At 35.1% G+C, this 50,626-nt stretch overlaps 1 protein-coding gene across 2 annotated transcripts; it reads right to left on the reverse strand.

Moving 5' to 3' along the window:
• Positions 1 to 535: 535 nt before the first annotated feature.
• st8sia2 (ST8 alpha-N-acetyl-neuraminide alpha-2,8-sialyltransferase 2) lies at positions 536 to 33,510 on the reverse strand. 2 transcript variants are annotated; one of them, XR_011007159.2, is made up of 7 exons: positions 32,797 to 33,510; positions 29,402 to 29,458; positions 28,015 to 28,167; positions 27,629 to 27,886; positions 18,555 to 18,848; positions 9,639 to 10,003; positions 536 to 3,243 (listed from the first exon to the last, which is right to left on the reverse strand). XR_011007159.2 is itself a non-coding variant. In NM_153662.1 (6 exon segments), coding segments are annotated over 6 exon segments (1,146 nt in total). In that variant the 5' UTR covers positions 32,895 to 33,503; the 3' UTR covers positions 9,154 to 9,717.
• Between the last annotated feature and the right edge of the window lie 17,116 nt (positions 33,511 to 50,626).

The following is a 50,626-nucleotide window of genomic DNA, read 5'->3' on the forward strand; positions in this document are numbered from 1 at the left end:
CTGCATGACAAACAGAATCTAGTTTTCTTAGCAGAGTAATGGGTGCGTGCATATAAAGACATATTTATTAGCCCCCCTGAATTATAAGTTGGATAATAATAATTTTGACCTTAAAATGTTTTTAGAAATTTAAAACTGCTTTTTATTCCGAAATAAAACAAATAAGACTTTCTCCAGAAGAAAAAATATTATCAGACATACTGCGAAACTTTCCTTGCTCTGTTAAAGATCATTTGGGAAATATCAACTATATTTCACCTGTAACTGAATGTATTGTAATTATATTACAACATCGATGCTGTAAAAACAACCTTGTGAAATTCAAAATAGTCACATTAAGCTTTCACCGTAAGTTTAATGTTGGCTTTAAAACTCTAGCGGTGCATAGATCCTATTGGCTTCAGAAGATCAGAAGAACTGATCAAAATAGCTTAGAAAGTTCATTAAATCATTGCTCTTCTCTAATTTTGATCACTGTTTTTTCCCCAACACAACAAAACAATTGCGTTAAAGTGGCACGTTCTTTTTAAAAATGTTTTTGTAAAGCACTTTTCCAGTATGGTACAACAACAAAAAATTTCCAAAAATCTTATATTGTCTTGTGTAAAATGTGATAAACTGCATCGCTTTATCATATGTTGCCTCAGGTCAGAGATAAACCTAAACATATAATCTGAAAGGACTAGATAACAAGCATTTAACCTCTTTTACCACACAATGAAGGCAAAGAAGCTCAGCATCCAGGCTATTTTGGGTGTCAAGTTAATAAGGGCTGTAACCACACGGGTCATTCAATTAAAAGCAAAACAAAAGGATCTCCATTTTTCCTAAAAACAGACACTGTGGTAATCATTAACACATCCTGAAAGCAGGAAACGTAGACAAATCCTCCAAAAGTCCTCCAAGCTGTGACCTGCAGTCAGCGTAATTAAGTTTAGTCATATTGGTTACAGACCGTTTCTATTTTTTTCAAAACACAGGGGTGCTTTTACGGATAAATGCGTTCATTATGTCAAATGGCCTGCTGACGTCTGCGGTGAGACAATTATCTATTTTTAACTTACCCAGAGACATAATATGAGCAACGTGTAGTGCAGTGAATCTCAAATACACAGCAGACCACATGGGTCAAAACACCCTGCAGAAGAAAAAAATATACAACTAAATATTTCAAATAGCTTGGTAATTTTGAACAACTACCTCCTGGAAGAAAAATACCAAACTTCTAGGAAAACATCCAGTCAAAGTTCTCTTCAGGCCTCAAAGCAAATGCAATCAAATTTGTCTCCGTCCTTTTTGGGAAAACATGCTTTTAGGGGCAGTAAAAATAAGAGTGTCCAAAATAAAACCTTTCAAATGTATTTCACAAGTCTAAAAAGTACTTTGAAAAACATTTAAGAAGTTTTACACTTTCAAATGTAGAAGTGTAAACAATGTTGTTTGATGTAATCATTACTTTAAAAGCACCTTTTTTTGTAAGCTTTTTGGACAGAACTGTGTGTAGGTATAGTGTATCCACAGTCATATCGGGGTGATATAAACAGAACATGTTTTTTTTTTTTTTTTTTTTTTAGTTTCCTAACATTAAAGTAGGATCCAAATCCCTCCCATTTTAAGGTTCATGCAATAGTGCGATTTCCAAGCAACTAACAAGTCTCCCTAGTAACACGTATAATCATATAAGCAATACAGGACGTGTACAAAGCAACCAGAATAAAAAAAAAAAAAAAAAGTAATTTAACAGATTTTTTTTGGTGCACATTTGCTTTGTGTAAAGTTGAACACACGATGTAGCTCCCTGGTTCAACAAAGGATCGACTCTTTCACTGGTGTTTTCCCATGATTTATTTTCAGTGGAGCATTCACTTCACCAACACAGTCATCTTACACCGAACACCTTACACCATAAGCCAGACAAAGTAAGAGCTTTGTATACAAAAAGAAAATGAAACCAAACGTAAGCAAACATGAAAGCCATATACAAACAAACAGACATCACTTAAACTTTGTATACAAACTCAAAGCAAACAAAAAAACATATTAAACATGAAGTGTCAGTACCTTTTTCTCCAATCAAACCAGAAGCTAAACTTTCAGACAGTGGCAGACCGCACAGCTGGGACGTCATGATCATGTGCGATATTTCTGTGTATCACGTTTATAATAGTAATCAGTTCAAAATAAAGGACTTCCTCTTTTACACTGAACACTTCCATAACATAAATATCAAATATACATATAATAAAGAAGAGAGAGGGAAAAAAATATATAAAATAATCATTATAAACATATTGTAGAAAAATAGACAAGATAACAAACACCATATCAAAAGTCATTAACACACTTGCTGTGTGTGTGTGTGTGTGTGTGTGTGTGCGTGAACTTTGTAACAACATTGTGTGTGACTCATCAAAAGGCTTAAATTAACTCCACAACAAACATCAAATAATGATTGGGGAAGTTCTTACTGTTTTCACAAATATTATGTGAGATCTGCCTTCATGTCTGTCACTGTGCTGTTTATCTGACACAGCCAAGGCGGAGATTGAGGCACACTGACAGGTGGGCGGGGAAAACAGCAATAAAGGCACAGGCAATGAAAATCTAATATTCTGAAAGGTATAATAAATAATATGATGAGTGTTTTGAACTAAAACTTTACAGACACGTTCTGAATAGACAAAAGACTTAAATCTTGAAAAAGGGGTAAAACAGCTGCTCTTTAAAAAAGTATCAACAGTACGTTTTCTAAAGTGAAAGATTTCTTTTCTGCATATTGCTTAATTTATGCCTCTTAAAAATATTACAGTTAATGTAGGTTCAACATGAAAAGCATCTTAATGTTCCTGGATAAATGTATACTTTTATTCAGCAGATTAATAAATGCATCAAATGTATTAAAAGTGTTAAAGGATTTTATTATGCAACAAAATGATTTTTTCTATGAATATTCGGGGTCAAAGAAAATAAAATAAAATTGAAAATAAAGTTTCTTGAAAATAAAGTTTCTTGAGTATTTTCAGAATTAAAGTCTATTTTAGAATTATTTATGAAAGCTCATAAGACAATGATTTTTACACTAATGCTTTTAAAAGAATAAATAACAAGTAAATTGAAAAGATGTCACCTCACAGCAAGAAGGTTGCTGGTTCGAGTCCTGGCCGGACCAGTTGCCGTTTCTGTGTGGAGTTTGCATGTTTCCTTCGGATGCTCCGATTTCCCCCACAGGTCCAAGGATGTGCACTAGAAGTGAATTGAACAAACTAAATTGTCTGTAGTGTCTGAGTGTGCACGAATGAGTGTGTATGAGTGTTTCCCAATACTGGGTTGAAGCTTGAAGACCATCCACTGCATAAAACATATGCTAAAATAGTTGCAGTTCATTCTACTGTGGAGACCTTTGAAATTGAGAATAAGCTGAAGAAAAATAAATGAATGAAATTGAAATGAATTCTCAATAATACTTTCACAATATTTTGATGACACAAATGTAGCCTATAAATAGACACAAAAAAAGTTTACTTACCCAAAATTTGAATGTACTTGTGTATATAGTCAATACAACAACAATTTTTAAAAAAATAAAATAATAATAATAATTAACACCACATGAGACAAATGAGTACAGCAGTATGTCCTTTATAAGTTATCACAAATACATTCACTTAAACAAGTAATATGTGTCACATAAAAAAGAAATGCAAAACATCCCCTCCAAAACCCTCCTTAAATACAGAAACACTGCTTGCAATCCTAAAACAGATACAGTACTATGCGGCTTTAATAAATTCCCAAGTTTACATACTTGACGCCCTTCACGCCTGGCCATCCTTGAGCACACATGAGTGTGTGTGAACAGCTGGGTGTGTGTGCTGGATTTGGCTACAATATCACACGCTCTGATAGCTGCCTTACTGTGCAAACATGTTCAGCTACAACTGACAGACAGTTCCAGTGCACCATTCACAATTACTAAAAACACCTCTGAGCCCATTTAAGCATACTTTGTTTCTTTTTTATCTGTATGTTAGAGTACCTGGACAGTTACAACACAATATTTCCAAGTATAAAGTGAAAGTGTCAGGTCAGGATGTTAAAACTACATTTATTTTCTCCTTAGGAAATAGACTTTTAAGAAAAATGGATTAAATGTTAACAACAGAGTACTGTGTTTAGAGTTCTGTGGTTGTAAACAGATTGTATATGTTTTTTCTGAACCCATATGTTCACATTAGTCTAACAATTGTGTTTAAAAATGGAAATTATCTAGAAAATCTACAAAAAATCCACCAATCAGAGAACTGATGAGCAAAGTGCACCAAAAAGACATTTAGCCCCGCCCACTCCCATAAAGAACTGTTAATGGCATAAAGCTCCATTCATATGCACAATTTTTTATTGTTGGTTATTTTTATATGTATTCTGAGAAAGGTTTATACCAGCCTGGTTGATCTCCTATAATGTTTCTTGCTGGTACAGAAATCTTGGACCTAAAAGCAAGTAAAAACTTGCAAAGATTGTTAACATTACTAGTAAGATCATATTGGACCCCCATAAGCAGCTTGTGGAACTATATTAAGCAGACCAAATGGAAAGCCTCGCTGATAGTTCGGGACTCCACTCATCCTCTTTATTATGAATTTGAAAACCTTCCTTCTGGTAGACGATGCAGAGAACCCACAGCAAAAACAAATATTTTTAAGAAATCTTTTATACCGTCTTCTATTACTAAACTGAAAAAATGGCCATGAAGTAGCTTGTATGTTATGTTGTGGTTTTATAGTCAGGGTTGTGTGTTGGTAACCTGAGATATAGGAAGCTTTGTGTTTGTGCTCTGCGATTGTGTTTTTGCATTTGTGATGTTTGGGAGGCCAAAAAACGAATTTCCAAACGTGGACTTTAAAGATTTCTAATTCTCATTATGACTATTTGACTGTCAAATCATGTGATGTAGTCTGGCATATTTGTTTATGTAGACTACATGTTGCTTTCAATCTATCATCGCCTGATGTCCACGACACACATTGTCATAAAAAAAACTACATAAATTAAAGAAGTCTCTGTAATTGTGTAATGAATGTTTTCCCACAGACGGAAGTTTCCTGTCTGTGTGTGCTTTCTGAACAAAAACAATAGAAAAATAGATTCATTCTCTTTGGAGCTGCAGGAGCAGTTTCAAAGCAACGGTTATAAACAAAGCAATCAACGGCCAGTTGCCTTCAAAAAATTATATGGTGGCTGAGAGAACTTAACATACAGTAACTTAACAACACATGCGATTACAAAAAAAAAAAAAAACACCAGTAAATTAAGATAAAAATCTTCATCAGTTTGACAGCATATGTGTGGCAAATCCTCACAATGCAAAACAAAGAAAATGCGCTGCAATTTCTCACAACGCACACAAATAGCATGAATTTAAAAAGAGGGTTGCTAACAAGTTGCTAAACGGCACTACAGGCAGTGTCGAAGACATTATATGTCATCAAGCTGAACTGGTCTGGAAAGCAGCCCGCCGCTTGTGTAGGACATTTGGATTTGTCTGTTATTTAGGTATTTTCATAAATTGTATTTGACAGCTTGTAATATTTTTCTAATTGGGAATTCATATTGTGTGTGGATAATGTCTTCACTTATAGAGACCGTCAAAACAGATTAGTTTGTTGATTATTTATTTTAATTAAACAATTTTATGAAGATACTGCTAACCAGTGCAGCCTGTATCTTTCCTGCTCTCAGTAATGCAAACGTGAAAATACATTTGTTAAAATACTTGAATATTAACTCATTTTAACGTGATCAATTGATTTTTCATCGTTTTTTTCTTCTTTATCTGAACACATTTAATTTTGTGGCATAACTGCAATAGTTACACTCCTCCTTAAATGTACTTGGTGACAAAAAAAAAAAAAAAGAATGTTGTTCTCTATCCATTTTGGGACTCGCAAGCTTTTGATAGACCTAACCCTCAGGCCTCATCACTAAGGTAAGCGGGCTGTATGCACGCACAAGATACACTTATTTAAATATTGTCACCTTTGAATTATAAGGCTCTATCGAATGACTTTGAGATATTAAGCTTTAAAGATTTTGTATTCCATATAGCAAACAGTATGTGTGTAACAAATTTTTTTTAAATAAAAAGTAATGTAAATAAGTTATTTAATAAGAATATGTCAATAACTCAATTCTGACAAAAATGTCAGATAGAACCTTATAATTGTACTGTGACAAAATGTCTAATGATAATACTATGTAGGCACATTTCTAAAACATACAGTATGCGTTTCAAAACTTTTACAAAAACTGTAAAGCAAAACAAATGTATTGCCAACAGGAAAACTAATTCTAAAAGGCACGTAAGTCTATATCCACAGATCTGTTTTTTTTGTGTAGTTGTTTGTAATATAAAAGCATGGATCATAATATAATTAACCGAGAAAGTAAATTTTTGTCATGGACCATATTTCTAAAAATAATCTTGCAAAGTTGTTGGAAGCAGGGTAACAAGCACTGTTAATAGCCTAATGTTAGCTTTTCAAATCTTGAGTTTGCATATAAGATCCAAAAGTGATAAAAGTTACATTATCGTGTGAGAATTATCTGGCTGGACAAAACGTGCAAGTGTAATGAACTGTGTTTGATCCCAGAGCTTAGTATTTGCAATCTTCAAAATGCCTATGAGAAAACCCTATGGGGATTTTATGCTAGCAGCTGATTGGCCTACAAGGGGACTTCATAGTTCCTTCACTCTATAGTCACGGCACAATAAGCAAATCCCAGCTGGGTCAGTCCATTTTTTGGGTCCCCTTGAACCATTTCCATTGAGTTCTGTGCCATTTACATGGGGTGTGAGAAATTGCAGCACGGTTTCTTGATTTGCTTGCCTTGTGAGAATTCTCATCGTGTTTTTAAAATTTTTTTATTTGTTGTCGTTGAGAGGATTTACAACGTATATGGTGTCAAATGGATGAAGATCTTTTCTTAATTTGCTGGTGTTCTTTGTAATTCAATGTGTTTTCTTAAACTGCTGCATGTTAAGCTCTCTCTGGCACTGACAAATTACCCACACCGCATTTTGAATGAGAACAGGAGTAATTTCTGCCTTGGCTATCGATTACCAACATTTATCTTTTTTTTTTTATCTTTTAAAAATGCAGCAGCACAAAAAAGCTGTATGTTAGTGTACCTGGACAGTTACAACACACTGTTGTCAGGAAATTTGAGAGAAGCTGTGATGTTGTTTATCATCACTATTTACAGTTTAAGCACTTTTTTCTGTTAAATTTGACATGAACTGCTAGAACGCCGATAAAGGTGTTTACATACAAAGGAAAATTGTGGTGTTGGGCCAAAAACTACCCGTTATGATTGAATTATGTTTCTGCTGTTTTTTTACCTTAGAAATCCAGGTAATGTGTTAACATGACATTACTTACAAACTTATGAAACATTATGAAGCTCTGGAATGTGCATGTAAACAAACTAACTAGGCAACTTTAGTGCTGACACCTTATGGAGAAGCAAAGTAGTGCAAAAACAAAAGTACATAAAAGTCCTATACTGATCAATTTTGCTTCACACAATGTGCGTGGACCCTAGCATACATAAAAAGCAAAGTACACTTTGGGCTCAACGGTCACAACACTACTCACTATGTCTTTCTAAGGCAACTTTGTCAAGTTTCACATGATGCAGCATAACATTTTTTCCTACTTGAGGCACTAAATTATCATCCAAAGTACTGTCTAAAATGTATACAACAACATAGTGGTAAAACCCCTCTAAAATATTAATTCGAAGTCTAAACTGTACCATTTTAATTGTGAAAAAAACAGTCCTACATTCAGTCATGCCATCTGTGGGCTAAACAGACACATCGACTGTAAAGGCAACATCAACAAAAAAGACAATCATGATTTAGATGTTCCTTATTTTACACAAAATGTTCCAAAGGCTGAAGACAAAATGAAACTCTTATTTCAGGATTTCTGCAGGGTTTTAAAAAGTACAACATTTCAAAATAATAATTTTAAGCCTTAAATGGGTAGTTTACAAAAATATATTTAATTCTGTCATCATTTTCTCATTTATTTTCCCTACTTTGGAAGTCAATGGTTACTGTTTCCAGCTTTCTTCAGAACATCATCTTTTGTGTTCAACAGAAGAAAGACTCAAACTTCAAATATACGCACGCACGCACACACACACACAAATAATACATTAACACATATTATGGACTCACGACAAGGGATGCGTTTCTTCTGTACACAAATTAGTGTCATAGGCCCTTTGAAAATCAGTACATTCTTAAGTTTGCGGATGACATCATTATTGTAAGTTTGATGGTTGATGAGGAGGCAGAACATGGACCTGTTGTTGAGTATTTTACAAATTGGTGTTGAGAGGCTGGTCTCTATCTGAACACAGAAAACGAAAGAGATGTGCATTGACCTGCGGCAGAAGCAGGATGTAGTTTTAAGTACTATGGTTGATAACCACCAAATTGAATTAGTGGAAAGTAATAAGCACCTAGGTACTATGGACCTTTTTCATAAGCCTCATAAGACTTTAAAGTTTTTAATATTTTTATTCTTTTTAAAACTTATGAACATTTCTGTGTTTATGTAAGTAGTATATCATCATTTTTTGCCATTCGAATCAAAGAATTAACGTGTCTATGGGAAAGTACAGCAAATTTGACATTATTTTCTCCTCTGGCTGCCGTCATCAGTCTCACTCGATTATTTTCCTTTTTCTGATAGCCTTTATAACATCATCATATCATTTTTCTTATATTATAACAAAAAAAACAATTGTGAAAAATTATTTGTTGTATTTTCCCATTTACTGTGCTCCAAGTTTTCTTTGATGGTGGCATTTTATAATTTTCATTGATTTGTTGGTTTGCTATCTTAAAAGTAAAACAGAGGAACTTGCTGTCTGAGGTTTTAAAAACCTGCAGCAAAGTATCAGGGATAAAAGTGCCTGGGTTGTCCTATTTGTATGAAAGGCCATCAGATTACATCTGATATATTTCATTCTCTTTTTGTTTCATTTTAAATACTTCCCTCAGGATCTTTGGCAAAGATTTAAATTTTCATTTATTCCTTTTGCAATTGGTTTGCTGAATTTTAATGGGAAGAGGTAGTTTTTTTTTTTTTTTGTACTACTAATGTTGTTTAATGTTTGTCTTAAGTGTGTGGTGTGATATATGTGTTGTAAATCTAGTATGCTGCAGAAAAAAATTCTCCTAAAAGGTGACAATAAAGTTTACAGTAACAGTATGACAAGAAAACAAAATCAATATTTGTGATTTAGGTCTTTGAAATAAAAAAAAAAATGAAATGACATTCATCATGTTTCTGAATTAGTCCTAAAGTCTTTTTTATGAAACCTGCAGAAACCCTGTATTTTCTCCTCTACGATTTGCTTCCATCTTGTGGCCATATTTGGCATTTAATAAACTAAGACACTTAATGAATGATGTAAAAAACAAATGATATGAAAAAAAACTAACACCAGAAAGGGGCTTCTTATCAAACAGCATGGGGGATTAAAAACCTTTTTAAAATTGAACACTTTGGAAAACATCCCCTCTTCATATATTGCGTTCTCACTTATGGTCAAAGATTTACCTGAAATATTCAGTTGTTCCAGACTTTTTCACAGCATTTCCTTCCTTTGTGTGTGTGTAAGGTCCAGTGTTTAAAGAATTCATGTAGGAGGTTTGCATGGTCCCGTGTGCAGCCGCAGCGCCCCCTGTCTGTGAAGAGCACTTAAGGTCCTAAACTCCAGAGGCATTGTGTGTGGACTGGCACTAGATGTGTAGTGGTACGTTAGTGTATCATAGTAGTGATACTTGACTGGTTTGCCGTCAGGGTCGTGAGCGAAGGGCCAGAAGCCATACAGGTGGATCTCATCACAAAAGCGAGTAGCCATGGTGTACATCAGCAGTCCAGTGGTGGGACGTTTGATCTGGACATGGTTGGTCAGCCAGTAACTGTTAAAAACAACAACAACAACAGGATAATAAAATAAGAATAAATATATACAATAAATAAACTTTATTAGGATTAACTATACACTCATCATCATTTATTATACAAAAGTGGGTATAATTTTCTTTAATCTACATGTGTTTTTGTAATATAACATTCAGAAAACACAAAAGGTTGTGCAAGCTTTGTTCAAAAGGTTGAGATCAGTAATATTTCAGCTCTTAAACTCAAGGAGGCTACATTTATATGGTAAAAAACATAAGACTAGTAAAATTATGAAATATTACAATACAAAGCAACTACTTTCTATTTTAGTGAAGTTTTTAAAGTTATGTCCAGAGGAGCACATGATCGCGGGTGTTCTCTTATCCATAATCAGTAATAATCCAATCAGATTGATCCAAGCCTACTATAAATAGACCGCTTTCACCCTACTGCCTTGTCTTCGTTTTGGAAAAATACCCCCTTCCACCCCATCTACTCCTTTTCCTTTTGTTCTAAGGGGAGCTCTCAAGACCTACCTGATCTCAGACCCCCTTACCTGCTAAAAGACCTGGCAGGGGCCCTGAGTTCATTTATCTGCAAGCTCAGGGTTCTCTACCAGGGCAACATGCCAAACCTGCTAATAGAGTCCAGCAATATCTGTGTGAACTCTTCCAATGTCATTTATACATGTGATACAAAGATTTTTTAAACCCTCATTACTTCAGTGTCATATGATCCTTCAGAAATCATTCTAACATACTAGATTAATTGTCAAATGTTAAAATGTTGTTAAATTTATATGATCCAGATGTTTTAATGAGCTCAAAGTAAGAACGTTCATTTGAAATAGAAATCTGAAATTTTGCTGAAAATGATCATTTTAAAGGTTTTAAACAGCTTTTTAATTTCTGAATAAAAACCTATTTTGAGTTTTTAAAAGAAACCAAAACACATTTTTTCAGCTTTTCTATAATCTGAAAATAAAAAGGAATAATCTGAAATTTGAAGCTCACTTTTTTGTGATCTTAACCATTGCAAAAAAGCATCAAGTTCTTTTATGACGTATTTATCCCTTTTACAAGATGTAAGATAAGCTTTTCAGCTCAAAATACCCATCAGGTTATTTATTATAACCTCCAGAATCTGCCCATTTTGGTGTCTGAATACATTGTAGCGGTTTCTGTAGCCTGTGGCTTTAAATCTAAATGAACTGGTTCTCCCTGCCCACAGTTCCTCCGTGCATGTCTGCTTCTCATCATCAGCTAGATCAGATAAACAGCACAGTGACAGACTCGGATGAAGCTGAAATACGGCTCAGTCAAAAATACCAAGTAAGTTTATTTGATGTATTTGTGGTGGAGTCTATTTAAGCATTTCTGAAATGATGAGTCTCAAACAAATGTTGTTTGCAGTATAAACACACACACTCACAAATTAGAGTTTACTGACACTATGCAGCCGTGGTAATTTTAACGGTTAGGAATTACATAGCGATTTTACTGTCTTATAAAAATCACAGTTGTAACAAATATTTTAATCCAGTTTATTTGCTAAAATAAATGTACTAAGGACATGTGAATACATGTCATTATAAAAAACATGGTACCTGTCAATCAATTTGGTGGGCGAAAAAAAATAAATAAATAAAAAAAAAAAAACGTATTCCTACATCACAATGCGGTGTACCTCAAAATCACTGGGATTTGGGTCCTATTTTAACATCAAGAAATAAAAAAAAAAATAAATAAAAACAAAAGAGAGACTTGTTGTGTGTTTATCACTCCAATATGACAATGGGCACACTATACCTACACACAATTGTGTCCAAACAGCTTACAAAAGTTGATTTTCATCATAGGTGCCCTTTTAAGTGGGCACAAAGTCAGTTAATTCAGGATGATGGTGAAAATACTTAGTATTTGTATAAAACCTGTCATTCTACATTTTCTTTATTTAATTCAAAACTATTCTTTTTTTACCGTCACTACTAATTAAATCAGACTATTTTAAAAACAAATTAATAGCTTAGTTTACCTCAAACTTTTAAAAAGGTAGCACATAGTGTCAGTCAAAATGTAAAAAGGATTATAAAATCCCAAGTGTGTTAACAGCTAAGGTTACTAAAAAAAGGAGCTCAAAAAATAAAAAGCTCAGCTTCTTATGCTAAATCCCCCTTTTTAAAATATTCTCATGCAAAACTCACCCACATCCAGCCCTGACAGCTGTGCAGCTCTTCCACGTTTAAAAAGGAGGAGATCAGACAATTGAACAATGTCCATTAGGATGCACTGAACCCTCTCCAGTCCACTCGCCCCTCAATACCCTCCACAATAGACCTCTCTCTGAGCCTCTGCGAGGTGTCATTCATTCATTCAGGACGGCTCATGCAAAAAGCTCTGGAGGAAAGGAGTTTCAGATAACAAAGAGCATCCAACATCCCCGTCTTAAAGCTGCCTCTATAGACTTTGTAAACTGAGGTTGAGTGTGAAGTTCTTTATTCTCATTCACTGTTAATAAAAACTTTGGGTCAATAAAATCTGTATTTATTTTTTAAAGAGTCTTCTTATGCTTACAAAGACTGCAATTCTTCCTTGAAAATTATAGTAAAACGGTAATATTCTGAAAATACAATTTATCTTTGAGTATTTTAAAATGTAATGTATGGTGGTAATGTTGAGCTTTAAAAATTGTTTGCTTAATAAAAATGTATTATTAGTATCACTGTTAAAAACACTTTGAAAATAGTATATATAGCTCAAAAATAATAGTATACAAAATATCTTTAAATTAGCATTTTTACATATTTTGCGATTCATGTTTTTATTCTTCCACATTTTTTTTTGTTTTTGAACTGCACTATGGGACATTGATCTTTCTACCAACAACTTTTAACCTAGAAAGGTTTAAAAAAAACCTTAACACTATTCAAAATGTTCATAAAAGTGATATATTGTCTGGATTAGTGTTGTGCTGTATATTACAATACAAAAATCTTGCATTAAACTACCGGTAATTTTCGATTATTTTACAGACTTATTTATATATTTTTAATCCATTATATTCTTTGAAACTACTAAAATGTCAATACAAATCACTTTGTCGACTTTTGATGTTGAAAATCTCCACAGTTTAACAGAGCAGAGATCAACTTCCCATAATGCAAATCACAACCGTAAATAAACGGAAAACACTTTGGAAACTGTTAATTAAAAACAATTAAGTGCATAATTAACCATTGTGCAAAAACAAAAACTATAATAAAAAGAGAATAAATAATAATAATAAAAAAGCAATGACAAAAAGGAGCTTACATCAAAAACATAATCAGAAAACTCAACTGGTGAAAAAGTTTACACAAAAATGGCCTACTCACCATCAAGTGGTTCTAACCCAAACACAAAAGATATTCTGAAGAATGGAACAAATTAACTGCTGAGATCTAAAGTAGGGGGAGAAATACTATAGAAGTCAACAGCTACCAGTATCTAACATTCTTCAAAATATCATCTTTGGTGTTCAACATGGGAATAAAGCTAAAACTGGTAATGGAGGGTGTGTATATGATGACAGCATATTGATTTTGGGGTGGACCGTCCCTTTTAATGTCAACAGACAGTTGTAAGTCAGAGTAATGTAGGCTTTTAACTTATAACTTATATCCAATCTCTGTGTAGATTGATATTGAGGATAGTGTGGGACTATTCCACACTTTTAGATCAACATCAGAAGAAAAGTCATTCCTTTGATTTCCATCTACATCTCTGAACCATCAGAAATCTATGTTGATAAGCTTAGTGTTCTAGCAGAGTAAGCCTTAGATAATAATCGAAATTGGAATCTTAATGAAATGCATTAAAGTGGTAATAATTTGTACATTAATTAATAAACGACACTTAGTTTTTAAAGAGTTTATAGGTGGAATAAATCTCTCAGGTTCCCACCAAAAGTGCCTGAAGCACCTGAGGGCCAAAACACAACCTCTGTATTGTTTTGAGATCAATGGTTCTGAAAATTCAGTTTAGCTGCCCCACAATTTAAAATACAAAAAATATTAAAACACTAAACAGTTATTTTAAATTGAATGAATAAATAAATAAATAATAATACTGTACTTAGATTAAATAACTAAAGCTTAAAAAAAAAAACGACCTTTCTAAAATCGGATTATCTGATTTAGATTATTTGATCTAATTGCAATTTCTTTTAGACAACCAATACTTGCTCTGAGTAAATCTGAAATGCAAGCATAAATTTACTTGCAAAAAGCTTAAAAACTGCTCCATATTTATTTGCTCATGTTGTGCCAAAAATTCAACACAGACTCATTGGAAATGCATGCTTCAGCCTAGATTTTTGTGCAACTGCAAAAACAGGGGCAAATTATTTTGCTAATTAATATTTATTTTCATGCAGTTCTTTGCACAGCAGGTCAGTTTGCTTGGTAGCTCACTTTTTTACAGTTGTACTTGAAGAGATAAAAGCACTGTAAAATAAAGATAAGCACTTGGTTGCAGACCTTTTCTCTTATGTTTGCTTTTAAAAACACTATTGGTTGAGATTAGGCCCATGTTTTGCTAGGTGATCTGTATGACAAGCTCCACCTTCTCATGGTTGTGTCCAGGAAGGACATGAATCTGAAATGTACAACAGATTGTACACCAAGTAACATTTCAGATTTGCAAAAAATGAAAACAGCCCCTTCTAATTGTTTTTTATTTTATTTTTATTTTTATCTGAAATGTATCCGGAACAATGTATTGTATTTGTATATTTAATTTTCCTCCAATGTGTTTTTTTTTTTTTTTTTTTTTTTTTACACAAAAGATACTTTGAAAACTGTTAGAAATTAGTAACCACTGATACTAGAAAACCTAATACTATGGAAATTCTTGGACCATAGTACCATAAAGAAAAATTGAATACTATGGAAGTCAATGGTTAAACGTTTCCAACACTTTTCAAAATGTTCTCTTGTGTTCAACAGAAGAAAAAACTTTAACGAGATTGTGATTAGTGAGGGTAAATTAAAAGGTCTGAACTATCCCTTTAAAGTTACCAATACAAGTTTCATTTAAAAAAAAGTTGAAAAAGCTTTATGCAGCCACTAAAATTGGAATACTGAATGTAGAATAAAAACAAAACAAAACATTAAGACAGACTTGATTTATTTTTTTGGATGTACTACTCTTAAATATACGCTAGTTCTTTTTATCATCCTTTATCAACAACTCCACCATACTGTAATAGCATTTTCTCTTCAGTACACCCTCAGCCACTAAACCTCCCCTCTTACTTGACCTCTAATCTCATCTCGGCAGCTCATATTACTCAGATGGATCCAAGAAAAACCATCCTCATGCTGGTGCATTGTAAGAATGACAGCTCCAGACACTCAGCTCAGAGGGAGGCCTGAATGGCCGTCTTGAAATATGCAGAGGTCAATAGAAGAGCCAAAAGGTTGTGCTATTTAAAGAACCCGAACACAATTTAACCCAGAGGGTCTTCTATTCTGCTAACAATCCAACAAAAGACTTCTGTATGAATACAGATATGGGTTGTTGACATGAGGTTGCATTTTCCCTGCCACACATGACAAGAATGAACATAAAATTACTTTTTTTTTTTTTAGTCAAATGTCAAAACTGTCCTATGGTGTGACTTTTCTCAAAAATAGGTTAAATAAATTATTTATCATATAAATAACTCATATAAATTAAAAAGCAAATTGTATAATCGTTAAATTAATACTTCATTTTGCAAGTGGCTATTTTTAGCAAATGGCAATCATGTCCTCTGATGTGAGAATATTCTTTTTTTTATTTATTTATTTTATAAAAATCGGGCAATTCCACTGAAAACTTTAATTAGTTGAAAGACCCCATTCAAGATTCATGCGTCTAAATTCTCCGGTTTAGGCCTATATTTGTGCTACATTTGCGTTATTGTACTACGAATGAGTTACATTTTTGTTTGAATTAGTCACATATTTTAGTTTTTTGAACTACTAAATGTTGCTGTCCATTGGTGCAACATCCCCATTTATTGAAAATGTACAACTAGTCGAAGTCGTCGAGAAAAAAAAATATTAATCATAATTGCATATAAAATATATACTACTATATAAAGAATAGTGTACAACAATGTAGATAAAAAAATAAATAAATAAATAAAAAATAAACAAAAATCGCTCTCACACCTTATTATTAAAGGTACAGTAGGTGATCTGCCAAAATGCTATCTGTTAGCATATCTTTGAAAACACAGTCCCTGTCTTCCAAAGCCACACCTCTTAAAATCACGAACATGCATATTAAAAGATCATTCACCAGTTAGAAAACTTTATACTACAATTCTTAACTAAAAACTATTATATTTAGTACGTTTTCAGTTGTGTAGCAAGCAAAACTCGTCATAATGTGCAATATTTCATGCATGCAAGGATCGCTGATCTCACCCTCTCATGCACTTTGTCCTGAAGCAACTACTATCTGCTTAGCAGTTAGCCGGAAGCGTGCAGGAAATTCACTTAGTTTTAAGCCATACTTGCTTGCTATTTCCAACCAAATATTTAAAGTAGAATGGTAAACAACTCTCTCAAAGGTGGATCTGCATGAACAAGGTGCGCAGATGTACAAATCTACATTTGTTCACAGTAGGGTTGGGCGATGCTGACCAATTTGGCATTGTATGATGTCTAATGTCAAACATCACAATGGACGATGGCATCGTTGTTGTAGGTGCCGGTGAATTATTTATGAATAATTCATTTATAATTAATTAACTATTTGCAGTCTACCATTTTAACTATCAGACCCGCATTTTCTTTGTTTTACCCATAAGAAAATCATAAATAAATAAAGATAAATTACACAAAATTACGGCTTATCAATCACTTTTTCCGCGGGACTCTGGCTTGAACAGGCAAAGTGATCTGTGTCGTTATAATGTGTGGGCAGACTTAGTTAGTAAAAAATTGCACAACCAACAGCAACCAACCAACAGTATCTGAGATTTTTGCTAAATTTACTAAGTGCAAGCGTGAAAGCAAGAGATTGAAGCAGTGTACCGACGCTGTAACATGTTACCTGTTAGATTCAAAAGACCGAAGAGTCGTTAGAGATAAGATTAATTAAATATCACGTTTAACAACTATAGTGAGACATGATCTAGCGGTACATCCTTGATAAACTGTCTGACATGCACTGCATTATGTATTTGTGCTCAAGTCACCAGCTAACTGCTGGAGCCCAGACACGCACGTATGCTGCAGCAAATGACAAAGAGTGTTTGTGTGTGTGGTCACGTGACATGCATTTTGAGTGGTATAGTGTGGAAGGAGGCCTTTTAAGAAATGCTAGATGAGCATCAGCGTAGAATGGAGATTGTCATTTTAAACAAAAACATGTTCATGTAAACAGGGCCTAAGGGGGTATTTTTTGTGAGTGGTTAATGCAGCGACAGGGCGAAGGATCGCGATGCCGGCTCATCATCGTGATGTCTATTGGCCATTGGCGATAGATGATGGCATAGTCTATCGACCCAACCCTAGTTGGCAGACAGTTTGGGCTACTTATAAGAATTATGGGAATTATTGGCCCAACAAATTTTAATTGGACAAATATTTTTTGTCTTATGCCTAAGCCCAAATATAAAAAGACAAATAAATACATTTATATCATTTACTTTAATCATTACTATTGGAATGTGAACCAGCACAACAAAAAAAGTTTCTGAAGAGAATCACTTACTGCACCTTTAAAGTGTTTTTCATAATTTTTGCCATCACAGCATAGAATGTATTTAAGGATGCTTTCACACTTGTTTCAATTGCCTGGACTGAACCCAGGTTCAATTGTCCCCCCTTGCCACCTTCTTGGCTGGTTTATGTTCACACAGCCTTTTTTCACAACCCCGGTAAGCTTGCATCATCAAGCTGCTGTTTTGTGTACAGCTGTTGCTAGGTGATGGCCACAAAAGCAAAGTGGCAAAATAGTGAAAATTATATACAGCAGTTATATCTTATATCAGTTATGCTGCAAAAAAAAAAAAAAAATTAGACCATTAAGAACATCACGTGATGTCCGAAGAAGTCGTTTTTAGTGGATACATGCAGACCAAGGTAGGTGATACACAGGTGATGCACGAACCGTACCCCACACCACTTCTTTCAGGTAAACTCTAGCTATACTAGCTAAATGTCTGACCTGAACCTGGGTGCGGACCAAAAGCACTAGTGTAAAAGCACCCTGAGGTACAGTTTAAAAAAAAAAAAAAAAAAAAAAAAAAAGTTAGTGCCCCCTTATATATTTTTTCAAACTTTAGACAGCATAAATGTATCTATTTTTTCTTTAAAAATGGTGTTTTACAAAAAGCTTTTTTCACAGTCTATTTGTCAACTACCCATGTATAGATGTCAGTGTGCACCTTGATCCATTTACAAGCACAGCTCCATGCTGTGGGCCAGGACGTGAATGCATTGATGCCTGAACTATAAATAGCGAGAGGCTAGCTTCACCTGCTTGAGCGAGGACATGGGTATTGAGTATTCTTAAATGCATGTGCACGTACCCTCTGACAGCATGGAGCAGACGCAGAGAGGGGAAGGCGGTGCGGACGTTCACCGTATGCAGGAGAATGAGACGAATGGCCCACTCCACTCGCTCCTCTCCTCCTTTAGCCATGAAGGCAGGAATCCACAACACACTCCCACTAAGGCTTTGCAGCCGCTGGACGAAACGCTGCACCCACTCCTCGCTGTTCAGGTCCTGAAAGGCACGCTGCACCACTGAGGGGTTCATAGTCACCAGGCTGGTGCGCAGGCCCACGTCAGCAGCATACTCCTCCACCGGAGCCAAGTTACACCTTGGAAAAAAGAACACATATAATTATTAGCAGAACTCCAGACTAATAAGTGACCCTAAACCACAAAAGCAGTTGTAAGTGTCAGGTTTTTGAAATAGAGGATTTATACATCGCCTGAAAGCTGAATAAACAACTACTATTTAAAAAGCTGAAATCTGAGGGTTCATAGAAAATCTAAATGCTGAGGTAGAAAAAAAAAAAAATAAAAACGCTGAATGCAGCACTTAGGAATGCACTAATTACATAATAAATTGATTTACATTTACTAAATATATATTATAGACAATGAGCTTCACGCAATATTCTAAGATTATTAATGTTGACCCATACAATGCCACAAATATCTCCACGCAACTTAAGACTGGTTTGTGTTCCAGGATCACATTTATGAAACCAGTGGCATCAATGCAACAAAGGTCTACTGATGGTGGCATCAACCCCTGATTCAATATGCTGCGTATGTAGTAATAATAATAATAATAAAGATTTTATAAAATTTGTCACATTTAATAAAGTACTGTAGCTTGAGTTGACCTGTGAGAGTGGCAGGAGTGCGAGTTGGGATTCATATGTATACCAGTCAACAATTTAGAAAAGGAAAGGTTTGTTATTGTTTTAAAAGAAGAAAAATCTGCTCACCAAGGCAGCATTTATTTAGATGAAAATACAGTAAAAATGGTTACATTTTGAAATATTATTACAATTGTAAAGTTCATACTGAATGTAGTTTAAAATTTAATTTAGTCCTGTGAATCAAAGCTTAATTTTTATCACCATTCCGCTAGTTTTAAGTCTCACATGATTTTATATACAGTGGGGTAAATAAGTATTCAATGTGTCATCATTTTTCTCAGAAAACATTTCTAAATGTTCTGTTGACCTAAGATTTTCCAGATGTTGTTTATTTATTTGTTATAATGCCATGTCAGCAGCATTGTCTACATTCATGGCAAAACCTATATTAATATTCAATATATAACATACAATCATATCAGTTTCATAACAAGCATTCATTGTACAAAACAACAACAACATACAAATGGCAACAACACTGGAAAAAGTCATATATAATCTTTTAGTTTGATCAATGACCACCAGATCTTGATATAAAACCGAAGAAACGCATGTATTAAAAGAAAGCAAATCTAATTAATGTACAAATAAAGTTGTGTAATAAAATGAAATGACACAGGTAAAAAGTATTAAACCCATGAAGGGAGGTGTAAAAAGACAGTAAAAGCCCAGACAGCAGGGGGGTGTTGACTATTTGACTAAGTTTAGGGTGATGGCAGCTTAAAGATGACTCTCATATGAGAATGAAGTCACATGAACTGCTCCAGTGTGATTTCTGAATTAAACAGTGTGTAAAAATGTTGATGGTTCTGTGGCTTTTGTCTATCCAAACTCATCTTAATTTTGTATTTTCTATTGTATTTAAGTCAGGTGATTGGCTGGGTTTCTACAGCGTGGTTTTCTTTTTCTGAAAGAATTTAAGCGTTTCCTTGGCTGTGTTTTGGATCACAGTCTTGCTAAATTGTCCGCCCTAGTTTCATCTTTATCATCCCTTTATCGTAATGTAGATATTGGACTGAAGCAGCTAATATTTATTCACAATGATGAAGGACAGAGGGTTGCTGAATAACTGTGGAGAGATTTCAGCTGCTGTCTTTCACTGTCTTTCTACACCTCACTTTCTTCATGTGTTTAATATTTTTTCCCTGTGCCATTTCATTTTCATTCATTCATTCATTTTCTTGTCGGCTTAGTCCCTTTATTAATCCGGGGTTGCCACAGCGGAATGAACCGCCAACTTACCCAGCAAGTTTTTAAGCAGCGGATCCCCTTCCAGCCGCAACCCATCTCTGTAAAACATCCACACACACATTCATACACTACGGACAATTTAGCCTACCCAATTCACCTGTACCGCATGTCTTTGGACTATGGGGGAAACCGGAGCACCCGGAGGAAACCCACGCGAAGGCAGGGAGAACATGCAAACTCCACACAGAAACGCCAGCTGAGCCGAGGTTCGAACCAGCGACTTTCTTGCTGTGAGGCGACAGCACTACCTAATGCGCCACTGCCTTGCCCCATTTCATTTTCATTCATTCATTCATTTTCTTGTCGGCTTAGTCCCTTTATTAATCCGGGGTCACCACAGCGGAATGAACCACCAACTTATCCAGCAAGGTTTTTTACGCAGCGGATGCCCTTCCAGCCGCAACCCATCTCTGGGAAACATCCACACACAATCACACTCACACTCATACACTACGGTCAATTTAGCCTACCCAATTCACCTGTACTGCAGGTCTGTAAGGGAAAACCGGAGCACCCGGAGGAAACCCACTCGAAGGCAGGGAGAACATGCAAACTCCTCACAGAAACGCCAACTGAGCCGAGGTTCGAACCAGCGACCTTCTTGCTGTGAGGCGACAGCACTACCTACTGCACCACTACACCACTTTTCATGTATGGGTTTCTTTGGCTGCTATCAATAACTGGTGAAAATTTCAAGCCAACAGCACTTTTAGAAGTAGGTTTTCTGAGAAAAATGACGTGACCAGTACTTGTTTCCCCTACTGTATATTCATTATCTTCATTATCTATATTCACTATCTATTGAACATAAAAAAATTAAGTTATACCTGAAAAAAAACCCACTGTGATGATTCAGCTCATTTTAAATTAGTTGGAACAAGCAGAAAATGTTTTTCGAGTGCATTACGATCAGTTATTATCAGTAGAAAAATCACTAGGATTTTTTCAATTATTAGTGCTGAATTATTTTTGTCTTTCTTCATATTATCATGGAAACTTTGATACATTTTGCTGTTAGTATTTTTGGATAAAAGCTTGCACTTGAATTTTTTCTTTTTTACATCACTAATACATTTATTTAAAATGAAAATGGAAAATGTGCCATCTTTTCAGACAAGTTTATACTTTTCTGACAACACAATACCAATGTCTGATATAAATATTTGCTGGAATAACCCAGATGTTTCATTATTCTGACCGACTGGGAAAGCCATCTTGCCTCCTATTTGGTTGGATTTGTTTGTGCTTATAATGCCTAAGCAAAGGAAAAATAATATGCTTAACACATTTCCCTCAGTGGAGTACTACAGTAGATGGTCTGCACTCAAAATGTAGAGAAATTTGTAAAACAAACAAAAAATAAACAAATCAAACAAATAAAAAAAGAACTAATAAAGAGAAGCATAACAAAAAGGAAAAATCTAAACATTTAAATAGTTTTAAACAATATTTTACATATTCATAATATAATTTTTTCACAAAAGAAATTGAGTCTTCACAATTAAAAAAACATGTCATTTAGAAAAATGCTGTCATTTAGCAATGGGACTCTCACATGTGAATGATCAAATCTGATGCTTCCTGGCCAGCTGATTTGAGCATTAAAAAGTAAAAAGTTTTATCAAATATGACATCTAAAGAGCAGAAACATAAGCATGAGCAAGTGACCTTCACTCCAGGCTAAGTTTGTATAAAAAAAAAAACCAAGTAATTTATCCTAGTATATAAAACAGCATTAATAACAGCCTGCATTAACTTCAGACACGCACAATCCTCCGGCAGACTAAGCAAGCAGCTTTTTAAAGCTCATCCCATCATTTAAGACACTAAATAAATCCATAAAACACACAAAGGTGACTTTAAAGCAAACACTGAGCAGGGCACTGGCATTATCATCTTGCCACAATACCTGAAAAAACCTTTCAACATTGGCACCATGCCGCCTGCCGAGGCTTAGCTGTCACGGTCACACTCCCACACAGTCTTGTCCTTGCCTGGCCAAACAGCCATGCCAACCACACAGAAAGAATTGAACTTCATCCATTACTTAATCTGTGATGTTTTATACGTCCCTGAACTATGGCAGAAAGACATTACTCAAAACTGTCAGTAAAATTTACCAATGCACATGATGATGTTTTGTTTTCGTGATGCTTTGATATGGCTATAGATTTATTATGTCACTATACTAAGCCACTGTCTTCACAAAGTTAAATCTAGGGTTGTAAAATAATTATTTTTAAGTCATCATCAGCTAGAATGCTGAGTTGACCCAGAAAACAACACTCACCTATGATATCAACCCATCATCATACTCCACCATGTTTGCTTTAATGCTTTTTGTGTCCAAAAATGATTTAAGTTTTCTCTCTCTTTTTTTTTGGTACCTTTTGAACAGGTCTGCAACGTTGCTATCTAAGGGAGCTCTTTGATTTCATCTAAAATACCTTAATTTGTTTTACAAAGATGAACAAAGCTTTCAGGGGTTTGTAATGAAATGTGGGTGAGTAATTAAAGGTGCTTTATGTAAGCTTTTGACTCTAAGCAAAAAAAACTTTTTAGAAACATGCTAAGTGAACATTCTTATTCATCTGAAAAACAATGCTGAAGTCAGATATTCTGGTTTGAAAATGTGAGTTACGTGCCGGAATGCTGTGCTTAGTTTGGTTATTTTAACCTGCCCAATGCCACTTTAGCCAATCATATTTCAGCAGCCCAGATCGCCTTGTTATAAAATCCCGCATTTCATTCATTCATTCAGAACATGAGGTTATTAATTAGCAAATACCATAAATATTACGAATGTAAACATTAGGTGAGCAGGTTATATTGTAACTACGTGTCCCAACAACACACAAGATTTGCAGTGATAAGCAATCTGGCTGTTTGCAAGAGATGAAACACAACAGAAATTTAAATACAGCCATTCAGAAGCGTATAATAGTGCACTCACTTACAAAATGGTCAGGTTTTTAATCTTATAAATACAGTTTTTTTGTCAGTTTTTCCAGTTGTTCACTTGTGAGAAATAGATGCCATTTCTAATATATCAGATTGAGGCATTTGTTAGGACAAAAACACCTTTTAATGTGGAAAATATCCCTACTATCGCATGCCGTTGCTTTTATTTAGAACTTGACTTAAGTTAGCCTTTAGGCTTGAGACTCATAGATTGGTCAATCTGGCAACCTGCACTTGCTTGTTTTGATCCAGGAAGGCAATACCTATTTCAACTACTGGGCATCAAACTTACATACTGCACCTTTAATAACAGAATCGTCATTTTTGGGAGAACTAAAACATTAATGTAACTGTCAAGAAATAATTGCTTTACACCTGCATGGTTACAGTAGTAGATCATGTAGTATAGTGTTGTTTTACCCCTCAGCTAAACCATAGGCTCTCCACTTCATCACAATAGTAACCCTACACATTTCAGAAACCTCAATAAAGCTTAAAATTACATACATCTTTATGGTAATATTTCTCATTTTAGTACTACACAAAGCCAGAAATCTGCTTTTACTTATGCCGAGTTTAGACTGCATGATTTTAGCCCCGATATTGACTCGCCAACAGGTTTTAAAAAAAAAAAAAAAAAAAAAAAAAAAATAAAAAAAAATCGCAGACAAATGCCTAAAATCACAGGCTAATCGGTGCTCATTCACACGAGTAACAATATTCACAATGTGAACTATTAAAGACGCGTGTCAAGATGAGTCACCAATACCTGTGAGATATTTGGCATGTTAAATATCTGGAGCTTTAAGCGATTCAAATCATGCCGTGTGAAATGAGTTTTGACTGAAAATAACATCGCCAAACTCCTACAGCCAATGAGAGAGCAGCATCCACTAATGTGGGTACCTGCAGGCCAGCGGGAGAAGTTAAAAGCGCTAATTTTCGGTTTATTTAGACCCAAGAAATGGAGGAAAAACTAGTGTGAATTTGGCAGGAGTACCTGTATCTGTTAGAGGTATCATCGGAGCAATAAAACAACCGGGTCAAAATAGAAAGTTGAGGGAAAATTGCTAATTCCCTTTAAAGCCAGGTGAGCAAATATGTAAAGGTTCTACCCTATCAAAGGCTTCTTTCTCATTTTGTAGTTAAAAAAAAAAGATATACTATATGTTTTTGGTTGTGAAATGTAGTTTGAATGATATTGTCGCTGATTCTTCCTATTGTAAAGCCATGGAATGTGAAACTCCCTGTTGCGGATCCATCTTGCAGTGTAAACACAGCACCAACTAAACGTTACTCCAGATTATCATGCAGTGTCAAAGCATCTGTGACACGATTACTTTGAATATCATGCAGTCTGAACTCGGCATTAGTGTTCATTCACCTAAATTGAATAAAACACATGAAAGTTGTTTCTATTAATAAACTTTTTAAAGATCTGAATTAACACATTTCATTAAACTAATTTCAATGGAACTTGGAACAGTGTACCATATACGTTTACAAACAGCTATGAATGTATTTTACCTCTTGGCGGCCCTAAAGTCAATGTCCTAAAAGCGCAGATGGGCTGACGAGTATTCATTTGGGATTGAGCATCTCTCAGTATTAAGTTACTCTAAGTATCAGATGAAGCGCACTGCTGTAAAGGCTTTTTATAAAGCAAGCAGTTTTCGGCTGTATAGGCTGAACATTTTACAGGCAAGTGAACTTTAGTCACTTTCAGAAGACAGCCTAATTACGTTTCCAGGGCTATGGCTTAGAATGACTTATACAAATGTCATATTTGCTCAGCTGGTCCCTAATTGCAGTATGTATCGCCCTTCAGTTCTGAAAGCCTTTAGACATTGTGAGTCAAGCTTGGAAGAAGTACTGACAGGCATTTCAAAAGTGCATTGTGTCGCATAGGGATCGCAAGCTGCTTGAAATACAGCCAGCATTTCTTTATAGTGAATGTAGAGAATGTGAATAACGGGTTGCAATGATACAAACAGCATGAACAATTAAGAGGAAAAAAAAAGATTTCAAACAACTTCAATAAACTGGCAACAGCGCTGCAAAAATCTTGCAAACACGTTATTTTTGATGATTTTGCTGGCTGTTTTAGATGGGGGAAAATTCTGTTTAACCCAAGCTTAAGGTAAGAAATAAAGTTGCAAATTATAAATGACACTGTTTGCTGATATTGAGGATTTAATGCTATGCTGTAAATGTCTTATGAAGTGAAATGATCAATCTGCAAAACAAAGTTAGGTTGTTTAATTTGAGACAACAGAACTTTATTTCACTCATAAGTTGATGTGTTATGTATTCCCCAAAAGCTTACTGAAACACTAACCCTTGATAAAATGCTGCAAAACCACAAATTTATTTAACCCATGTAATATTATATTTCTTAAACAGCAGTTCAAGCTGCACCTTAACACAGTTTTGTTCAAAACTATAATTGTTATGAACTGTTGTAAAAATCTGTTCATGAAAATGTCAATGCAGATTTCAAGCAAACTTTATCAAATGTGAATGAAACCCATGGTCTACACAAATATGCTGATAACACACACATTGACTTACCGAAATAACCCATTGCTCAGTTTGCATACCAAGCATTAACTCAACAATGCAAGTAAACCAAGACTGGTTTAAACCATAACTAGCATTTAATTTGTTACAACAGCTGTCATGTTCATTAAACCATTAAAGACTAAATAAAAGTATTTCAGAAAAAAGCAGGAAACTTGCGTCATTTATTACCCTCTCAAGACTTTTGACTGTACTACTTCTACTGCTGCTGCTAGAGATGAGAGCACATTTTCACCATTCTTTGGGTCAAAAAAGCATCTGTGGCTGCATTATATTTTCTCCTCTCTTACTGCAAAATGTTTGCTCTTTCTGGATGCACTTAAAGCCACAGTAAGGAAGTGGTCCTCCTGTCGCACATCACACATGCACACTTTAGGAAACATGATGATGACTAAAATCAAATTATCATTTTATTCTTAAGCTATTTATTTTATACCTTTCTCCAAAATACAAAATGCATTTACATGACCATGTGCAGTCACCTTAATAAGAATGTGCATTTTAATGCAGTGTTTAATGATTTTTTATTTTTATTTTATTTAAAATGGCTCATTAAGATTATGTGGAACTTTGATTCAGAATGTGCACATACTGGTGGAGGCTATATTAACACATGCAAGTTTTAAATACTCCCGCAGACCCCCCATCAGGAGGTTGTTTTTGTGTTTTTTCCTTGTTTATTTTAATATATTTGACTGTTATTTAGAATGCATGGCTTTAAAGTTTCCATGCCAACATGCCAAATTTATAGCGCAACATAACGTAGCCCCAATGATTTATGCTTTTTCCATTTTTTGCAAATTTTGACAAATGTAATATTTATAATACAAAATATCTGATATTCTGAATCTCAAATGTGTAGAAAAACAGCTTAACAATCATATTATTTGATCTACAATGGGTGATGGGCACCACCAATTAGTGGAATGATTAGAGCTGCTTGATTTTAATTTAATTAGATCGACGTCTCACAAAATAGATGAAAGTACGTTTCTATTCAACTGGAGGAAGAGCAGAGTAAATTTGACCTAATCAGTGTGTGTCTGATGTGAATAAAGCACATTATCTGATTGTTTAAAAATAGTTATTATTGCTATTTCCAATGGCATGCATTTTGCAAACCAGAAATTTTACATTTTACATCGCACCTACAATATGTGCATTTAAATGTTAGAAACCTAAATTGATAAATTGTGATTTATGACCAGCACTGTGTACCTTCTCTGGCTCAGTGCCAGCCATCTCAGGAAAGCAGATTTTAATTTAGCAGCTGATTACAAGATTGCACTAAATGTTTGAATCACACTAGTGTGATTGTAAGTTTTAGGGACGAGCCAAGACTGATCACACCATTACAAACTGTAAAAAAAAGAACAAATGTTTTATTAAAATGAAAGAAAACAAGAGATGTTTACCTAATAACAAAGTCGTGCGAGTCAATCTCTCTGCCGCAGCTGCTGTTCAGTAGTATGCCAGAGTTCCCTACGATGGCACACTTTCTGTAATGCTGATTCTTCATGGGCGACACAGTTGGTAAAAGGTGGTACAGATTCTCTGAGATGTTTGTGGTGCTCTGACGGTCAAATATATAATGAATTACATCACCGGGTTTAAAGGTGCTCTTCAGAATTGAGATGTCCCTCTCAGCATCCAGGAATTTCAAAATGTTTTTCCTAAAGAAGAAAAATCATAACACACATTATAGATGTCAGAGAAAAAAAAACTAGAGCATAGACAGGGAGACATCTTTTATACTCTTCAGAAATGCCATACTGTGCATTTGAATAAATTTAAGCCATACCTGATGAGGTTAGACAAGGTTCTGTTGAAAGTCCATTCAGATGAGGATGAATTGCTGGTTTTGCGCTTTATGTCAGACGGTGAAGCTAGAGAGGAGACTTTGCTCTTTCTATATGTGACTAGAGAAGTAGGGGCAGCATTCAGATCTGAACTTCTGAAGAAAAGAAAGAAATACCAGTGTGTTCATATGCACTTAATGTACAGCACATCACTGTTAGAGATGTAGGCCTGAATACAAATCTGGAAATGTTCTGAAAAAAAAGAATCTACTCAAAATATTGGCTGTTATGTTTTGGCTGCTACCACGGACATTTTATTAAGTATAAAATATAAACCTAAAGGAATATATGCTAATTTACATAATATAACTTCATTAACATTAAAAGGTTACCCAGAGTTTGTGCTTTTTGCATATGAGTAACATGTTTGTAACATGTTTCGCCTGGGGAAAAACGTTATATTTTTTTAAATATTTTTTTTACGAAGTCAATATTATTAGCGCTCTAAAGATTTTTTTTTTCCACTATAGAACAAAGAACTGATGCCCAATTATTGGCTAATTAAACTAGCATGCCAATTAACCTGATTAAGCCATCAAATTGCACTTTAAGCTGAGCACAATTTTGCAAAATAACTAGTAAAATATTATTTATGGTCACCATGTAACTTCTCTCCATTAAATAGCATTTGGATTTTTTTTTAAACAACTAAATTCACAATAGGATTAATAACTTAGCCTTCAACTGTGTTTATTTTGGCTACTTTCAGGTAAAGAGAAAATATTTATTATTTGCATATTTTTAATATATTTTTAGAATAAAAAAATAATATAACATTCATTAAAACCTATGATAAACAAATGCATTCATTAAAATTAAAGACATGTTTAAAAACAAGAAAAAAACGACAAAAAATGCAAGTTTACTTTATTTTCTTTTTTTTAGGAACATTTTATTTTTGCACACTGTGTAGTCTAAAAGATAAACACTTTAACTAATGGAGCATTCATTTAATGTATGTGTTAACATGAACAAAGAACGAACAGTACATTTATTGTAGTCTCTATTCATCTTTGATAAAGTTAGTTAATGAAAATGACGTTCATTGTTAGCTTGTGTGAACTCAGAGCATTCACTAATGTTAACAAACAACAACTTTTGATTTGTATAATGCGTTAGTAAATGTTAAACTATGATTATCAAATACTGTACAGGATTGTTCATTCTTAATTCATGTTAGTAAAAATATTAACTAACATTATCTATTGGACACATTTTTTTAACTTCTACAGCCCAAACTCAAACACTTAGAAAACAGCTGTAGACATCAGTGACATTTTTCAGTACCATCACAAATGTATCACAAATGTTTTAAATTCGAATACAAACCTGTTGGACTGAAGGGCGACACTTTTTAAGTGGAATTTCCGTGAATCCTCAATGTTCCTATGAGCAGAAGGCATAAAATATTCATCATCATTATCCAGTAATATGACCATTAATAATGCTCTGAATTCACATCAGTGAGCAGATAATTGAAGTAGCGGCAATTAGACCACAGACAGGAAAAAAAAAAGCTATGAAATTGAATTATTATGATTATAATGTTTATTTAGGATTTCAGTGTGAGCCATTCCCCTTCTAAACACACTGCTTTGATAGTACATATCCAAGGTCATGCCAAGCATGCTTTATTAATCATTTCATGTATTCATTACTGCAATTACAGTATCACAGCCATTACTGTCAGAAAAATTAAGAACTGAGATTTGTTACCTTACAACTTACAAAGGATGTTCTTGAAATTTTCTGAAGTGATCACATACGTTTCATCAAAATATTCTGATTGTTGTGAATGCACTTTAAAGTACTCAAAGAAACAATAAAAGTATTAGAGGTTGTGTAAGAACTTAGTTCACCTATAAATGTTGAATTCCACAACATGTCTCCCTGCCATAGATGTCAATGGTGACTATTATCTGCACATATACCAGGCCTTTTCAAAATATCTTTGGTGTTCAACAGAAGAAAGAAAATTATCAGACTTTAAACAAGTAGAGGGTGAATAAATGATGACAATTTTCATTCTGGAATTAGGTGAATTGTCATCCAAGGTGTAGGTGATTTATTTTTCAGCAGAACATTACAGAAGATTAGCTGAAACCATGGTCACTGGTGTTTCTCATAATGTAATTCAAAATAATGTAAATAATGTGAGTCAAAAAATAATCAACGCCAAACTAATTGGCTGTATTAATTTATTTTTCCTTTATAAAAAGTTGCTTTCTAATGTGGCTAACTTGTATCATGTCAATCATCTTCACAAAACTATTTGGATGGCCCAAAGTGTAAGTAAATTAAGATTTTCGTTTTTTTTTTTTTAATAAAAGAGCTGTTCTTTTAAAACCTGCATGAGTCAACTCAACTCAACACCTATCAGCAAAGATAAAAGATAGCGGACACCCTGCCATTCATACGGCTTCAACCTGTTGGGTGCCTCTTCAAAGCAGTTAGGACAGGTTGGCAGTGTCTCCTTGAGCAAACCAGTCCAGTTTTTTTCCCCTACAACTCACTGCAATGTTTTCCATCTCTCCCCCAAAGTCATGGCTACGTGCATTATTAAGCAGACAGAGCACAGATCTGTTAAAATTCTGGGGAGCAGCTTCAAATGCAGATTTAATGGTGGTGTTGCTTCAAAGCGCTTGTAAAATGCACTGAGATACACCTCTTAGATCTTTTGTTTGATATTGCAATTTGCAAGATAATTCCATAAATTATAAGCCTCGCCAATAACTTAAGCAAAAATTAGATCACATGCGTCATGTAATGCCGTCTGACAGCTAGTAAATGAGGTGTGAAATTCCCAAATTGGGATTTTACAATTGCATTTAGTCTCTGGGATATTTTGGGTTAGCAAACAAGAGGGAGGGAAATATTCCCTTTCCATGGTTAATGGATAAAAAGTAATCAGTGCAGCGGAAACGCACAATATCGCAGTACAGACCAAACAAGCCAAATATTTTGCATTAAACATCAAATGTGCCAGCTCTAAGTGTGATCCGTTTAAAAAATTAACACTATATGCACATCTTGGCAAGTAAACACTTCTGTTTGAGTGCTGTTTTTTTCACACAATTATCCTTGATTAATCCATCTAAGGACAAATATTCTTCTCACTCAAGGGCTTTTAAAGTGTATGTCTCTAGATTTGTAATTATGTAAGCCTGAGGATTTCTGCTACAGGGTTCAGTTGTAGCTGAGGAAAGGCAAACTGCTCATTTTTTGTCTCCAGGCTGTAGCTTTAAAGTCGCAAATCAAACAGTAATCCCCTAGCTGCCATAAACCACAGATCAGACCGTCTTTTCACTTGCCGTGAATGGGTGCAAACGGTACACGCTCAAGAGTAGAACAAAACCACAGACCAACAGCCATCCTTCACGGAGCACCAGGGTCAGCTGCATTTATCCCATGCCTCTCATACGAGGTTTCACACTCAGCAAAAGTCTGAAGGACTCATTTTGGAGATCAGCCAAGAATAAATAACCAGAGACTGTATACGCATAAACAATATTCAGCAAAACTGGTTCCAACATGTATTATTGCTCTACTGGTAACTTCACCAGAATGAACAAAAGGCTTAATGGCTGTAAAGCACCACATTAAATTATTACAGCCTTCAAAACAAAGGTTCTTCTCTGGCATTGATGACTCCATTGAGGGTCATTAGCATCAACAGAATATTTCCATTGCACAAAAAGACTGTTTATAGTGAAAAATTCTTTTGGGAACTCAAAATTGTCCATCTGGGACTGCTCTTAAAAACTCTTTTTTTGGAAGCTTTGTTTTTAAGAATGGAAGAACTGTCTACAACATCAGACTGATGTTATATTAAGCCCTTGAGGTTTTCCCTCCAACTGAAGAACCTACTGGCTGTGGCTTTGCAAACAATAGTCCTCCTCAGGACAGCACATTGTCTCCTCCTTTGACTTAAGACAACGTTAAACTCTGTTTGATGAAAGGCCATGCCAAATCCTGTTGGAAAACACAATTTAAGATGTTCCAAATGGTTATTATCTGTTTCGAGATGGTCATTATCTAGTCCAAGGTGGTTATTAGGTTAGCTTAAAGTGGTAAATAGTCTCAGACTAGCAACAAATCAGTTCATTTGGGTGGTCAAGCAGGAATTTGGAATATAGGCAGACTGAACAGCTTCTTTAACCAAACCAGACCCTTATAAAATGAAGTGGTTAAATGCAAATAAATCCAAAAAATTAGAGTTCTGCTTTTAACCATAGGACAATAGTTTAACAATGGTATTTGGAGTAAAACTGTGGTTATAAAAAGGGTAATAAAATATGCCTGGTTTGAAAAAACAGATGGTCATTGCACTTTTACTTTAAGAAAAGCATGGATTGTGAAATGTTCGTAAGGGGCAAAAATAATGAAAACGCAGCTCCAGTTTAAGATTATTTCCCGACATGAAAAACCACAAAATAAACAGGCAAATAAAACACACAGCTCTGTGCGTTTTCGGATACATTCGTTATTTTCATACAAGCTCGTGTATTATGCAGCCTGTCTGGTCCTTAATGGACTGTCCATTGTTTGGGCTTCTACAAAGTCTCTCCAGAGAGAATCAAGGCAAATAGGACAAGAGTCTTAAACAGAAACATCACATAAACATATAAAGACTCATTTTATATGCACTGAAACAGGACATAAAAACAAAATAACAGTCCATATTGATCTCTATTGTTTACTGTAGCTTAATCGAATTTACTTACGCGATTTCTTCCTCCACTTCCGATATATCAGCTATAATCACAAATATAACCAGCGCTGTCCCGATTCCAAACATCAGTATTCGGAATTCAAAAGACATGACTTGACCGATGCGCGATTCTACAAATGCGTTGAACTATAAAGCGCAATAGAAATGTGTTCTCCTCTTTCACGCTGGTTCCTAACGCAGGGCAACACATGTAATGCTCCTCCGGCTCCTCGACAAAGCTGGACCATGTCCGTGCAGGTTAACGAACAGTTGTCTGCATTATTATCGCGTCTGTCCGCTTCTTCCACCTTCACCAAAGTAGTAGAGAGGTGAGACAAACGTGCACGTCCTTTCTTCTCTTCTACTCCTCCTGCCGCTACTACATAGATTGCAAGCCAGGCAGTTCCCTTGAAACTTTGCCTGCAAGGTGCATAAACTCATATATGAAAAGCAAACTGCGTTATTGGTATACACAGACACAAGGCGTGGGTTTGAAATTGAAGATGTGGGCTATCCTCTCTCCGCCTTGGTCTCTTTGTTGCTGTTTGACAAAGACGCACACGTTTGGTTTTTTACGGTTGAGGACTTTCTATTGTTTTAACACTGAAGCATAATGTTTGAAATGAAACCTAACATTATTTTTCTTCAAACATGTAATCCCAAATCCAGGTGCGAGCGATGCGACAGAGTTACAGCGACAAGTCAACTGTCTGTCCGAAATGAACCCGAAACAGCTGCACGACGCGACATAATCAATCACAAATCGCAGCCAATCACAACAGGGCACTCTGTTGGTCCGCTCTCTCACAGTGCATACAATGTCAAACATCCTTGTCATTTTCTTAGGACTTTGAACAGAAAACTTCTTCTTGTAACTTTATCTGTTTGTCATAGTATTTAACACTCTATCACAACCTAGCCTATATCATGCTCACGTCATTTGCTTTAATTAACCATGAAATCAATATTGACAATTCTTGTTTTTATGAGACATCAGTATTTATTATGAATTATTATCTGTCTGCCTGCCTGCTTGTCTATCTATCTATCTATCTATCTATCTATCTATCTATCTATCTATCTATCTATCTATCTATCTATCTGTCTGTCTGTCTGTCTGTCTGTCTGTCTGTCTGTCTGTCTGTCTGTCTGTCTGTCTGTCTGTCTGTCTGTCTGTCTGTCTGTCTGTCTGTCTGTCTATCTATCTATCTATCTATCTATCTATCTATCTATCTATCTATCTATCGTTCCCAGTATGGAAACCTTATATAGAAATAAAATATCTAATTTGTTTCAATGTGAACGTTTTGCTATCCTGTTATTTTTTTAATCCAGTCATTTGAACTTTATATTGGTCACAGGGGTTTATCTCACTGATCAATAAAAAGCAGCTTTAATTGCAAAGTACCCTCTGTGACAAATGCTACATATTGAAAACAGACATTTTAACCAGCAATTTCTTTCAAAATGTAGTAAGTGTAACTGCACCTTAACCATTTTTTTTACAGCTAAAATAAATGAAATGAACTAAGAACATAGAGCTTCAAAATGAAGAATGCATAGAAAGTAAAAATACAAAGAACAGTATGTTGGTACAGTCCTACGCATCACAGTTATGGCCACAGCTGGTTAGAAAACTAATTTAATTGCTGGAGGTCAAAATGTCAGTGCTAATAGGGTTTTGCTTACATTGTGAGGACATTTGGTCATTTGACTCCCATTACAAATGCACAGACTCAGACAAAAGCACCTGCTGCTTTAGCTGACAGCCTTTTCATCTCTGTTTTTTTCATCTGTGATTTAACTTTTTTGTTAGCTGGATATTTCAGTGATATACAACTGTAATACAATTAGGCAGCATAATTATTTTAAGGCTGGTTATCATAATCTCTTTTCAGTTTTAGACTTCTATGTTATGAGAGGTATTCAAATTTTCTGTCTTGTTTTAAAGTGCACACAGCAGATGTAAGTGGAGAAAAACAATAAATATACTTACAAAGAAAATGCATGACAGTTTTCACTGTCTTCCAGGCTCAAGAAAACACTGGAACAATCCTGCCACATCATTTCTAAACCCACAAATGAAGAAGCTTCTCACCCTGTGAAAGCTGTACTGCTTAAATCACAGTTTTCTGTCAGGTCCAACACCCTCGCTGCTTATGAAAATATGCTACTTGTGCAGACAAATCTAAGTTTGTGTTAGGAAATACCGATATAAACAGTAAAGTGGGACACTGTGATTTGATTCCATGTATTATATTTTTATGATTCAAATGTGCATCATACATCAGTGTCTCTTGCATATTTTGAAGGAACTGTAATATATATCTATATGGCCTACTTTACCTGAATTTAGCCTGCTGATTGATAGATTTAGACAGACAGACAGACAGACTATAGATGGATGGACAGACTACAGATAGATTAATAGACAGACATAAGGTTGGATAGATAGATAGATAGATAGATAGATAGATAGATAGATAGATAGATAGATAGATAGATAGATAGATAGATAGATAGATAGATAGATAGATAGATAGATAGACAGACAGACAGACAGACAGACAGACGGACGGACGGACGGACGGACGGACGGACGGATAGAAGGATGGAAGGACAGACAGACAGACAGACAGACAGATAGATAGATAGATAGATAGATAGATAGATAGATAGATAGATAGATAGATAGATAGATAGATAGATAGATAGATAGATAGACAGACAGGCAAAATAGAGAAATATAGAGATATAGGTAGACAAAATTGATAGATATAGATAGACACAGACAGACATAGATATAGGCAGGCAGGCAGGCAGGCAGGCAGGCAGATAGACAGACAGACAGACAGACAGACAGACAGACAGACAGACAGACAGACAGACAGACAGACAGACTGATAGATAGATAGATAGATAGATGGATGGATGGATGGATGGATGGATGGATGGATGGATGGATGGATGGATGGATGGATGGATGGATGGATGGATGGATGGATAGATAGATAGATAGATAGATAGATAGATAGATAGGCAAAAATAGAGAGATATAGATATATAGGCAGACAAAATAGATAGATATAGATAGACAGACATGCAAGCAGACAGATAGATAGATGTAATATATTTAGATGGACAGACACAGACAGTCAGATAGACAGACAGACTATAGATAGATTAATTGATTGATTAACAAATATATAAATTAGACAGACAGGCAAGACAGTCAGATAGATAAACAGACAGAATAGATATAGATAGACAGACTCATATGGATGAAAGGACGGACGGACAGACAGACGAGCAGACAGACAGACAGCTAGATGGATGGATGGAAGGACAGGCAGACAGACAGGCGGGCGGGTAGATAGATACAGTAGATATATAGATTTGAATACTGGCAAGTGGCAAATCAAAGGATAAAAGAACAGCAAAAACAATCACAGAGAGTTTTGTGTGCCCCACAGTGAATTTTTGGAGAAAAACAGCATGAATCTAACTGGAATCATCCTGATACATGTGAGTGAGTGTGTGTGCTGCCAGTGTTGGCCTAGAAATGGTGATGTCCATGGAGAAATAGTAAGGGAAGGAAAAAGGGGGTCATCATTCTGCCATATTTTTCATTTGTCCTCATAATTGCTTTATAGTGAGCCTGCACGCATGATGGGTGGTAAAAGCTCCTTGATTAACATTTAGTTTAGTTTATGAGTGGATTTAACACCTGCCATCACTTAGTGAAAGTGCTGGTGAAGAGCAAGAAGTCAAAGTGCTATTTAACAGGTCATACGTCAAATGCCGTTGAACCATCTTAAAAGGTAACTTTTTCAAATTGTTTGCAGGTCTTTTTTCATCTCGGCGACTTGGACCAGACTGCAGAGGCTGTCAGAGAGTCTGCAAATAAATGAGCAACATTTCATGTCAGTGAGTCACAGTGCTTCTTGAATGCATTGAGCCAATATAATTCATCTGCTGCAACATTAAGGTGGAAAATAGTAGTGACCATATTTCCATCAGCTCAGTGTGCCACTGCGCCGGACAAAGCTTAGCTCCGCATGTGCAATGTGTATATCTAGTTATCCAATGGAAAATGACCATGCTCCATATCCAATCTGCTTCTAAGGATTTCATGAAGGCAAGTAATGGGTTTTTGTAATGCTTTTAAATAATCTCCTTCTGCCTCCAACTGCTCAATCCTCTGCCACGGGGGAAGAAAAATACTTTTGCAATTTAATTTAGTATGCAAGATGCCATTTTGAAACAATCCAAGGAATAAGTGAACAATGCTTTGATGGAAATCTGACACTTTTCCCATTTTCTGCACACAAATTATTATTATTTTTTCAATAATAATCTCATCAGAATTTCTGCATCATTTTGACTGAACAAAAGCAAGTGCAAAAATGCTGTTATATACATATACTATAATGATTATAGAAAAATAGCATCTGACAACACATCCTTTGAAATGCTGACATGCAGGTCAAACTAGGCTTTAGTATACATTTTACAATTACAACATTTTCTAATAAGTGGCAAGATTTAAAGTAAGAATCGCAAGAGATAAAGTCAGAATTGTGAGATAAATAGTTTATTTTATTAACAACGATAACTGAAATGGTATTCTGTAGGTAAACAAATCTGAAATATAAAAATCCGAGCTAAAAACTTCTGCTTGGGGGGAGAATTTTAATTGCAAGATAAAAGGTTAAAAGATTCTGGCTGCAAACTGGGTGCAGATGCAAGCTGAGCTGCATGCATTGCTTTTAATGCTCATGCCTAACCCTGCCCTTAAACCTACTCCTCACAGTGACATCACTAGCTCCATTGAGTGCATTGTGTCTGACATTGCATGTCAATAACCTAATTGTTTTGCTGTAGTGTATTCAGAATTGTGAGACAGCCTGGACTCACAACTGCAAAAATAAAAACACAATTTAGAGAAAAATCAAAAATGCAAATTGTAGACAAAACTCTGAAAAAAGTTTTCAAACATCACACAGTAAACTAGGAATTGTGAGATATAAAAATCTAGAAAAAGATGACCCTGGAAAAAGAATTGATATTGTGTACGACTTCCATGAGCTTGGAGGACTGCATCCATACATCTCTGCAATGGCTCAAATACCTTATTAATAAAGTCATCTGGAAAGACAAAGAAAGCATTCTTACAGGACTCCCAGAGATCATCAAGGTTCTTTGAATTCGTCTTCAATGACTTCTTCTTCATTGTACCCCAGACATGCTCAATAATGTTCATATCTAGTGACTGGGCTGGGCAATCCTGGAGCACCTTGACCTTCTTTGCTTTTAAGAACTTTGATGTGGAAGCTGAAGTACAGTATGAGAAGGACTGTGATCCAAATGTAATGGGTAGCACATATCAATTACTGTAATTGGGTTTCTCCGAATCACACTTTCGCACATTTGTGAAATGGTCTTATAAATAAACAAATTTAGTACAATTTCTGCTCAACATTTTATAAACGAGGCCCCAGATAGTTTATTCATTTCTCTCAGCTTACCAAAAGGGCAGCATAAATGTCTTGATACCTCAGGCTGTTGATGTTGCCATCCACTCTGCAGATCTCTCGCATACCCCTATACTGAATTTAACCCCAAACCATGATTTTTTCTTCACCAAACTTGACTGATTTCTTTTTGAATCTTAGGTCCATACGGGTTTCAATAGATCTTTTGCAGTATTTGTGATAATTGGGATGCAGTTCAACAGATGATTCATCAGAAAAATCTACCTTTAGCCACTTTTCCAAAGGATCAAGGAGAAGTTAAGTTATTATTTGTTGGTCTGACAACTGGGATTGACGACAAGACTTTTGTCAGGTAGTATATAGGTCATAATGATCAATTTTTCTTTTATGCCTAAAATCATTAGAATATTAAGTAAATATCATTTGCCATGAAAATATTTGGTAAATTTAATACAACTCAATTTCTGTTTTGTATTTTTATATTTCTACCAAATATGTTCCAATTCCAACAAAACAACAATATTTTTAGATATATCTAAAATATATAAATCTCAATCAGATATGTAATTCAATTTCAAAATGTTGACACGTATGACTGGTTTTGCAGTCTAGACCCACAAATAGGCAGAACTAGCACACATAAAGTTGTATATAATAAATTTTAGTATCCTGTGGCAAAACATTGAATTAAGCACCCTTTGTAAAGCTGCATTGAAATAATAAGTATTGTCAAAAGCGCTATACAAATAAACTTGAATTAAATTGAATTAACACTGAATTCCAGAGCAGAAAGCCATTGTAAAGTAAATGCTTTATATGATTTAAATCTTTCAGACAGTGTGATCCTATTATGGGATCATGAATTATGCAGGATGTACATTAGACTCCATCCTTTAATAATAAATAGAGCATGTTTTTATAATAAAGCAGCAGGTTTTCTAAACAGGTAAAGTCAAAATTATTAGCCTTCCTGTTAAATTGAATTTTTTTTCAAAATATTTCCCAAGCGCAGTTTAATGTAGAGAATGTTTTTTTTCAACACATTTTTTAATAAAAAACAATCATTTTAATAATTAATTAAAAGCTAATAACTAATTTCTTTTGTATTTGCCCAGTATATTATATTTTAGTTCTCTGGTTACTTGGCAAGATACTAGCATTTAGCTGACCTAACAACAAGGTTAGTTAGTAAAGTCATTGAAAAAAAGTATTTGCTTTGTACAGGGGCGGATTTAGTGATTTTGGGGCTCTAAGCAATTCCTCAAATTTTTTTTATATCACTCAATTTTCTTTTCGACATTTTAAATTATTGCAATCTCTACATTTTAAATGATTAGTTTTCTTAAAATTAATGTACAACTAAAAAAGTATATATTTTTTGCTGGACTGCTTCATGATGAATATTTTTATTATGTAATATTATTATTGTTATGTAACATTACATTATTATAATAATATTATATTTGATTGTATATTAAATACTATTTTATTACATAAAAATTGTATTTGTGACTCTCTCACCAGACAAAATATGGTAAAAAAAGATTATATGTATAGTTAGGTATAATTTATATTTCAGATATTTATTTAATGATTTATTTTTATTATATTATTTAGGTGGCCACTTACTTCACTTATTGGTTAAATCCAGCCCTGGTTTTGTAGCTGATCAAAAAAAAAAATTCTTAAGGGGGCTAATAGTCACTTAAACAGAATAAATAAAAAATTTTACTCCAGCCAAACTAAATGAACACGACTTTTCCCAGAAGAAAAACAAATATTATTTTCTTCCTCTATTAAACATGATAAAATTGAAAGCAGGGCTAAAAACCTCTTTTAAGGTCTAAGTTATACAATTAGCATATCTTTGTTTTTCATCTTTGAGAGGTCATTGAAACAAAACACAGCAAAACCTGACAGGTCATTATTGCAGTGGATAAGTTTTTTGCCCTCCTGGTCTTTGTTTCAGTCAAGTCATTGAAATCGATTAAATAATGTCAAACAAAGTAAGACATAATTTTGAAGATATATATAGCTAGTCCAGATTTTAGTTTACTTCTGCTAGCTCTGTTTAAGAAAAAAAAATCCTTCAGGTTTTATCGTAAAGCATCAAACCCCTTGATTTATTTTTTCTCCTGAACTCAGTCTGCATCTGAACGTTTGAGCTGCTCTCAACATCTACTTTGAAGCAAACATCAAAAAAGTGAACAACACAAAGAGCCGACTGACAATCCACCCTTCCTTCTTCTCTCTCAAATATTACGAGTGCCATTTGAAGAGTGTCAGGCTTATTTTTTTTCATTTATATTTTGTGACACAGCAGGGCAAATTCGGCTACAGCTCAAGACTTTAAGTTGCTTGATTAGTTTGGACAATCTGAGCACTGGTTCTGAAGGATCATTTTCCAAAGCCCAAATTCAGCATCTTTTTCAGTTAAAGCACCGCAGCAGAACGACGACTTGCTTTTGAGTGACTTATTTACATAAAATATTCTGTGCATTTTCACACAAACACATCCGTCTCCTGAGAAATTAGCCCCTGTAATGAATCCTCCAATTAATTATGCACAGTTTGATGGGATGGCCGTAGCAGTGATGGATTATTGTGTGAAACAAAGCGAAACAGATGCAACGTGCATATAAGCGTACGCATGCCAAACCAAACCCCATTAATGCACTTCATAGTCGGAGAGTAAGTCTATAGGGAAACACTGTTGATTTTCCCATCTTCCAGCAAACAGATGCCAGCTTTTGACAATGTGCATAAAATGGAAGTTGCAACGATCTTTGCCATATTGTATGAAATAAATCATGTTCTCTTACCGTTCATACCAATGTTTAAACTTAAGACCAGTTATAAAATCTATTTTTGGTAGAAAATCTAGATTTTTTACTCACAACAAAAGAAAAATTATTCCCAGTTGACATTTTTTGAAGAAAAAAAAAAGGCTTCAAATGACTTTAAATGTAATTTTTTTTTAATTTGTAAGAAATGTTTAGAATAAAACAAACATCCTTCAAATACTGAGTAAATCCAGTGCATCCAGACTGAATTTTCAAGTGGACACTATGGCTGCGTCCGAAAGCTTATACTTCCATACCATAGAGTACGCTAAAATCATTATGCAAGCAGAGTATTATGTCCGCATACTGATTTTAGCGTTTTGTATAGTTCGGAAGCCTGACAATGAAACAGTACCATGCCGACAGAACAAAATACAAACAAGAGTACAAGAGGGCGCGTCCCAAGCACGCACAGACCTTGCGCGCCTGCATCAAGCGGGAGTGCACATGGTCTGAGCGGGCCCATACAGAGACACAATGACAGAAAACAAGTGCTCGACCTGAGAAAAGTCAAGCCGAGCACAACAAAAAGGACAAGAGAGAACTATTGCCTGGACTCTGCCACCAAAACAAGAATTTACAAGACTGGAGTGGCAGAACCCTGACAGGCAACAGTACAAAAGGTACCACACATGGTTCACTAGGTCGGGACTGCAGGCAAGCCAGTCATGTACCTTTATCCTTATTATGTGTGCAGGATGTGGTTTTGCATTGTCTTGTTAAAACATGGACATCCCTGGAAAAGAAGGCAGCATATTATGCTCCAAAATCTCCACTTTTCAGTTCATCTTCAATTCGATATCTCGGTGCATCACGGTGCATTGACAATGCTTTCCATAGATATATACACTAGATATCGCATAGAGACTCTGAGCATGCGTCAATGGCGCCGACACATTGGTACAGTGCTCCCAGGACAAATGTCATTTCACAGCACTAGTCAAGACTCTTACTATGTGAAGATGCTGGACTTTAGCGCTGTCTACGCGTGTAGTAACAAGCAAACAAAGAAAACAAAACACAAAGGCAGAACATTTCATACGTAAGATTTAATTTTTCACGTTTTTGGATGTTATGAACTTTTGTGCTAAACAGGTAACATTATTTATGATAATACAGTCACTTACAGCATCCACTATAAGGCAGAGTAGCACCAACTCGCACTAAATACTAGGCTTTTGCTAGTTTTGTTGAATAAAATCAGCAAACAATGCAAAATAAATATGACAATGAGATGCTGCGGTGAAGGAGTCGTTCATAACGGAGATTCATTCACAAATGAATCGCTCCCTCCGTCAGTATGAGAGGTGAAAGCAGGAGAGGGGGTGTGTTTCAGAACACGGATTAGATCAAATTTAACAGGGAGGGTGAATAGTACAATCCATACACACAATCACAAGCTTTTGTCAAGAATGCCTGTGCGATCACTTATTCAACAATGTAGAAAAGTGATGTGAAATTATCATTTTTGCAATTTAAATGAAAAAAAAGAAAAAAAATGTGCATACTGACCTCAAGTCCCGATCAGATATATGTGTATATGTGTATATTTCTGGCTTTGGATGGCCACAGTCCTCCACTGCAGCTTGGTCCTGCATTCATTTCAAAGGAGCGCTACCCTGTACTAAAATGGCGGCTCTATTAACACATTCCTTCTAACAAACAACAACAGGGTAGGCGACATCTAATGTATATATGATTTATGCCAAGCCACTGCCAGTAGTCGTTGATGTTAATTTGCAAAGAAACACAACAATCCTGCACATATACCGTTCTGTATATTAGTATTGTTGTACAGAATACTCGAGAGCCATCACAATCACATCATATAAAACTCACATTTAAGTAGTTTAGAAAGAAACAATAAAGATTCTTTTCAAAGATTTGCACTTTCAAACTCACTTTCAAACTCACTTCCTCATGTTTCAGCAGATTTATACTTCTGTGTCAAATGATTGCCGTATCCCACAGCGCATCCCATTTACACAGACCACATCGTTGTGAGCATTTATATTTCGGCATTTTGTCTATGCTGCTCTGACAATGACACTTCTGAAATGCGAGTAGCCAGTGGGGTTTTATGGGGTTGAGTTTCTTTAACAGTGTTTTGTGTTTAAGTCAAAAATGTGTGTGGTGTTGTAGAAGTATCCTAAACATGCATTTATTCAAGGAACAATGTTTTTTTAAGAGAGCCGCATCAGGAAACAGTGACTGTGCAAAGGCAATAAGGACACAGCTTAAAAGTATAAATTGGCTTTAAAATAACAGTCAAAATGTTAAAAAGTTGTGTGCTTTTAAGCTAAAAGTGGTCACATATCTTTATTCAATACATAAGGCTTACCCTTATTTAACACATAAGGTACATTACCTTTAATTCACAGTTTTGGAGCACATCACAGTGCAGTTTATCAGCAATAATGAAGATTTCTTCACCAAAGATGTTTGCAATGGCAGATGAATTAGCTGTGTTACTGCATGTGGGTTTAAGCAGATTTCTATTTGCTGACAATAATAACTCTGATAAATAATCCAGCACTGCAGATCATGAGTCCCCTGAGTCTGAAAGATGAGTTTGAGATGTGGATGTTGACAACGGGGGTATTTTTATCCGGAATAAAGCTTTTGTAGTCTTGGCAGATGTGCTGTGTTTTCTGCAGGTGCTGATGAATAGAATATCAGACTAAAAATAAACTCCTTAGTATTTGTGGGATATTTAGTACATTATGTGGTATTGACGTGTTAGTGCTTTCAGAACAGAATGTGTCATGCTGTTATATGTTTATGTAAGTTTCCTATTTTTACCGAATAGTGGACAGTATGTGCTTTAAAAGGTGCATGCTCAAACATGCTCATGCAAGCACGCACATCCACACAGAGAGATGTATAACTTACATACATTTATCAAAAAATATCCAATATAAAGTAACATAACATAACATAACATAACATAACATAACATAACATAACATAACATAACATAACATAACATAACATAACATAACATAACATAACATAACATAACATAACATATAACGTAGATCAACTCACAGCAAGAAGGTCGCTGGTTTAAGCCCCGGCTGAGTCAGTTGTCATTTCTGTCTGGAGTTTGCATGTTCTCCCAGTGTTTGCGTGGGTTTCCTCCAGGTGCTCCGGTTTCCCCCACAGTCCAAAGGTGAATTTATTGAATAAGCTAAGTGTGTGGGTGTTTCCCTGTGATGGGTTGAAGCTGGAAGGGCATCAACTGCGTAAAGCATGTGCTGGATAAGTTCATAAGTGACCCCTTATGAATAAAGGGACTAAGCCGCAAAGAAAATTAATGAATATATAATATAATATAATATAATATAATATAATATAATATAATATAATATAATATAATATAATATAATATAATATAACAAAAACACAAAACAAAATAGCAAAACTTTAACTCTAATTAAAATGAAAAAATTATGTAAAATATAAAAATGTAATGCAAAATAATAATAAAATAAATATATAAAAATAGTACATCATTATAGTATAAAACAGTATTGAAACATATTAAAATATATAGATATATTTAATATATATATACGAAAGCCAACAAAAACATACACAATGAAACTTAATTTCACTAATTATTATTCCACTTATAAAATAGCACTATTAAAACTCCATAAAACATATTTTGTCATATTATCAAATGTACAAAAATCAAAACAAACTAAAAGAAATAAAATAATCAAAACATTAACAAAATACATAGTACAATAATAAATATATTATATGAATTTTAAAATATTTAATAATATTAAATATGTCAAAAATTTAAAAATAAACAAAATAAATCAAAAACAGGTTAATTAGTTATAATAGAGAAGACTCCCGATATGTTTTTACATTACTGTGACGGTTGTGTGTAGGGTTGGGGTAGCGGTAGACATTAATAAAATACAATTAATGGGAAATTCAATCAATAATAATCCTCACGGAGACTGCCGTCAAACTGAAAGCAAAAGTAAAACAATATGTCGGGGCCCGGTCCTCTCTCGGCTTCCTCTGCCATCGTTCCTCCTCTTATAGTCCAGAGCTCCTTCCGTGGGATTCGAGGCTGGTGCGCACCACAGGTGCATCCACTTACGCGGCCTCATTCCGTTCCCACTGCTCTCGGCCACACCCCCTCGCCACACAAGGTTAATCAGCTATACTAATAGAGACGACTCCAGATTCAAATCTGTTTTTACATTACTGTGATGGTTGGGTTTAGGGTTGTTGTAGGTTGACGGTAATAAAATACAATTAATGGGAAATTGAATAAATAATATAAATAATTCTTGCGAACTTCCAGCCACAGCTGTATGTGATCTATAGCTGTGTGGATATATAACTGTGTGGATGGATGATAACAGCCTTGATAATAACAACTGATAATGTTCATTCAATTGATAAGTGATAACATTCGAATCGGCTGAAATAGTACAAAAATATAGAAATACACACACTGTACACTCAAAAAATGACGTATTTGATTATACTACTTATTTAGAATCATCTAAATAAGTAGTGGCTGGAGTCGCAGAATTATCAGCGACTCCAGCCACCCAAGCCATAGACTTTTCTCTCTGCTACCCTCAGGCAGCCGGTTCTGCAGCATCTGGTCACGCACCAGACAACTGAAGGAAAGCTTCATCCCTCAGACTATCAGGCTGATGAACACTTAACACACACCACACAAACTCTTCCATACCCCTCACTGTACACCATCAATATGTAGCATACACTGCACTTTAACCAATCCATACCTGAAACAATACTGCTTACAGGTATGTGTACTCCTACACATTGTACATATCGCATGCAACACTGCCAATTTCACATTGTCCTGTTTTTTTGGGAGTATGCTGTTGTATGTTGTCGTATTTTGCACTGTCTGTATTTTGCACTGTCGTTGTATTTGCAATGTCTGTATTTTGCACTGTCGTTGTATTTGCAATGTCTGTATTTTGCACTGTCGTTGTATTTGCACTATCTGTATTTTGCACTGTCGTTGTATTTGCACTATCTGTATTTTGCACTGTCTGGAGCCAGCACCTAAGCTTTCACTCATCACAGCACACGTGCTGCTGATGATGTGACAATAAAAGTGATTTGATTTGATTTAAACTGAGCTGAAACAACACAATTCTTGAGTCTTTAGTTCAGGGGTCACCAAACTTGTTCCCGGAGGGCTGGTGTCCTGCAGACTTTAGCTCCAGCCCTAATCAAACACACCTGAACAAGCTAATCAAGGTCTTGCTAGGTATACTTGAATCATCCAGGCAGGTGTGTTGAGGCAAGTTGGAGCTAAACCCTGCAGGGACACCGGTTAAGACTTCGCAAGTTTGATCAAGGCTGCAGTCTCTTCTCAGTTTGATATGGAAAACATACCGAGGACACGGGTAAATCTTCAAAGGGAACAGTGTACTTTATAACTTCATTCACATCACCTTGGCTACGTTGTTTCACTTTCTCAACAATAAAATGTAAACATGATTTAAGGAACTGCCTATTTTCTTTTTAACATTAGCAACTTAACAGACAGCAGAAATGCTGAGGCGCCGTGCTGCATAAATGAGCGTCATCTTCACTGTGTGGATATTTATAACAAAACGGAGCCGATAACAACTGCCTCCTTTCAATTTCAGTGAAAATACGAAACATCCCCTCTCTTTTGCTGAATATCAGTTTTAATAATCGATAATTATAAAAGTATAACATACAATAAGTTTATACATTGTAGGAAATAAGGGCAAGCGATCAGTCAATGTACCTGGATTAATCATTAACTTATCTTTGCGCTTAACCAAAACATGTTACCCGTGAACAAGTAACTTAATAGATTCCAATGACCAAAGTCAGGGAATTGGCCTATGTCGTTAGATAAAGACAACAACATGAATGAAATATCACGTTTAGCAAATATAGTGAGATTAGATCCAGCGGGAGATGCTTGATGAGCAGTCCGACAAGCAGAGCTCTCATCTGGGTAGAAATGCTGGAGCGCTTGCCCGAGAGTGTGTGTGTGGTCACGTGAAGTGCGTTTTCAGCGTTTTGGTGTAGACGGAGAGCTGTTCAGAAACGCTGGGTAAAACAGGAGTGTGGACGCGGATCGTTTTCATTCTACAACGCCGTTTTAAAACTAAAACGCACTAGTGTAAACAGGGCCTGAGATTGGTGACCCCTAGTTGAATCAAATAAAACTTTTCAAATAAATTTTACTTATTGGTCAAACCAAATAAAAATATTAAGTTAGACATTGTATAACAGTTTAAATAAATAAATAAATAAATAAAAGCCAGATTAACTTAATAAAAAAAGTTGTATTAACATTAAAAATGGTGGCACAGTGGTAAGAAGGTCACTGGTTTGAGCCCCGGCTGGGTCAGTTGGCATTTCTGTGTGGAGTGTCTGTGTTCTCCTCGTGTTTCCTTCGGGTGCTTCGGTTTCCAAGTCCAAAGACATGCGCCATAGGTGAAATTTGGTAAGGTAAATTGTTCGTTGTGTTTGTCCTGGTCATCCAGGTTAGGGGCTCACCGACCCACCTTGTAAACGACCCACCTTGTAAAAATTTGATTTTATGAAACAACAACATGGTGCAGTTAAATATCAACTTTAATATAAACGGCCCTGCAGTAAGTAACATAAAAAAAAATATGTTGTCATATAATTTTTTACAGTGTATTACAACGTACTTCTTGTATAGTTTTTTTTTAGGTTGTTCAGGGACAACAGATGAAAATTAGCCCTTTGGCTAGTTCTGGTGCATTTTTAATGGACCCTTTTTTCTAGTTTAAATATTTGCCAAATGATGTTTACAGAGCTAGGATTCTTTTACATTATGCCTGATAATATATATATATATATATATATATATATATATATATATATATATATATATATATATATATATATATATATATATATATATATATATTACACAGTATTTTTTTTTCTGGAGAGTCTTATTTGTTGTATTTCATCTAGAATAAAAGCAGGCTTTAATTTTTAAATGCCATTTTAGGCTCAAAATGATTAGCCCCTTAAAGCTAATTTTGTTTTCGATGTTCTACAGAACAAACCATCGTCATACAATAACTTGCCTAATTACCCTAACCTGCCTAGTCAACCTTATTAACCTAACTAAGCTTTTAAACGTCACTTTAAGCTGTATAGAAGTGTCTTAAAAAATCTAGTCAAATGTTCTTTACTGTCATCATGGCAAAGCTAAAATAAATCAGTTATTGGAAATGAGTTATTAAAACTATTATGCTTAAAAATGTGTTGAAAAAAAAAATCTTCTCTTCGTTAAACAGAAATTGGGGAAAAATAAACATGGGGCTAATAATTCAGGGGGCTAATAATTTTGACTTCAACTGTACATATACACATATATTGTAATCAAACAAAAAAGATTGTATGTCAGTGATGCTACAACAAAACTGCTGCAGCCATTAAACAAAAAGCGGCATTTAATTTGCTCCTATCAATTAGTTAATGGCTCTCTTTCTCTTGAATCTCAAGTCCTGCACTCCCTCCAGATCCATCAGCTTTTGTTTATCTGTCAAGGCTGCAAAAAAAGGGGAATCTGAGCCCCATCAAATAAAGACTTTAATCTTCTTAGAGCAGCGCAGATTAACACGCAGTAAATGTGTCACCTCGCTTAAAGAGACACTGGTAACAAACCTATGCAAGACCGATACTCCATTTCACTTCAATCCTTCCTGTTAAAATCTCAACAGTGCCTGACATTTGGTGTCCATTCAGTTAAATAAAAAAAAAATCCTAAGGTCATCAGGTTTATACGTGACCTTTTCTTGTAAAGAGCAACGTGTGTCTTTGAAGGATATCAAAAAGGATGTTTTTTTATTACCAATAACAGTACATCCTGTGGTGTTGGAGATGCTCCAGAGTTTAATTTCAGTGAAGTATTGTGCTTTTCACCTTCGGATCTACAATAAATCAAGCAGTTTCTTTATTTCAGGAGAGGCTTAAGGTTATGTGACAGGAGCTTTGTGTCCTTACTTTTAATAACTGGTGTGTCTGTAGAAGCGCAGAAGAAGAAGGTAAAGTCAGGGCTTTAATAAGAGAAAGAGACCAACACAAATGCAATAAGGGCATTCAAATGAAACAGTTTTTTTTCCCATTGGTTGGAAAGTTTAGATGAGCAGTTGAGTGGTTTGTAGTCATCCTGAATTCAATTTGCACTAGATTATAAAAATAACAAAATTGAGTCCATTTACATCTGGTATAACATGGTCTGTAACTTACTGCCGTGTGAACACAAAGTAAGATTTGTTTCATTTCATCACAGCTCTGCCAATAAGAGCAGTTGAGCTAAACAGCATATAGCTTCTTCAAGTGGACGGGACATATCAGATACTGGAAAGCCTTTGATTGATCAGAAAATTTGATGAGCAACTTAAGTACACTACCTGATAATGACTTATCATCTTTTCCAGTTGTAAGAGCAGCAAATAATAACTTGACTTAGTTGATCATTTGTAAAGTGACAGAACGTAGATTTTTCAGATGAATCTTCTGTTGAACTGCATCCCAATCATCACAAATACTGCAGATGATCTATTGAAACACGCATGGACCCAAGATTAACACAGAAATCAGTCATGTTTGGTGAAAGAAAAATCATGGTTTGGGGTTGCATTCAGTATGGGGGTCTGTGAGAGATCTGCAGAGTGGATGACAACATCAACAGCCTGAGGTATCAAGACGTTGGTGCTGCCCATTACATTACAAATCACAAGAGAGGGCAAATTCTTAAGCAGAATGATGCTTTTTTCATACTTATATTTGCCTCTACATCAAATTGAATCCTGAAAGTAAAGAAGGTCAAGGTGCACCAGGATTGGCCAGCCCAATCACCAGACATGAACATTATTGAGCATGTCCGGAGTAGGATAAAAGAGAAGGCATTGAATATGAATCCAAAGAATCTTGATGAATACTGGGAGTCCTGCAAGAACACATTCTTTGCCTTTCTAGATAACTTCATTTATCTTTATTTATTTAGTTATTTGCGTCATTGCAAAGATGTATGGATGCAGTCGTCTAAGCTGTTGTAGAGCACAATAGCCTATTGATTTGCTTAAGACAACACTGTTAACGACTTTTGTAAATTACACACTATTTAACAGTAATGTGAATTGAATTTTACTGTAGGACAGTTATGCAGTATGTTATTGTATTTTGAAGTTGCATTGTAAAAATTACAGCATATTTTACAGTAAATATATTTCATACTGTAAATACCTGTACAGCAAGATAAATGCTGTAAAGGTAAATACAGTATATTTGCTGTAATTGATTTACAGAAAGTTACTGGTGAACTGCTGCCAGTAAGTTACTGTAGATTCTACAGGTAATTGTTAACAGTGTAAGATACTGATACTAACATCTAAAAATATCATTTTATTTTTCAAAGACTTTAAACAGTGTGTAAAATGTGTTTTTATAATATGAGTAAGCA

The sequence above is a fragment of the Danio rerio genome, chromosome 18 (genome assembly GCF_049306965.1).
Source record: "Danio rerio strain Tuebingen ecotype United States chromosome 18, GRCz12tu, whole genome shotgun sequence".
Taxonomy (NCBI): domain Eukaryota; kingdom Metazoa; phylum Chordata; class Actinopteri; order Cypriniformes; family Danionidae; genus Danio; species Danio rerio.